The 72,089-nt window shown below is 38.4% G+C and overlaps 2 protein-coding genes across 3 annotated transcripts in view; both read left to right on the top strand.

The window, feature by feature from the left end:
• The window catches only part of Cyp305a1 (Cytochrome P450 305a1), a 14,284-nt gene extending 9,740 nt beyond the window's left edge, over nucleotides 1-4,544 (top strand). Inside the window, exons 7-9 of one of the 2 annotated variants that reach the window (XM_071589801.1) lie at nucleotides 1,797-1,914; nucleotides 2,086-2,242; nucleotides 4,462-4,544. In XM_071589801.1, coding sequence (XP_071445902.1) covers nucleotides 1,797-1,914; nucleotides 2,086-2,242; nucleotides 4,462-4,532 — 346 coding nt within the window. In that variant the 3' untranslated portion in view covers nucleotides 4,533-4,544. Of the gene's footprint in view, nucleotides 1-1,796; nucleotides 1,915-2,085; nucleotides 2,243-3,585; nucleotides 4,377-4,461 lie in introns of those variants that run through there. The other variant, XM_071589800.1, reaches the window with a different exon arrangement.
• Nucleotides 4,545-20,198: 15,654 nt separating this feature from the next.
• Nucleotides 20,199-53,204, top strand: LOC139692489 (methyl farnesoate epoxidase-like). The gene is made up of 8 exons (XM_071590707.1): nucleotides 20,199-20,441; nucleotides 25,775-26,026; nucleotides 31,253-31,719; nucleotides 35,812-35,923; nucleotides 40,913-41,093; nucleotides 44,252-44,369; nucleotides 44,707-44,851; nucleotides 51,308-53,204. The coding sequence occupies exons 1-8, from the start codon at nucleotides 20,360-20,362 to the stop codon at nucleotides 51,484-51,486; spliced, it is 1,536 nt and encodes a 511-aa protein (XP_071446808.1). The 5' UTR covers nucleotides 20,199-20,359; the 3' UTR covers nucleotides 51,487-53,204.
• The last annotated feature ends 18,885 nt before the right edge of the window (nucleotides 53,205-72,089 follow it).

The following is a 72,089-nucleotide window of genomic DNA, read 5'->3' as shown; positions in this document are numbered from 1 at the left end:
TAAAGGAGAAAGATATGAGGCAGCTAATGACCATTCCAAAAAAAGACTTTGTCATTTGTTTTGAAAAGTGGAAGAGACTCGGGAATATGTGTGTGATGTCCCTTGGGAAATACTTCAATAGGGCTACAGCCTCCTTGTGCTAGGTAGGCTATTTTTCTCAAAATATTGCATGACTGTATAGTTTCCTGACAGGCCTCAAGTTTGTTGAAATCCATTAAACTGATCTAAATCCTCCACCACCCACTAATCCAGACCAACACCTCGCAATTAACCAAAATGTAAAATATTGTCACCACTCGTTCCTTTCCTTCACAATTACCAATTCTCTCCCATCCCTCTGTTCTCTCTCATGCATCTTCCACAAAATAATTTATCAAATCCACTGCAAACTCTAACCTTCCAGTTGGGCAATGCAGCCACACCCCTCAACATTTATATAAACTCAAAGAAACTATGGGAGATGCCATAACAGTAACTTTTTGACGGAGTCATCCACCTATGCTTGTTACTTTGCCACAATGTCAAAGTGTAAAAATCATTTGCCTTGATGGGGTTCTAGTCAAGGCAAATCATTTTTCCCTTTGAATTTTTTGCATTGTAATCTGCATAAACAATCGTAGCACCCCTCTACATGCTTCCAAACATGACCCCTTCCACAATGTTTCCCTCAATGACTATTTTGCTCATAAGAGCATGCTTGGATCCAGTCTTGAACCTTGCCCACTAATGGGTACCTTCCCTCTTCCCATTGAATCTCCCTCCTACCACGACCCTTGGAATACCCAGCACCCTTTCCCTTTTCCTACTCTTCTTCCTTCCAGAGATAAAGGTGGTTGTCTCATCAAAGTATTCAAAAAGCAAAATTGTATCCTGTTTTGTGTTGTGACTATACATATTCACTTTCGTGTGTATTTTTGAGGCAATTTAACTTGAAAAAGTTTTATTATTATGTAGTTAATGTATAAACATCTGATTTCATGCTTCAAATTCAAAATCAGTGGTGTTTCATCAAATACCTGTTTTAAGTCATACAGATAGGCTTCAGGAAGCATTTCTAATAACTTTGCACAAAAATGGCCATGGTTTAAATGCATGCATTAAAACCATAGTTTAAGTGCATGATGGGTATTAAAATAAAGACTATTGAATTTGTGTTGTGCATAATTCCTCTATAGTCTTTGATTATTTAAAAAATACCTATCAGTAGTCTTAAGGACTACTTCAGCAAGAATATAATGAAGTGCTTTGTCTTAATGTTGGTGTAAAATTCTTAGTTAATCAGGGCATTTGAAGAGTTACAGACTGTCCAATTCATAAAGCAGCCACACTTCAGGAGCTCATGAAATTAGTACCACTCTGAATGTTCCTACATCTGATTTTTATAATTGAACATTTAATGAAGAGAATTGCTCATATCCTAGAGATTTTTATACAAGTGGTTTACTTAATGACTATTCAAAGACTTCAATCCATTTCACTAGAGTAAGTGATTAATCTGGTTATTTTGGATTATTAAAGAAGCCAGTTGCCTTTACAATTGGTGTTCAACATTATAATTATGTTCCATAAACAACAAATAAACTGTTTACTTAAAGCTATCAGTTTTTGGCACTTTTAGTTGTGAAAAACATTTTTTTCAGCTAGGTACTAGTCCTTTTTTATGATCAAATTGCCACAGATTTTGACTCTTAAAGGGCAATAAAGATCAAGGTCATAAAATTGTTATCAAGCAAAATTTGAAATATTAATTAAAATGTGCGATGGATAAGGCCTCTGATTTATTTTTTTTGTTTTAGGCTACCCTACTGTGAGGCTTTTTTGACTGAAGCTCAAAGAATTTGTCATGTTACTCCAGTTGCTGGACCACGCCGGGCTATGTCTGACACCAAAGTGGCAGGTTATGACATCCCTAAGGCATGTTTTTACTCTACTTATGTTGGCAATGGACTGTTTATCAAAATCCATTATTGAAATAGAAAGAAAGACTCGTACTTTTCCACAGATTTTATTATAAGGCATGTTTATCAAAACTTGCCTTAAACTATAAGTTCTCAGTTATATCAATGCTTTTGCAATTCTTTCCAGGATACTGTTTTGTTATTAAACTTCAGGTCAGTACACATGGATGTTGAACACTGGAAAGACCCAAAAGTATTCCGGCCAGAGCGTTTCCTTAAAGTGGGTGACAATGGTGAACTAGAACTGAACAACCATGATGATTGGCTTTTGCCTTTTGGCTCTGGTAAGTCTGGTAGTCAGAGCAGCATGTCCTAAGATGGTATTTTGCAGGTGATGTTTAGCTTCTGATCATGTCTTATGTAGAATAAATTCATAATTAGTTTTCGTGAATCATTTTTGATTTAGTTAATTGATTTGCTTATTCAGAGCTAGCAAAAATATCACGGAGTTGAAGGTTAAAGTGGTGCATGCTTAGTTAATGACCTACATCGTGTAACTTCAACTATATTCCATCATATTTTCCCCCCACTAATACTGTTATATTACATCAATTTTGATTTCATGAACATAGAAATGTATTAAATATTTCCCTCAACCAGTGGTTGGGCAGAAGCTTGATATAGTCTTATCTTCATATGTTATCTTTATACATATGCAGACACTCTATTTAATATGATTTCACCTTAGTATAAAATATTTGCAGTTTGCTCAAAATATATTGTCTTGGAAAGGGACTAAATGTTACTGCAGGTTTAAGTTGCTCTTTTTGTTTAATAATATAGTGCATATATAAATGGACCTATCAAATTTGAAGTAAGTAGGTACATATATAGAGCAGATGACTTATGAATATGTTTGCCAAATAGGCATTTAATGCTGAGTGATTAAAATGCCTTACATACTAAATTGTTCGGTCAAATGATACAATGCAAATTTTATTGACTTCTCATGCAATATTTTTTGTAATAATGGATGGTTTTTTGGTTATTTGTATTTTAGGAATACCTTTACTTTTTATCATTATGTGAAATTTACTATAACCATTGAATCCCTATCTGTAACTAATGTCAAATACATTAGTTTTTCTATAATTTCTTTAAAAAATTTATGTCCATGGTCCAGAGTGGGGGAATGCGGAGTGCTTTAATAATGGAATATATTGTCTATTAATATTACACTTCAACTGACAAACTCATAATTTTTTTGTGTGATCTCTTGATTTGTGTGATTATAATTGTGAAATTTATGTAGCCTTGATAAATATACCATTTTTTAGGATAGATTGGCTTCAAAAATAATGTTTTTGCTTCTTTGAATTCATACTACACATTGTTTATGCCAAATGTACCACAATTTTACTGAGTGTGAAGAGAAAACATTAACCTATTTTTTGTTTCCATATTAGTAGTTTGAAACAAGAAATTTGAATAATTTTTGGGTGTTTTGACTGGCAAAGATAGATTTGAATTATGGTAAATACTCAAAAGGAGAGAGTGAAAAGCAACACTTTCCCTGTGATTTTCTATCCGCTTCTGATGCCTGTGTCTAGAATATGCAGCTTTTTTTAGCTGTCATATCTGCATCCCATTTATTGTTTTTAATGGAGCCGCTTAATTCTTATTTCAGGACGCAGGAGATGTCCTGGGGAAGTGCTGGCAAGGTCTTTTCTCTTCATGTTCTTTGCTGGCATTTTGTTGCATTTTCAAATAGCTCCTGACCCTAGGATGCCTCCACCCACCCACCCTGCTCATCATTCTGGCACATTACCTGGACTCACACTTGCGCCACACCCTACCAAACTGTTACTCACTCCTCGCTCACACTAGCAGTATTCATAATAATCAGTAATTGTAGCACAAATGCTCAATCTTCACAGTCATGCCTTTCACTTATATCTGTGAAACTTTTTCTGAGGATTCAATTGAAGTTCAATGATTGGGACGTTGTATTAATTCATTTAGTATTATTTCAACTAGCCACTGTGTTTTACTTTCATTTTTTGACCCTACTGTGTTACCTAAGTGACCTGTTAAAAATTCTTAAAGTTTAATCTGATGACTTTTTAATCAGATAAATATTTATATACTTTTAAAAAAAGTATGAATATTTAGGAATGAATGAGTTTTAGTATGGTTGCGGTGGACTTTGTTATTTATTAACACAAGGCTTGTATGACAGACCTTGGCACTAAATACATCCCAGAGCGGAAAATGCTACCTTTCTTCTTGTTGGGACTGTATCCATCAGGTAACCTGTAGAATGTGGGTTGAACTCTCAGTTGTCTGGAACTGTCTGTTGTGAATAGTCAAAGGGTATTTTTTGAATTTAGCAGGATGGCAACTTGGTTGTTGAAACTAGATGATAGGCATATAAGGTCTGTTTAAAAAATGATGTGACTTGTTGAATAAATATTTGATTTTATATTAACACTTCAATCATGCTTATCACCTTCAAAATACAGCCCTTGGCTGCCAATATAATGCTCCCAACGTTTTTTTCCAGCTGAATACCACCTGGAATGCTTCTTGCGGCCTCTAAGTATGCAGTACAATTTTTTTGGATGTCTTCAATAGTTTCAAATCGGCATTCTTTCAAGGTGGATTTCAACTTGGGCAATAGTAAAAAGTCTGCTGGAGCAAGATCCAGAGAGTAGGGTGGCTGGGGGATGGGAGGCTTTTTGATGTGGGTGTGAAGAAGGGTGGAGAAGGTTAAATGGATGGAGAGAAAAATATACAAATAAGTACTAGGCATGTTAGAGGAGAAGAGAGGGTTGTTGGGAGGAATCCCATGGTGACAGGAAATGTGAATGCAGAGCATTTTGATCATGATGGATTGTTGAAAGCTGTGACAGAGTGGAGAATGTTGGGCTAAGATGAATGGGTAGGCATAGAATAGGCATGTTGGATGAAATGAAGGGATGTAGGAAGCATGCAAAATTGAAGGGTTTATTGTGGTATTGGATGTCAGGTTGAGTCATATTAGGTTAAGCTGAGAAATGTAGGTTTGATCAGTCTGTGTACCTCCAAAAACTCTCTTCGTATTCTTAAATGGTTGGCTACCAATTGATACTTCACTAAATGATATGGTCGTGTCCTGATGTCAACGTAAACCTAATGGCATTCTGTGACTCAAGAAACAAATTCTTAGCAGAATTCAGTGATGTTTTACATGAGTTTCCATGGAGTGCCATTGTATTCTATTGGGTATACCATTCAAGTACTGACCAGAGTCCAAATCTAGGTGAGACCAATGGGCAGACTCAGCTTTTTGGTAGCACATCTTTCTGGGAAACCACTGGAAGGTAATACATGAGGTGAGTTCTGCCCTTGTCCATGAACCCAACCTTTTTGTTCACAGTAGTGGTTGTCGGAGTTACCATAATCATTAGTTACCATAATGTTATATTAAATCCTGATAAGATTGTGGCTGAAGATTTTACTGATCTTACAGGTGCACCAATCAATCTTTTTGGTGATGAGGTTTTGCATCGGGCTTTCAGTCACCTTGAAATCATGGAGAAAGTATATTTGTGACATCAAATAACTTGTGAGAACAAAATTTGAATTAATATCAGTATGTCTCATTACTTCTGTGAAGATAGCCGTATGGTATCATATGATAATTCACTTAAATTTCTTTGGAACATTATAGCTCCCATTCCTCTTCTTTAATGGATGTCATAATTTATTTTTGAACAAATTACAGTCTAGTATATTAGAATCTATTTCATCAATTCCTTTCGTCTGTGTGAAAGTATTTAAGTGGTTGTTTTTTGATTGATAAGATATCGACACTCAATTGTCATTCAACTTTCTCTGAATAATCTTTATTGTTACTTTTTCCATGTGATAGAAAAAATCAAATTGGACGTAGGCATCATAGAGAAATATGGAATGCCATTAAAGAAGGGAAAATGGTCTAGTAGACCAGAAATATCCAGGAAAACAAAAATGTGTACATTTTTCCAGCCTCCATATTAATGACTTATTGATTAGTTGCTTACGAGAAATATTGCCTTTTGCTTGTGTCTCAATGTTCTGATGTGTGGGAAATATTATCAGGAAACTTCATGGTAAAATATTGGCTAAAATCTCTGCAAGCATAATAAATCAAGACAAGAAAATAGGTAAAAAATACACGGGAAAAAACAATACTTCATTTATTATTACCCTCCCTTTTCTTCATTCCCTGTCTTAAAAGGTTTTGCAGGATTGCATTTTCTTCCTCAATATATTTTTTTACTTTTTCTTCTCTTAGGCTTTCAGCTTATTATTTGTTTTCCCATTTACATTTTGTATATCCATCTCCTCATCCCTCACTCTTTTTCTTTCCTGCTTGGAACATAATATCTCCATATGCGTATTTTTCAGTTTTTGTCCATCTGGTAAATATTTGTAACTCTGCTGGTATCTTCTTCTAATTAACACACAATCTCTGACTGCTTATGATATTACATTGCTGTCTTACGTTTTCATTCTTTCTTCTGTCTTTTAGTGTGTTTGCATAAATTTTGCCTAATATTTTCATCTCTGCAATCTCCATTTGTTGTTTTGTCTTTGATGTTTGATTGTCTCTTTCCGTTGCATATGCTATTGATTAACAGAGCCGTACTTTAGTGCCCTGCTTTTGGAATTTGCTCCTCCAATTACTACCCATGAGGCAGGCAGTTATTCCATTGGCTCTCTGTTATTTCCAGCTTGAACCTTCCATAACTTGTATCTGTTGTTCACTGGTATATAAATTAATTTCCTGTTGGACATTATTTTTATGTTTATCTGAGGATATAGAAGAATGTTTATACATTAGGTTTTCTCTGTAGACATTGTAAGTGCTAGTGTTTTCCACATTTTAATCAGAATAATATATATTGCAGATTGCCTTTGCTGTCTGCATTTTATATGTTTGTGACATTTTGTTAACCCATTCAATATCCTTCAGATGTTCTGTTGCCGTTATTATTTTATCTATCATTATATCAAATAGCACTGGGCTTAATCCCCTTGTTTAGTTCCTTTATGTTTACTTCTTATTCTGACTCTGTTCCTTGATGTTTTATTTTATTTTATTTCCATTATTCATTTCCAATTTACTCCTATTATTAATCTGATGAAATCACGTAATGCTTCCTTTTCCTGGAATGTTCTGGCTACTTCAATCAAATTTACACCATCAAATGCTTTCTGCATATCCTTGAATATATTAATGGAATGGAATATAATCGTAAATTTTGGCTAGCATTAATGAGTGAATTAACTAAATTGATTATAATGTATCCTAAAGTTATGAAAAAACTGATTATATGTACGAGGGTAATCCCAGAAGTAACCGACCCAACAAAGAAAACAAAAATTAAAAAAAAATGCATTTATTTTTCAACATAATCTCCTTTAAGCGCTATATACCCTTCCCAGCGACATTCAATAAGTTCGATACCCTAATAAGAACTGTCTTGCTCCTCAAAATAGCCATTAACTGCCAACATCACTTCTTCACGGTTGGAAAATCTTTGACCGCCGATCCATTTTTTCAAGGTTGCAAACAGAAAATAATCCAAGGGGGGCTAGATCTGGCAAATAGGGTGCATGAGGTGGCAATTCAAAGTTTAATTCATGAATATTGGGCATTGCAATATTGGATTTGTGAGCTGGTTCATTGTCTTGATGAAACAAAACTTTCTTCCCAGCCAAATGTGGCCACTTTTGCTAGATTTCTTCACTCAAACATTACAATAAGTTCACATAATACTTAACACTGATAGTTTTATCCTTTTTCAAGATAGTTAATGAAAATTATCCCATGCCCATCTCAAAAAACCAATGCCATGACCTTGCCCGCAGGTGAAATGGTCTTCACCTTCTTTGGAGTTGGTTCTCCCTTTTGAATCCATTGTTTTGATTGTTCTTTTGTCTCGGGTATGAAGTAATGGACCCATGTTTCATAGGTTATAAAATGTTGCAAAAATTCTGCTTAGTTGCTGTGAAACTTAGCTAAACACTCAGTTGAAACATCTTTACGAAACTGGTTTTGCTTGAGTGTGAGTATGCTTGCATACAGCTTTCTCATGTCCAATTTTGGAGTTAATATGTGATATACTGCACTTTTTGAAATGCCTACTATGTCTGCGAGCTCGCAGACTTTCAGATGACGATCATCCAGTATCCCTTAGTGGATTTTCTTCACTGTTTCTGGAGCCGTCAACTCATTTGGTCGGCCAATGCGATGCTCATCTTGACAGCTTGTACGGCCTCATTTAAACTTTGCTACCCAATATTTTATCGTTGTAAACAAAGGAGCAGACTCACCCAGAGTAGAATCACGTTCACCTTTTATATTGGGTGGGCTGAGGCCTTTCAAATGAAAGTATTGTATCGGGTAATGATGACCAATTTTCTCCATTTTCACTAATTCACTGAAAACGTTCTCTATTGATGGCTGCCAAACAAATGCTAAACATCGTGTCGTCTTTAAATTTGAAGGGTATAATTTATAGATTGCATACTTTCCAAGACAGTGATATTTTTCAAATAACTACAGCCATCTCTAGGTTAGGCCTGGTACTTCTGGGCCCTCCCATTTATATGGGAGCAGGAACATAGTCATCTATGCCCTCCTGCTTGGTGCCCATGAAACAAAAGTGGTGACCAATAATAAAGGACCTTTGCTCTCCTTTGGCGGCATTGTGAACATCATCAAATAGCAATGACAGGAAAGGATTTGTAGATTTGGAAATAAAAGTTCAGGTAAATGATGATGGATTATATTAATTTTATGATTCATTGCCATCATAATTTTATTCACTATGCTACACTTTATTAAATTTTGCATTCCAATCTATTTTCTTTCGAGTTAGAATTCACAGTTCTTTACCATCCCCTATTTAAGTGTACGTGTATGCCATTACTTGAATCAGTAAATTCTCTTTGCTCTTCTCCTGAAGTTTTTTGTATCTCTTTTCTGAAAAACTCAGGGAATTTGGTGGATATCCAGGAAAATTTATATTTGGCACATTTTACCTCAGAAAGTTACTTGGCGGTCATTTTGAGATGCACTCAAGAGTCTCTACTGATTCACATCCAGGCATCTCTGTTTTTCTCCACAGCCGCATACCACTCCTCTACATAACTTGACATTGTGTAGAGATTGCACAAATTGAGGTAGCGCTTCATGCTTTACTTGATAATTAGGGCCTGTACATTTTTTTCTCTGAATATTGTTTCATTTTATTTTTATTATTACTGTGGTGCCTATGTATTTTTTTGATTTTCTAATTTAAAGGGTATGTTTCATTATGTTCTTCACCTGCATGGTGGTCAAGAAATCATTTTCTTGTTTGTGGGTGATTTTCAGGCCTTCAGTTGAGCAATAATAACGATAAAATTTTAATGGTACTTAAATGCTCCTGTCCACACCCTTATTTGCATTATATGGAGTACAATTTTATTGAAACAGTACAGTAGCTGTTTTATAAAGGGCAGCCACACATTTTTATTTCTTTAATTTTTTGTTGAATTATTTAATTTTATGTTATATTATATTTTTAGCTTAATTTCAAATGTATATAATGGTACTAGTTTCATTGATTTGACAATATATAATATGCCAGCAGCAGCCTTAGAAAGTCAAAACATTCAATTTGCTTACAGAGATAATAGTGTTAACATGCAATGAGCAGTATGGTGGATTGAAATGCATTTGTTTTCATGTGAAAAAATCATCAGCCAAGGTTTATGTAATGTTACAGGAGACTTATTGAGAGTCTGTTCTTCCCTATAGCACAGATGGAAGATTGTTTAAAATTTTTAAAGAGGCAAAACGATTAATTTAAAAGAAATGCTGACCTGGAGCTTCCGTCACTGCTCTAATGGAAGTAAATATGAACATCAACGGACAGATCAACGCCCTGAGAATGATGATGAGGTTATTCAATGAAACATCAGCAGCTGAAACCCTGGCCCATTGCAAAATTAGTGAAGACTCCGCTGTACACTGAGAATACATTGTGATATCAGGCATGTTTTTATGGATTTTAGTTTTTTTGTAGCTAACAGTCCTCCAGCCATTGTCATTTGTGACATATGCAGTCAATAGCTTTTATCACTTGGCCAATATTTGTCCAAATGTAAACTTTTGACTTGTCCTGGAAAGCTGAAAATATTCCCCAGATAACTCAGTGGAATTTCTTGTTATATGGATAGCAGATGGTAATTCTTATTATGGTAATCAGTGGAACATGTGACACAATTTCTATTCTAGAAAATTGTATTTCAAATTTCTCCCTAGAGCTTATAATTCAAATGATTATTTCTTTTATTTGGCTTCTTATCAGATAACTGCCTTAGCCTCAAATTTAGTGATGCTTATGTATAGCAGTTTTGTAGAAATTACTACTATTTATAGACTCTGATTCAGGTAGAATTTCATAAGCACTTTCATGCAATGAGCCTTCACTAAAATGCTACAATCATATGTCAAAAGTCTTCACAAAATAATACCAAGAATTACACTAAAATACTTTATTCCCTAAAAATTAGGTAAATGGTATTTGTAAGTAATGGTATTTGTTTGTATGTAAAAGTATGAAATGGTTATTGCATTCATTAAGTGAGGGTATGTCAGTGAAGGCCAGAAGTCATAGGAAACACATCTATTCCATAATTATAAGAGAGAATGCAAGCATAAATAATTTATTGACATTATTATGGGAATAGAATATTTCCTTAGTACATGGAAATATGAAGGCAGAAAGCAGTTTTAAGATTTAGTATCATCTCCTATGTATTATATTTCTTTCTACTCTAATGTTTAAAATAAGGATGCCACAAGCATGCAGAATACACTTGCCACATTAGCTTTTTTGACGAATTGAGTTTCTTTTCAAGTTAATATGGAAGGTATTTTTTCATGTAACACCTTGAGACCCCAGGTTTTCATCCTCTTTCCCCATAAAAAGTACATTTGTATTATTATTATCCATAATCTACTGGTTAAGGTAGGTTTTGGATCCACAGAAGCTATCAGGTTACCAAATGGCACAGCAACAATTTCCTAGCCTCCTTAACGCAACCCAACATCAAACACTACAACAGACCCCTCTTCATCTCTGTGTACTTCCTTCCTCCCTTAACTCCATCCAACATCCCTATCCTATTCCTGCCCCTTTCTCATATACCTAACATCTTTTCATCTATCATAGTCTTCAACATCCCATTGCCAATCAAAACACTCTGCATCCATCCTGCCTCTTTGGAATTTCTCCCAAAAATCCTCTCTCCTCCCCACCATGCCTAGTACTTCCTCATTGGTTCTCCTTTCTGCCCACTTCACTCTTGCCATCCTTCCCCATATCCACATTTCAAAAGCATTCAATTTAGGCCTATCATCCTTCTTCAATGGCCATGTTTCAATGGCAAACAAAACCACACTCCATATCCAAGTTTTTATGAGCCTTTTCCAAATATCCCCTCTCAATGTCCCAATCATTGATTCTCTCCTAGTGAAAGCTTCTTACCTAACACAGTTCTCCTTGTGTCTCTACTACTTTGACCATTGGTCCAAAACATTTCCAATATAGGTAAACTGTTCCACCTGATCTAGGTTTTGCCCTCCTATTTAAACATTAAACTTAGCCTTTTTATTTCTTGAAAACTCCGTAACCTTTATTTTAGTCACATTTATTCTCAATCCATAACTATAGCTTTGACTTTCCAATGCACCCAGCAGCGATTGCAACCCAACAAAAGTTTGATCGTCAACAAGCCTAACTGATTTTATGAATTGTTCTCCCCTTCCTGATCCAAACTGATCTTCCCCAAAGTAATCATTTGCCCTGCTCTCCATCCTCTTGTTGATGATATTGAGTACCATTCTAACTGCCTTTGAAATCAAACTTATTATTCTGTATTCCTCTCATGATGTAGCCTTTACTTTTTTGTAATAGGAACTAACACTGATCTGAACTTGTCTTCCGGCCAAATTCCTCTCTCATAAATGCTACAAATTAGTCCATACAGACTCATCCTCCCGAATTTTCCTAAACCTTAAGTTGTTCTGCAGGAATTTCGTCCACTCCTAGGACCTTATTTGATTTCATTTTTCTCAATACTCTTTTAATCTCACCGTCGTGCAAGCCTGGCCCTCAGCAGTTATATATGTGTATGTATATTAAAATATGTATGTACATATAGGGATAGAGCATTGGACAATTGACCAGAAGGCCTGGGTTCAATTCCTGGGTAAGTCTCTCTGGGGACTTTCGGGGACTGGGGATTTTTCGGGCACTAGATCTTCCAGGGAAACAGAGCAGGTACAGGGAACAGATGCATGCCCCCCTACCCTGATATGTGAATTTCACATGCCATTGGGCTTATTACTGGGTGAACTGTGCCATCACCTACCAAACTGACCTTCGGGTTGATTGCTATGTTTTTTATGTTGTGTGTATATCTTCAAAAATAGAACTCTCAGCAAAGACACAAATATATAAAAAATTTGAGTAAAACATTTAATCATAGCAATCGGATTCTAATGCCGTCAAAATGCCTAAATGAAATATGTGAGTGTCCTTCCTCTGTGTTTTTGAAATAAAAAAATAATAATATGCATATATATATATACTATATATATATATATATATATATATATATATATATATATATATATATATATATATATATATATATATATTATTTATTTATTTATTTATTTATATATGTATATTTATATATATATACTCATTTATATAGAAACAGATATAAGGAAAAGGGATAGGAACACACATAAAGGACGAACACAATAGAGGTGGGGAAGGCGGAATCGAACGGATCACAAGAGTAAAAATATTTCCTTGACTGGGACTCGAACACCGGATCTTTCCACTTGCCGGGCGGATAGATCCAGTGTTCGAGTCCCGGTCAAGGAAATATTTTTACTCTTGTGATCCGTTCGATTCTGCCTTCCCCACCTCTATTGTGTTCGTCCTTTATGTGTGTTCCTATCCCTTTTCGTTATATCTGTTTCTATATAAATATGGTTTAGGAAGGGGAGAGGTACATGTGATGCCATTGCAGTGATGAGATCACCAATAAAGAGGAATATAGAGTACTCTCAGGACGTACTTGCCTATCTGGTAGATTTTGAAAAGGCTTTTGATAGTGTGAATTGGGAAAAACTAAAAAGATTGGAGGGACAAGAGGCTAATGCGCAACAGGTATAGGCAATAATTGTACACAATCAGTACATGCTGCTGACTGCTCTGGTGCAAATGGGAGACGGAGAGTTTGAATGGGCAGTGTTAGGAAGAGGTGTAAGGCAGGATTTTCTGTTATCACTTGTTCAAGGTTTATGTGGAGGAAATGGTTAAAGAGGTATGAGAAGAACTGTAGATAGGTATGAAAGTCTGCGGGGAATTCGTTAAATGAGGTCTGCTAATGACCAAGCTTTAGTTTGTCATTCAGTCTAGGGATTGCAAGCATTGATGAGTGAATCGGCAATTCAGTGTGATAGATATGGGATGAGAATCAATGTAAATAAAACAAAGGTTATGCTATTCAATTGTTCCCGTCTCAACTTCATTTCTTAATTCTCCGGCTATTCTTCATTTAATTAAAACAAAGGTTATGTGATTTTCCAGAAAGAGAAAGGCTAAGGTTGACATTTAAATAGGAGTGATAAACTAGAGCTGGCAGAACAGTTTATGTATCTCTGTTGTGGACCAAAATGGTCAAAGTATTAGGGACGGAAGGAGAAGAATTGCACCAGGCAAATAGGCTTTTGCAAGGAGAATAGAGTTGATAACAGGGACATTGAGAAAGGATACTAAGAAAAGGCTCGTTAAAACTATGGAGCGTGGTCATGTAATATGCGGAAATATAGTTATTGAAGCAGGATCATGAACATAGATTGGATACTTTAAAAATGTGGGTGTGGAGAAGGATGTAGAAGTTGAAGTGGACGGAAAGAAAAACAAATTAGGAAGTACTAAGCATGGTGTAGGAATAGAGGGGATTGTTGAGAGAAATCACAAGGAGTTAGGAAAAATGGATGAAGGGCATATTGATCGACAGTGGGATGTCGAAGACTGTGATAGAGGGGAGAATGATAGGCAAACGAGAAAGGGGCGAGAATAGGATAGGGATTTTGGACAGGATGAAGGGAGGAAGGAAGTACACGGAGATGAGTAGGGACTTGTAGTGTAGGATGCTGGGTTGTACTTTGCAAGGAGAAACAAGATATTTATTTGGAAGTTGTAACCATCCAAACCTACCCTAACCGGTAAACTAGTAAAGCCCAAGAGGGAAACTCGATGGGCATACCTAGGGACCATAGGTTTGTTCTGATTCCTCATGCATTTGGCAAGATCTCTCATTGTACCTTTAATAATTTTTGTGGTGTAGTAGTTACTGGGGGAGGCGATCAACAGCTAAGGCCATTTCGGCCAAGTGGATACGTTAGTAGAAGTAAGATATTGAGGTAATCGAGGGTGGAGAGATGTTGGTTTTCGCCTAATCTGTACGAAAGGGTTTTCACTTGGGGTACACAATTTATCGTCCATCTGTCGGACGTCGTTCTTCACTTGAAGTGCTCTCCACATTGCACCCAAAGTATGAATCGGGAATCCACTGAAAAATTCTCCCAACCCTGGGATCCGTAACCTCGGGGTAGGCAGCACATTAGCCGCTGCACCAACCCAATTCCTTTTCATGACATTTCCCGACCCACCCTACAGTAATGTATTCTTTAGACTGCATCTGTACATGGTTATATACCTTTAAGGTTTTATTTTGGGGGTTAAATAATGCCCGATGCTATAATTTTCCCCATTCCCCTGACGTGGCCGATTTGGCCTTGTGAAATTGACGATATCTGTGACGTTTACTCTACCACCCAGTAATATAGGGCTATATGGACGCTGCACAAAACCAGTTTTTTGATATAATATCTTTATTGGGCCGGTGCAAGTCGCCTTTTAAGGGCCTTCGTTCTCGCCGAGCTGGGGTGGGGGTCCCTGTCTCGCCCCCATGTGTCCGCCCTTTGCGCTGTAGTAGTCCCGTGGGACCTTTACAGTCTTTTTGTGCACCAGTGTTTAAAGAGTAGTCATTAAATTTTTGCATGATAATTCAAAGATTATATGCCGGTTTTGAGCAGTCCCTAAACGCTATTATGCATCACTATGATCTTCTGCAGTAATTTTTCCGCGATTTGATTCAAGCCCTGCACATTTCTTCTTCATCTCGTGCATTTCACTCTGCGTCATGCCTTCCGAAAGGCCTATTCTTTACCTTCGTTTTTCCGACCTCGTTTAATCTCCCTTTTATCACGACCAGCTACTTTTAATATCTCCTACCTCCTGTTTTTGCCTTATTCGAAATTGCGTCGACGGCTTCCTCACGTCCTCAAGCAGCATTCCTTTGTCTGCCTTCCACAACTAATTCGCCAAGAATAACAAAGTGCCATGAATCCCCTTTCCTTAAAGGTTCTGTTTCTCAACCATACAAGACTCGATATTAAATCGGTGCCCATTCTTTTCATTATGTCTTAATTTAGAGCCCCACCAGGTCCCTCCTAGTTGTAAAAAATCTCATAGTTCCTACAAATCTTCTGCGAATGGGCTGAACATGGTGTGACCAATGAGAAGTCTTGGCGGCTCTTCCATCGGGTGGGACGGGAAAATCAGCTGATCTCGTTTCTTGAGAATTTCAAGGACCATATTTTCTTGAGATTTATCTTCATCCCCTACCTCTCACATGTTAATTCAATGTGTCCTCTTAAAGCAACTGCGATCAATTGTATGATTGGCTGCTGCAAGTTTGGTCATTCAACAATTCGACCGACTTCAGTAGCTTCCCTCGTAGTTTTGATACCCACCCCAACCTTTCTCATCCTCTTACTATTTCCTCGGCGTACAAGTTAAAAATCTTGGAATATAGTTGAATCTCATTTTTTATCGCCATCGCCACTGGCCTATTCGGTGGATTGATTCATGTTCAGATTTCTAATAAAACTTCATCCCGCCAGGGTACCCTAAATGCTGTAATAGTTGCAAAACCTTTTTTTAACTCGCGGAACGCCTTCTCGAAATATACGGAGCAGGCAAAGTAATTCGGTGTACATCCCATGCTACTTTTGATTAATTTTCGCATTGCTACTCTGGTGTCATACCAAGTCTTCCCGACGTGGTCGCAGACTTATCCTCGCTTATGTAAGAAGTAATTTTATCTTTTTCAGATGTTTTTAATGCTACCACTGCCGCATTAAGATGCAGTGTACTGCTCGACCCATTTTCTGTTACTTTCTATTTCATATTGAAATACATGAATCCGTAATCTCTCCGGTGGACATGAAGAAAATCATGTTTTTTTTGGAATACGTTTTGCGAGAATTAAACGAGGAGAAACGGGTGCGATTTTCCGGTGTATTAGTGTTTTTTTATTTTTCACTTCATGATTCAAATGTTTTGTTTCTCGTTTCCTTCTCAAACCACGATTTTTAATCGATTCACAGTTAATCCCTCGTCGATATTGCACAATGACATTGAAAGTTTGGCTCACCAATGCTCGGCATTGGTATTCGTGTTTGCTGATGTGAGTAACTGTTCGTTTGAACAGTAAAAACACCGACTATATTTTTGGCAGTATTTTAGCTGTTTGATATATCAAAACAGAGTGGCATGAGTTATCTGGGTAGCCGTTTAAGCTCGGCAGTTGTCCCTAGTGTACCACTGCGTACCGATTCAAACACTGGTTTGGAAGAATCGTATTCAACATATGACCCAAATTTTGTCCCAAGTTTTCGTCGATAATTTTTTGAGTGTTGAAATACGGGTCTTGTATAATAGCTTTAGGTCGGTTGGAGACATGCCACGGGGTTGAAGACCCGCTTGAACTTTCAGGAAAGTCTTCATGTAAATGCCTTCCATAAGAACCAATGCTCGTCAAAACTCACCTTATCTAATTTTGTGATCTTGTGTCGTTCGAGTGAGCATGGTTCGTCTTTGACCTCTTCCCTCCGAAGGGAACCGCCGACCGAAATAGTCGTGGGACGTCATATTTTCTTTGTCTGTCTGTTACCATGAGGGACTGTCCTGTTCCCCCCTTCCCCGTCCCTCACGGCACTTTTCGGGGACTAAATGATGCAGTGAGGCGCGAATGTGGTTCGCGTCAGAAGGTAGTTCCCAGTCACTTGACAACTTCGTGGGTGAGCTCATGTAGTGAGTGTTTAGGTTATGTGATTCTTTGACATGCGAGGAAATGTGTGATTTAAATCGCACCCGCCCACGCACCGCATCTTATGAATTAGTCTCTTTTTGGTACATGCAGGATCCCGAAGAGTTGGGCACATCGAGAGAAATAATTCAAAACGCAAATCATAGAAGATAGACGTGGGTCTATGAGAGAGTTTGTTGACCTTAATCGATTAACTCCAGGAAAATGAGACGTCGCATGTTTCCCAAATTCGACGCTAATATTCTAAAATTATCTTTTTTCGCCCTGGAGAATGAATCAGTTAACAGCATGTCAAAAAGCCGTCCAGAGAATTTTAACTATGGTGAAATAATGAATTTATATTGGAAAATTTTCTCTCAGGAAGGCTGAAAATGTCAGTTCAGAAGCACTAAATTGACGAATTCTCGCAATCTATTCGAAGTAGGATGTAAACCAAACGTATGTTATGGATTTATAAGGAATTTTCTGGGGTATTCATGGTTTTAAAACGAAGTTGGAGGATCATTTATTTAAAAAATTGAAAGTGATTTATTTAAACACCGATATGTCACTAAAATAGTATTAACTTTTGGCATCCATCTTACGCATTGAGGTAATTCTTTTTTAATGTGGTAAATTGAAAGGATTAAATGAACTTTTAACACCAAAATAGTTTCGATTAGTGAGCCATGTTTCACATGTCGATTATTTTGTTAATATTTGCTTGTAGATTTTAGAAACCCGTCCATTTGTAAACTTCGTAACATCATTCAGAGTTTATTATTGCTATCGGGGTAAATTAAATATATGCGAAAGATGACACATCAATGAAATATTGAGTTGTAACCTTCTTTGATTAATTGGCAAAAATTGGCTTACACGTTCTTTTTTTACCTGCCAAGATATGTTTTATCATAGGAATGTGCTGCTGATTGCAACCACGCCCTGGGCTAAGGGACTCTCACGCGTTGGCTGGTGTTTGTTGAATAACCTCAAGAGAAAAGTGGCCATGATGAAGATCTCCATTAATAATAGCATTCTGAGACAATATGGCATATCAGAGTAGATCTGAAGCCTAAAATTGATATAATACACAATTGTGACATAAGGGTCCTTGGCTTGCATGGCAATTTCTGCTTCCTTGGTTCAAAATTAATAATTTTATTTCTTTGGACGTCTGATGTTTACAAGATTCCGGTGACTGTGGGGTTAAGTGTATGACTTTCCTGTATTGGCCACCTGAGAATAAACACTGAGCGTGGAGTGACTTCATTTGTTTTCCCGAATTCGGACGGCATTCTTTTTTTTGTCCAATCAAATAACTACTTACTGGTCCATGTGAATGAAAAGAGCCTCCGTACTTCCCAAGGTCAATCCGAAAAAGATCAAATGAATAATCAAAACTCGCTTCAAATCCATTCTAAGATGATTTGTTGAATATGTCGCTTGCTGTCAGAGCTGCCTGGAAAACATTTAATTAAATCGTTCTCGAATGCAAATGTGAAGGGTGAAACGTTTAGACCTAATTACTTAATTAATGTAACAACTCCGAAGCGTTCAGTTGACAGTTGTTTTCGCTAATCACGTGATGAATCCATTGAAAATTTAATAACCAAACCCAGTGATCCGGTTATAATCAATGGGAAAATTAAATGATTGGGATCGGTTTCATGGCCAGTCCACCTGATCGATTTACACTTGAAGGGTGCGAACTCATTTATTTACTTTGAGACTAATCCCAAAAACTTCCAAGTCTTAGCATATTAAATTGGATTATGGAGAGAATCCTATGTTAAGGACAAACTCAAATGCGAGCCCTATTTTTTCCGCCTAGATGGGGAAAATTCATCTAAGCGGGACTCGAACCCGTGGCCCTTGGATAAGCAGGGGAGGACATAATCTCATTGAGACCGTCAAACCATAGGTGGGCATTTTTTCTTTGGATTCATGGTCACCATTTGGGTGTTGTGTGGAGGACAATGCACCTTCGCGCCTCTGTTGAGGGTAAGCCACTGCCGGCCCAATGTCTCTCCCTCTGACCTCACTCCCTTTCATTATTCAACCACTAACCCTAATTTCGCGCATCCTCTCAATGGCTTATCGACCTGGATAATCGTTCTTCTCATGCACCACCTATATGATGATAACTTTAACTTAAATGAAACGCGATTCTCATCCACGCCATTCGTTTTACCAAGCAATTGGCCCACCGTAAACCTGGTAACGCATTTCAAGGTCATTTGTGACCCCCACATGAAGACCTAAGAAAGACGTCAACCTGTCCTCTCCGTGTTGCGTTAGTGACGTTATGATTTGGTTAGACTCATAAGTTAAAGCTTAGGAATGTATGCACTGAGACTTATTTAAGACCTCGGTATTATTTTCAGAGGCGAGGCAAATGAATTGGAAATGTCTAGTCTAGATTTACTCTCAGGGATTACACGAGGTACCCTGTCAATGAGGAAAAAACTATTAAAAAAGCTATATCATTTTAAAATAAAATTTTGCATTTTTATTTTTTTCAATATGTCCCTTAAAATTATTTTTTTAAACTTTGATTCACCTTACTTGACATGAAACGTGAATCGTCCTTGAACTTCCTAACTCAACGTGCAATTTGAATTATAAATTTAGTACTTTCTTTTGATAATCGTATCGTCTCTTAGAGCAAGAGTAGGCCAGAGAGTTTGAGTAAGCCAGTGGCTGGGGATAATTTGTGCTGATGACACAAGGTCCACTTGAGAGCATATAATTCAGAAAATACGGTTCATCTGTGTCATATGGATAGAATGTGATTTTGGAGACCTTCTCAAGTATTCCTCGACAGCCAACACATTTCGTGGGACATTCCCGAGCCGAATTAAAGTGCTCGGCTGGTCATATCCAGCCTAAGAACCGTCTTTTCTTCACCTCACCCTTAAGCGTACCCACACCTTCCCCACTCTCTTCAGCATCCACACCCCCCTTCCTCTCCTCATACCCCCCACCCCCCAGGCTTCTCCCCATGCTGTCCCCCCCGGACCCCTTATCCACCCTCAGCCCATACCCGTCTTTCTTTCCACATCCGAACCCATCCCCTTTCCCTGCCGTCTCTCTTTCTCTCCTCTCTTCGAGTTTCCCCAAATACCCAGCCTCCCCACATCGAACTCCCACTTCCAACCTCGAGCTGAAGAAACAAAGCCGCGCTCCTTCGCCTAGATATGTGGATCTTCGTCCTCATCCTCACCGCCGTCGTGCTGTTACTGACCGTGGGCGGGAGGAGACCCCCGCAGTACCCACCAGGTGAGGCTTCCGCTGCCGGTATCAGACCCTTCGCCCCTCCGAAAAGGGAAAATGCTCGGCAATTCAACATCCAAATCAAAAGTCTTGTTTCTAATACCGGATGCTGTTGCTAATTTTGTCTAATGCATATTCTCAACAAATTAAATATATCCTTGGGACGCTCGATGAACATTTCATATCGAAGTGTGCACTCGAATGTGGAGTAAGTTCTTCCTCAGTTTCTCTGTTTTACGTTTTATTTGTTCGTCGAGTTGTCTTGACAAAGATATTTTGGTGTCTATACGTATTTGCAAGGTTTATATCATTCAACACCCATTGGAATGTCCTTAAGGATAACCGTACGATATAACAGATCAAAAATGCCCCCTGATAAAATCAATTTCCCTTTGCCCCCCCTCTTCATCTCTGTGTACATCCTTCCTCCCTTCATCCCGTTCAACATCCCTATCCTATTCCTGCCCCTTCCTCGTTTGCCTAATGTTCTCCCCTCTATCACATTCTTCAACATCCCCCTACCGATCAATACGCTCTTCTTGCATTAATGTCTATTTCGATAATATAATATCACTGCTGAGTGAGGGATATTCAGTTGCGGCGGCGTTCGGCTTGGATTTTGAAGAGATCGTGATTTTGTTACAATTTACTACTATTAAATATAATACCACTGTGTTGTGAGGGTTGCTCACTTGTGCCGGAATTCATGTTGGTTTTTGACGAGAGTCGTAAATGCCGTTGTGTCCTGGAATAGGTTCATTAGACTATTAGACCCCTGTGAACAAACCTCGAAAATAAATTTTGTTTACTCGTTTTCCTTGCCTTTCTTAGGTTCCTTTTCTCGTCCTCCACCTCCCCTATTTTCAAGCTAGACTCTTTTGGAGTGCATACTAGACTTCATATGAAAGCGCTCAGGATTCTAGCGGAATTTCTAGTGAATTTCCATCAACCTGATGGGCTCCCGAGCGCAAGACTGATGACGATGGCTCATTTTTTTGTTGGGTGGTCACATAGGAAGGTACCAAGTAATGTCCTCCATTGGAGGCCACAGTGACTTTCCCCTGAGATCCTAAGCCTGAATAATGTTAATGGGCTCTAATCCCACTCTCTCGGCGATGTGTCAACTGGTCCTGATTTACGGAACTAAGCGTTTCTTTCCAGTCGTTGCCCCTCGCCCGCGCTGAAGGTTTCTGGCCTTGGACGAATTAGAGCAGTTCTAGATTTATTTTATTTCTTATGTATCGACTTAATTGGGCGAGGTTGAGACTAATAGTCCCTTCTTCCACCAAATCGTAGGATAATCAATGATGAGCCAAAGGAAGGGAATCGGCTGCTCCCTCTTGATGGAATCTGCAATCCTTGGATTTCGCTGCAAATTGTCCCATCCCTCACTCCTTCAATTGGTGGTATCAGAATCCTGTGTTATGGAATCTTGCAAAATTTGAAATATTCGACAGTCTCTAGACTATGATGGACATTTATTGGGTATTTAGAATGGGAATGGGTATTTAGAATCATAAAGTGCAATTTTATTTTATGAAAATGGTAAATGTTTCATTGTACAAGCATTGCTATTCATACGGTCAATAATATCAATGGAGTATAAAAGACCTAAAAATTTTCAATTATTTTAATTTTATCTGAACCTTGGTTTCCCTAATAAATATCGTAGTGTATGAACTAGGTAAATGTTAGCAGAAAGGTTTTATGAAGGAGGATATTAACTTCTCACTTTTATTCTCTTGAGCAATTATGGGCACAACTTCAGCACATTCTTGAAAATCCTGAGTTTCTTGATGATGGTATTTTCCATGTTCTCCTGAAATTTGGATCCACCTCAAACCAGGGAACCCAGTGAGCGTGGTGCTCGGGGCTGTTGCCCTTGCTCCGTTGTTTCCTTACCTTATAATCCAGGAGCATGCTGAAGAAGCTAGCAACAACGTGGGAGAAAGTTAGAATATTAAAATGTTACACAACCAGCATAAGTCGTACGCTTCTTCGGTATTATAGAGGGGGAAGGGGTGGTGAGCCAAGTCATATACCTTCTCCGAGTAAAGGACCCATGCTGCTTCCGAGAATCACCTTAGCGACCGGGAATCACGCGACGGTAATCCCGCGACGGTAATCCTGGATGCAGCATGGATCCTTCATTAGATAGACGTCGCCGGAAGCCTAAGCGTTAATCTTCTCTGAGTACTTGTTGGTTTGTCATTTTTTATTCGTTTCACTTAACTATTTCCAATGAATTCTGATGACTAATTTAATATTAGGATTAATTATAGAGTACTTCTATCCAATTACGAACAATTCCTTTAAAAATTCATGTTGATGCAAACTTAGCAGAACGTTTTTTATTAAAAGGAGTTTAATTGAATGAGTGGGTTCTTAATAATTCAGCCGTTCGAAGTTATGAGATGAGCATAGGAACCAATTTTTGGAAAGTATTGAACACTGGATAATTGACTGATAACATTTTTCTTCCTCTACATGAGCATATTTTTTCAAAGCAGAACTCTTAGTTGGGTAAACAATAATTATATCCAGTCAACCTTGATCCATGATAATATCCCTGTTGAAATTCAGTGGGTACATCAGTTATTGATAAGCTAGCGAACATTGGAAAGCAGTATTCACTTGCATAAAGATAAGCAGTTCTGCTTATTTATTTACCACTGAATCAAATATAATTAGCTTATATAATATTCGCACAATATCGCTAGTAGTTAATAATAATTAGGCCCGTTCGATTAGAATCAGGCAATTTATTGTTTCAATTTTTCGGGGTACCTTATTTTTAAATCCCCAATACAATTTCGTTAATTTTTTACAATACAAAATATGAGTTACATGCCCTTCCTTTCCGTCGTTCTCCCCGTTCCCACTTTATCTTTTGTTGATAAATCTATCCAATATTTTACTAATCGGTTCCTCGTGAGCATATTTCCCAATTTGTTGGACGTTACACAAATATCCAAGGATAGCTTCCAGTTCGCATCTTTTCTCGGCATAAATTGGGCAATAAAGGACTCTTTGTATTGCCGTGTCCTCCTCCATCATGCATTCACACGTCCCCTCCTTTTTTCGCCTATTTTCTTGAGGTATAATCTAAACTCCCCGTGTCCTGTTAAAATTTGCGTAGTTCCTTTGTAAGTTTTAAAGTTGATCTTCATTCTTTCCTTCATGCTAGGCAGGAATTGTCTGGTTGTTTTCCCCTTTTCTAATGTTTCCCATCCCCGTTCCCATTTATCCAGGAAATACGCTCTTATAACCTTCCTGCCCCTGCTCCATTTCTCAGTTGTAGACAAAGTTACATCTCCTAGAGTAGCCTCTTCCATCTGCCTTATCCGAGACTTGATTCTTATTTCCTCTATTGAGAGAATTATCGGCTGTATCCCAGTTATTAATTTTAGAACTTCATTACATACCGTATTATAGCTCCCGGATATTGCAATTAGGCAAGATCTTTGGGCCGCCTCCAGTTTCCTCCGGATTCTGCTTTAATTTAGCCTCTCTCCCCACACCTCACAGCCGTATGGCAATATTGGAATGGTGACTCAGTTGTATATAGTTCTTAGGCTATTTACGATTATGCCAAATTTGGGCCTGGACAGCCTTCTTAAGTTGTTGAATATTTTCTTGACGTTGCCTGCGGCATAATTTGCGTATTCCTGGAATGTTAGTCTGATATCGAATTCAATGCCCAGGTATCTGAATGTGGCGGTTCTTTTGATGTTTTAACCATAGATTTTATAGCTGGGTTTCTTAACAATTTTTTCCCGAACACGATGTATTTGGTCTTATCAAAAGAAATTTTTAATTACAATTTAGCACTCCATGACCCCACTATATGGCAAGATTCCTTTGCGATGTTTTCTGTTCATCTCCTGGAATTTGCAGGCATTGTGATCACCACGTCATCGGCGTAGTCTGTCCATCTGCAGTTTTCAGGGAGGGGTTAATTCAGTTAATCGTTCATGGCGATGTGCCAAAGAAAAGGACCGAGTATACATCCCTGTGTTGCCCCTTTTGTAAGTTCTTTTCGGTTTCCAAGTTATTTAGTTGTATTTTGGTTGTTCTATTCAAGAAATAATTTTTAATAAGTTCTACTATTGGTTCCATCGTAAGTAGTTATCAGCCTGATGACTCTCTTCATTTTCCTGTTTTTACCGGTTCGTAGGCACTGAAACCTACCGAGGTACTCGAAAATATTTTCCTGCCGTGTATAAAATTATCATGGATTTCATCCAGTGGCCTAACAAAGGGTACTTTACCATTGATTTCAACCAGAAGGTTGATATTTATTGGCCCTCCAGGTTATCTTATTCCTATACAATCTCGTTTTCTTCGTATGGTGATTTAAGTTTTGTTGGTTCTAATTTTTTTAAGAGTATTCCTTTCGAGTCAAAGTTAAATAAGCATTGAATACTTAGACGACGCTTCTTACCCTTAGCGTATGTTACCACGGTTCCAATGTACTTCTTTCCCCCTTCGCTTGCGTGACCTACTTTTTTCTTTGCGAGTAATGACTGTTCTCTTTGGGGTAATAATTGCGATAGATTAAGACGTGGAAAAATAATTTTGAATCAATCTGTTAATATAGAATCTGGGTTTTTTTCTGGAGGCGAAACGATTTTCTATTAGGGAGGTGAGAGAGAGACCCCAGTGACATTCTCACATCGTTGGTATGAACCATACCGGCAGGGTACATCTATTTATTTAATGCTAGAAGAGTCCCCTATGCGTGACGGCTCCCACCGTAACCATATCGAGTTACTTTGGAGCTCCTCGGTAAATCCTGGCTCATTAGTATGAGCTAGGGCGAATCCAGGGTTAACTTTCGAGGGATTTTGGGCGGAATGTTGAGGTATCAGTTTTTTTTTCGAGGGGAACAATCTAGAAACATTACCAAATGTTTTCCTGTCAAATCTTATTGAAAATAGAAAGGACTTAATACTTCGAAACAGATATCAGACAACCCAGAATAACCAATAGTTGAAAATTTAAAATGAGCGGCTAGATTAATGTCGATTTTCTTGCATAGAACTGACCACAATATTGATGAGGAGAAAAATATTAAGTTAGTAGGAACTGAAATGCAGCGGCTTTAAAAATAGATCTTCTGTTTTTGGTAATGAGTAATATCCAGCAATTTATTGAAATAGAATAGAAGAAATATCACATCTTGGACGTCGGCAGGGTATATAACCCCTCGCCCCCCCCCCCTTCCTTTCTTCTCCCATCCTGGATCCACCTCTGAGTTTCAATATGAGGACCTCTTCATTCATTTAATGCATGAAGATTTTTACAAATACCTAATTTTCCGGTGCATATGGTTCCAGGGCCGATGTGTTTCCCGCTGATTGGCTGCTGGCTCCATGTGGTCTTCCTTGTGCGCCGCATGGGCTTCGTCCATTCTGCGTGGGAACACCTCGCCCGCGAGCACGGGCCACTGGTGGGCCTCAAGATGGGCCGCTCCAACGTGGTGCTGGTGTCGGGTGCGCAAGCGGTTGCTTCAGTGTTGTCAGATCGCCGCTTCGACGCCAGGCCGGACAACTTCTTCTGTAGGATGAGGACCTTTGGAAAGAGACTGGGTAAGTGGGAAATGTGCCTGCACGAGAAGGATGTGATATCCTAAATCCATTCATGTACGTGTCGGAATATTCTCTTCAGGATGGAGTGCATTTCCCCATTCATGGAGAAATGAATATTATGCAGGATAAAATAACCACAGTAACCAACCCGAAACTTTGATATGGAGCATAGTTTTGCACGGCACGGAAACTTGGTCGTTGAAGAAAAATGAAGAGCGTGGATTGTAGGCTTTCGAGATGTGGATGTGAAGGATATAAATAGTAAAACTGACGGAAAAGAAAGCAAATGAGGAAGTACTGGGCATGGTGGGGGAGGAGAGAAGGCTGTTGAAGGAAATGCAAGCAAGGAATGAAAAGTGGATGCAGAAAATTTTTATTGACGATGGAATATTGAAGACTGTGATGGAGGAGAGAACTTTGGGCAAGCTAGGTAGTGGAAGGAAAGGAATAGGCATGTTGGGCGGAATGAAGCGAACCAGCAAGTAAGCGGATTGAAGAAAGTTTTGCTGCAGAGTAGGGTATCAGGTCGTGTCCTCTTGGGATGAGCTTAGAAATGGAGCTGTGCGCAGTATTTGTCCATCCAAAACCTTCCTAAAACGGTAAACTACCAAGTATAATTAACCCAAATGTTATTTGAGAGGTGAGGGTCCAGCTCACCTTGTAAGAAGTTCTATATGCCTCTGGTTTCCCTAGAAGATCTAGTAAACTCGAAAGTCTACGGATACGGAGCCTTTGGCCAGTAGCCTGGCGCTCTATCCACTGCTCTGCGAACCATAAAATATTACATATTCATTATATATTTCAAAGCATTTCGTATTAAAGGGGCACGGTGGTGTACTTGGTTGATAAGTTGATATACCTGTAGCTACGAAGGTTAAGAAGTAGGATCACGTTTTAACAATGATAGGATATAGTCACTGTCGGTTTAAGGGGAGTTGGCGCTTGCAAGCTTCAGAATTAAAATTTTTTAACATTTTGATATATTTTCAAGTAATGACGCTGAAATCTATTTCGTTGAAAAACAATATTATGGAGAATTTTTTACTGCATTTCTTGTTAATTTAATAGAAAAATTCGAAGGATTTTCGATATTTATATCAGTCATTTTTAAATTTGAAAAATTAATTGCCGCCTGTCTGCAGATATCCAGGTAATGATAACCATCGAAATTTTGATAAATTTATTTCCTGAGGATTAAAATTTTGAAATGTCAACGATTTTGAAAATTATTTAGTACATAAATTTACGACGAGGTAGTTTGAATATATATTACACGTGTATAAAACCCTGGTGATTATGTGTATTCCCAGACATTTCAATGAATAGTGATGGTATTTTCAATAATTTAGTACTGATGTAGTTGAATCCATAGGTACAAATTTTCCGCGTATAAGAAATGTTGAGTATATGGACATCGGCATAGAAAATTTTATAACATGCCACCGAGAAGGTTCAATGTATGTTTCAACTCAATCCAATAAATATTGCTATGAATGAAGTGAAAGTTTTCGCTGAAATGGTTTCGAGCCCGAGGTGGGAATCGTTGGAGTAGCGATTTCAATTTTAAATTTAGATTTGTAGGAAACTAAACCGTCAATAAAACGTTTTTCTTGCGAAATATTTTTTTGTGTACCAAACGGCCGGTATTTTTGGAATTAGCCTTGCACTTAGCCCCAATAAAATATGTCATCGCCTGTTTCGCTGGGTTTTCATCAACACATATGATCTACAAGCCAATCAGCAGTGTGTCAGATTGTGCCCGGAAAAATGATAAGGTATGGGAAATAGGAGTGTCCACTCTATATGTGACAGTAACGGTAAGTAATTACAAGATGGAATTTTATAAGGATAATTAGTATTAATAAGGATTATTTTAGCCAATCAATTTGTAAAGAGACGCGTCTTCCTATAATTATTTCTGTGCCTTAAAACAAACAAGCATGTGGCAAAACTAATCATACGTTATTGGGCTATTTTTCTACATGAAGTGATGACATTCGCTCAATGCATAAAATGAGTGAAAATAACTGTAATCATAATCGCCGGAAATCATAAGCTAAAATACAAAGGCTAACCTTCACCAGCAACTGGCAATTATTCTACTTCGAAACGCTAATGCATGTGCCAGTTTTTATCTTTTCTGGCTTTCAAAATACACGTATATGTAGTTCCGATTCCCAAATCTTTTAGGTGAGTCTTAATTGACTTTCCGTGTACGGGAGACGTTAACATAAGAGCTCTGACCTCTCTACGTCAACTTATCAACTATTTGTGCTCAATTCGTAAATGTTGAAAATATAAATAATGTGTTAGTTAAATATTAAGGATTAGGTAGCAGAATTGTTATAACACTACCGATATAGTAGGTCATTATAAATATTAATTTACGATAGCTATCACATGGTACACTTATGGGTCGATTGTCATGATATGATGCAAGTACAGGGTCGCACCCAAAAGTGGTAGGACTGATTTTGTACAAGAATTTTATTGACGATATACTTTCATCGACTTAATAATCTTCAAAGTATGCTCCTTGAGCTGCTACACACTTAGTATAACGTTGCTCCCATTCCCCGTACGCCCGCTGGAAATTTTCTTTGGGGATGCCGTTGATGACCCTCGTCGAAGCCTCTTGAACGGCCTTTATCGAGTCAAAACGTCGTCCCTTGAGCTGTCTTTTCATCAGGAGGAAGAAGAAGAAGTCCGGTGGTGCCAGATCGTGAGAATAGGGCGGGTGCGGCAACGTGGCAACGCCGTATTTGGCCAGGAGCTGTCTGACGACGAGCGCGCCATGGCAGAATTTTCGGCACCATCTTGGCGCACACCTTGCGCATGGCCAAATCCTGTGAAATAATGCGTTGGACGTTGGATGCAGACAGACCCAACTGGTCTGCAATTTCTTCACTGGTTAAGCGTCGGTCTGTGTTCAGCAGTATCCTCACTCTGTCCACATTCGTGTCGGTTCTTGCCGTCGACGGCCGTCCGGAGCGATGGTCGTCTTCAACGAGCTCCCTACCCTCTTTAAACAACTTGTGCCAGTCAAATACTGTAGAACGGCTTAAGGCAGTGTCCCCATAAGCCTGCTTGATCATATCGAGGGTCTCAGTAGCCGTCTTCCCGAGTTTCGTACAAAACTTCACGGAATAACGTTGTTCTAAATTCAGATTCATTTTGTTTTTCGACGCGGACAAAAAACTTGCTTCACTAAAAACGGTGTCCTCACTCAACGACAGCCCGCAGGCGACTGAGGTTGGTGTTGGTCTGTTGCTAAGAGCCCCCTCCACCTTACCCTGCCAGGCAGACCCCCTGCATCGCTCCGTTCGCGCCAGAAAAAATCAGTCCTACCACTTTTGGGTGCGAACCTGTACACTTGATTTCACCTTCACTCGTGATATATTTCGTTTCTTTGAAAGAAATCAGTATTTTATAATGATAAATAATAGCTCGCATTATATTTCATTATGAAGCACATTGTTGTTACGTATACATTTTTCCTTTTTTATTGAGAAATGTTCACAATTGGCTTATGGTAAAAAATTGGATGTGAAATATTGCTACTTTTTCAGTTGGCAGCGAAATATTTCAAAATTTCATTTCCTCAAAAAATGCCGTAAAACCAACTCTAGCAGATGTATATTATAGCGTTAGTATGATCTGATAGGCTAAAAGTATAAGTTTTTCACAACAACTGGAATATATTTACTCATTCAAATTGACGCTCTTTGAATTCCTGAATGCGAATAGTGCCAAATTCTTCGGAGAATAATCCAAAAAGTCACTCGGGAACCCCATTTGGGTCATTTTCAGATATTGATGCCCTTTGTTTTTTTGTTCGTATTCTTTATTTTGTACTACTATAGCACAAACTTTTAACTACAAAACAGAGGATTAAACAAATTAATGCCCAAAATTATTTGTCCGAATAAGTCTTTTCCAGGACATTGTTGGCGTCACAAAAATCCACACTGTTACAAATGTAGAAGGACCCTTGACGCCCCGCATTCTAACGTGTTTTCTCGTTATGCTAAGGCCCAAAGACCCTCGAAAGCATTATTGTGTGCTCCAGTAACTGGATCTCGATGATTTTCTCTGTGACATACAGTCAAATGCATGACATCCGTAAAGATGACGTTGTGACCTTCCCATCAGTCAGACATTACATAATTATTCTGTAAACATCCCTGGACGGATAGAATTCTAAATGAAATTTAATAACATATTTGCTATCCTGCCGGACACGGTGTGTATAAAATAGCGATCTCTTAGCAAATACCTCCGGCAACCTATTGTTCTGGGTACATTCTGTCATTAGGAGAATTACGTCGTGAAAAGACTGTCGTCAATTTCTACAGTTAAAACATCCCCACCGGGATTTTTCGTAATTCTACAGTAAGAAATAATCACTAACTTCTCTATCAAAATTTTTCCTGCCAGTGACTGTCGCACTGCTCATTCCAAACTCTTCGTTACAGAACTTCAATGCGCCGTGCTTCTTGCGCCTCAAGAAGAGCCTTTCCTCAAGCTAAAACTGCATATGAAATATGCAATAATCTCCAAATATATTTTGCTGAACTCCAACCATGCATGCTTTCTAAGATGTATGGAAGTGCGACGGGAACTTTAATGATATCACCAGGTCTCCTCATCTTAAAGAGTCAAACTCATTTGGTACCCGCGTGATTACAAATTATTGATCTGCTCAGTATGCCTTTACTCAACAGGAAGCAAACAATGTGTAGTTCACCTGGAAGTTCTCTAATTCAGTTAATTAAACCTACGACAAGCGATGGATATCCCATCGAACATTAAGTTCGCAAAGTTAAAATGAAATTAAAGTTAGCAAAGTAAAGTGAAAAACAAATGTTTACTAAATCACTGTCAAATAAAAGATAGGAAAGTAAACAACAATTCAGATACGAAAATAAACAATAATTGGGATACGGAAGTAAACAAGGAAACAATAATTTTTTTGCCAAAACGGCGAAATATACAAATGGCTTCCACCTTCTGAACAGGACTCGCTATTTTTTTTATCATCCCAGCCGATAAAACGTAATTAATGAGTACTTTGATATATGCTCCATTGAAAATTTCTCAATATCTCTAATAAGTGACTTATACCATAGACACCCTAACGTGTGGCGGGTTCCAACATGAGAGAGTATTCCGTTGATGTGCACGGTGCATCGCCCTTTTGAATGAGAAATTCCGTCCTTTCCGCAGGCATCGTATTCACCGACGGTGAGCTGTGGCAGATCCACCGCCGTTTCTGCCTGCGTCACCTTCGCGACGTGAACGGGCTGGGGAGCCGAAGGATGGAGGGGATGCTGCAGCGAGAGGCTTCCGCCCTCGTCGACTTTTTGAGATGCAAAGCAGAGCGGGAGGGAGACGAGCAGTCCCCGGGCACTGTGGTGACCTTCAACTCTCTCTTCGACCTGCCAGCCCTAAACGTAGTATGGTCTATGGTGGTCGGGGGTACGATACCCATGGGTGAGGAGGAGATGAGCGTCGCTAGTAAGGGAGGCCACGATACCCAGTACCTCATGAGCCTCGTGAGGGAGGCGTTCAGTCTGCAGGATATATCCGGCGGAATCCTGGGGCACATGCCATGGCTCAGGCACGTGGCGCCATCACTCATCGGCTACACACAGTTGTGCTCGACCGTGGAGAAGATACAGGAATTCCTTCGGGTAAACATTCGACGGATTTGCTCTTCAAGTCTATTTTTAACATGTGTTAATTAATAATTTTTTCCCATCTTTCTTCTATAGAGCTATGCTTAGTCTCCGGTCTTAGTCCTTGCCACTTCAAGGGAATGGGGAGATTGTTACCAGACAAATGGCTAAGTAGGAACTAGTCAGGAAGTAATGAGTGGAGCATAGACCGGGATACAAGTATGTCGTTCTCTGACTTCCATTTTGTTCTCTGTGCGGTGTTGCCGAGCATCATGAGTGTAACTTCATAGCTTGTTATTGGAATTGTTCCCAGACCCAAGAGAGCAGTCTTAATTTTACCGGCATTACCCTAAACCTTGATGCAATGCACTTGGTTTGAGTTATCTCGAGTTCTAGGTTCCTTCCTCGCGATGTTCCCACACATTCAGGGACTCGTTCAAGTGAACGCGTGCTGCGTGAAATTATCGGTCGCCGCCTTGCAATTCATGATATGCCTATGTAAACGAATGATCAACGAGGCGAGGGGCAGCTCCTGTGGTGTATTGAATTGTTGGATCAATAGAAATTTTAGGAATGCTAAACAATGCCACAAAAGCGTAGTAGAATTCGGGTTATGAATGTACATATGATATCAATTTGGAAGTCGGGGTTGCGTTTGCATATCTAATATACGCTCAGATTTTTGCCATGCCATCGATTATAATTGTACCAAAGTTCGTGGCCAAACACCTGCCGATATATTTACCATTGTTTTACGGAAGTTGATCGGAATCGATCGATATTCAACATTGATTGCACGAATGTCGCCGAACTTCGAGGATTTCAAATTATAATTGTATAAAAGTTAGATAGTATAAATCTCTTGGAAGTTGTACCGGACCAATTATGTACGAGCCAGGAGATCCTGTGCGTTATTGAAGATATCAGGGATAACAATGATGCTTCTGTAAATAACTGTATATTTTTGCAAGAATGCTAATTAGTGCACTAGACTGATTGATGATCTTGTGACAGCATCTTTGTTTGCACCCGCCGTGGCCCCCTGAAGGTTGGTTGGGGAAAAGAGCTACCCACGAGTACTAAGAGACTGCAGAATTACAATTGTGATTATACTTGATATGAGTGTAATAATCAACCGAATTATGGATGAATTGTATAGATACTCGTACCTTAAACTCGATCACAAATCCGTTGAAAAGGAAATTACCAAGGCCCCATGGGTAAAATGATGTACCATAGCATAAAGAGGCATCTTAACTGATTTCTTCAGCTACCTCTTATTAGGCAATAATTCCTGAGAATTCACTTTCTATGACCTGTTTCTAAGCGAGAGAAAATATTTGACTATCCCATTAACTTGAACTAGACACTTCGCTAATGCAATGTGAAGGTATATTTATTTTATATTGTTGAATTTAATACCAAACCTGTGTCATAATGCCCGCTATTCCATTGCGAGTAATGAGTTTCGAACCGTACTTAAATACTAGACCCATCATGGTCTCGTTACGTAATTTCCAAATGCTTTGAATTTTTTATGGGAGGAGCGTAAGAGGTGACCCGATCAGAAATGGCGAGGGATATTCATGGAGGTGGGGAATTTTTTTAGGGCCAGGGATTATTTGGGTGGGCTCGGCATAGTCGAAGGAGCGCAGAGCGAGTTAGGGTAAGTGAAGGGTTGGGGAAGAATTTGAGGCGTTGGAGAACGAGGGTTGTGCTTTATTCTAAAGTTGTAAGTAAGAGTATTTGTCTAAAAGTGTAAGTTAGAGGGCTTTTTTGCTGGCTAGTCGGACATCTCATATTTACCAGATGTAATGAAGATTAAACTTCACCGGAGACGTAATTTTTATTTCAGATTCATTTGCAACTGACATCCGGATGAACCCAGGTTCTGGGTTCATACAGAAGCAACATAAAGGGCAAGTCTACTTTCGGCAATAATTGCGATAAATCGCCCGATCCGAGTTGAAATCGACTTTACTCAGAAATCTGCGATTTCACACGTTTAGACTCGCGGAGTATTGTGGACGATTACTTGGAAGTACTAAATTCAAAGTGGTATTTTTGAATTCGGTAGTTGGTGCCGCTGCTGTGATCTTAACTAATATAAGTGACGATGGATTCTATTGTGAAGAAAGAGAAATAGGAGAAAAAGAAGGTGGTATTGCCTCCATCCCTTACAGATAAGAGATGACTAAAAGCACAAATGTGGCGAAGATACTTCTTGCGTAGTGTTTTCATGTAAAATGTTCGAGAGTAGAAATTCATGTCGTGTGTCTTGTAACAAACACGAAAGCCTCCATATCACTTGGACCAGTCTGGGCCATTTAAATTACCCCAAGCACTCCCAATGCAGTTTTTCGAAACTCATCCCAAAAACCGTCCATTTAATTATAGGTCATCCTCCCTATAACTTTTATACAAAGGGTGCCGATTTATTCCTTCGAAATACGTATGACAGTCTAATGAGGCAATAGAACATTGAAGTTTGCACATGTTTAGGTCATAAAAAATGCTATATGTTGACTTGTGGTTGCGATGCTGTCAGAAGGATAATGTATTCGTTTAAAACATTTAAAAAAATAATAAATCACGTTGAAATCTGTTTTTTGTGTATATGTGTTATGAGGAGTAAGGCAAAAGTTAAACATCCATTTTGGTTCTTCAAATTTTGTCTCTTTTATTTTCCATCTATAATAAAAATTCACGCTAAGATATCCGACCGAAGGTTTTGTTTCCATGTATTTTTTCTTTAAGGTACTCGTCATAAACGATAATAATACTGAAATTTCTCTCTCTGTCTCTCTTTTTTACGACCCTTTAAATATATGACTGCGTGATGGGTTGGGAAGTGTTAAATGGAAGTAAAACCGTTAGAAAAATACCCTTAGTAGGCCGGCCGGGATCAAAGCGTGCACAAGACCTTGCCCTTGGCCAAGACCACGTCACCTTTCGAGAAACGAGAGGTCGGAACGGCGGGGGGGGGGGATTTATGTGTTGTGGGAATGATTCATTTCATTCGGGGATATGTATTGAAGCAACCAATGGAGAGAAAGATGGGTGCAGTTGCCTAGTACAAAGATTGTATTTGGTATATTGGGAATTGGGTCAAACAAAATTCGTTCCGAAGGATCCATTTTCGGTCGAGCGCGTAAAATAAACGGTTCAGATGCCACCTTACCTCTTTTTTTGCAGAAAGGGAAGTGGGAAGCAAGTAAGTTTATGAAACGTCTCACGTAGTCCTTGGTACGTGTCAGGACGCTTGCCCTAGATAGCTCGATAAGCACCAAGAACCTACTAATTTGTTCATACAAGATATCTTGAATCGATCAAGTTTTCCTTTGCCACCGTGAAAGATATTGTCGAGGGAAACGGGAGCGTAAAATGCCGTCATGTGGACCTTGGGCAACGGATTGGAGAATGTGTGATGTGACCTGGAATGAAAGCGAATGCCATTTTAAGGTAAGTTCCTATTGACGGGTTGAGAGGGGGACAATTTCGTCGTCAGCGACCTGAACCCATTTTTCGTTTTAACATTTATCCCACCCTTTTTGAGGGGTTAACCGTTATTCCGGTCGGCGGAATGGATTTTATCGAGTTCTTCGCTGTAATTAGTGGTTGAGAGAGGCAGGCGTGCGAGGCGATCTGTGGGCAACTGCATTCCCGTTTGAAAGATAATAGGCGGGATCGTGAGGGATGGCGCGATTCGGAGCGGAGGCTTATCTGTGGACAGCAAAATCGTGTATTTCAGTTTCAACGGAGACATTAAGGTTCAAAGAATTTGTGTGTCCAAGATCTTCCTTCTCCTTAGTGAAGGCGATGTTTTTAATAGGGAATTAACTTATTTTTTGTCAACTTTCTCATTAGCGATTTATGACGGATCTGAGTTTCTCCTAAAAAATACATTATTTATTTAATTTCATTTATTTATGTCTTTTTTATACTTCTGATGCATCTTTTCAATGTTCCACCGCTAATCGTTGTACGTTCGGGTCAAAATATAATTTTTTTATTGCAAATGCAGTTGTTCTCCGCGCCAGAAAAGCGACGAGCTAATTGTGGTGAGTGAAAGTTATCGTTACACATGTACGCATTTTTTTTTTGTAGGCTACTGTTGCTGAACACCAAGCAAATCTCAATGCTGACGGCTGCCCGGAGGACCTAATTGAAGCTTATCTTATGGAGATGAACGCGGCAAACGCAGATTCGTCTTTCACAGGTTTAATCCTTTTCCATAATTTAATCCTAAATTCTGTATGTTAACATCTGAACAATATAAGGGCAGTGATGGAGTCAGAAAGTGAGATAGGTAGACGTGAAAGATGGAAATGAAACTTATGGTGATAAATTGGAGTAAACTTGTGGGAGTATCCATCTTCTGGCTCTGTATTAGTGTATACATTATTAAATATGGGTTAAATGGAAGAAGGGACCATTTGGTCTCAATTTCGCCCAAATAAAGACCTCTATCTATCTATCTATACATTATTAAATGCTGATTTTTAGCTTGATTTTTCCATTGATTTGGTTTAAAGAGTCGAATTCATTATTTTCGTGGCCAAATACCGCGCTCTGTGACGTATCTGGTCACTTTGATGCATTTAAATGTTTAAAATACAATGTCTCGGGAAGAAACTAATCATTCGAGAAATCTTCAAATACCAATCCTTTTATAAACTCCTCTACCAAGCTACCAAGCCTCATGTGATTTTACTTTTTATGCAGCCTCTGCTTGTAAGTACCAAAATCTTTTGACTTCTGGGAAAGAATATTCCCATGTCGGAGTCAGGCATAATAGAGCTGTTATTTAATCATAATTTCAGTATCTTACACTGTCGACATTTTGTAGTAATAAAAAGGTGAATTAAGGAGGCAGGAAGGAATCTAACCACTTCTGATATCAATTGAAATAAAACAATGCAATTTGGGCGTATAGGCGACTTCGCCTTCAACTCTGCACAACTGATCGTAGCGCATATATGTATTTTAACCACTCTTTTTGGGCAAAAAATGCGAATTACTCATGATTGTTACCCCTTGTTCGCAAGAAATTCAAAGTGTTTTTGGGCATAGAAAATAATTCCTTGAAAATCTTTTATTCGTGGGCCCCTAAATGAAAGAATGTTGGATATTACTGACTTGGGAACGTGTTTACGCTGTAACAATTGCTCTCCCACTTATAGTAGTAGTAATTGATTCGCCGGATAAGTGATTAATTTTAGCCAGTATTCAGTTCCTTCTCTCCTTCATACAGTGCCCTCTTAATCTACTTAAATGTTGCAATAAAAAAAGTAATATCAGCCGTGAAACGGCGATAAAACGGCATGGACTGGAAAATTTAGGAAAATCACGTGAAATTACCTTTAATTAACGTGAAATGTAATCGGGAATGGTTACAAGCTGGTCCGTCATCACAAATTATTTAATGTTGGTGCTTTAGGTAAAATTTGGCGTTGTTTTTCAGAATTTTGCATCCAGATTGCAAAGAGATTCACTCTTTATCCGATGCTAATGGATAGACGTCGTAATTTCAGTTCTTCTTCTAATAGACGGAATGAATAAGGGCTCCCCAACTCAATTCGCGCCGATATAAAATTTAATTTTACACGGACACATACATATACTCGTATTCCGGGAGTGGTGAATATCATAAGCCAATTGATAATGATGGGAAGCTCATGGTTCGTCTCAAATGTATAGTAATGGGTGGGGATAAGATTTTTAAATTAAACTACGAGACATTATTAAATGTTGTGAGTCATTAGTAATTCAATACTAAGATTTGTTTACCACAGCCCTCCATTCAGTATTGATTCCCCCTGATAGATTTTCTGTTTTGGGCTCTTCTTAATTTGTTGTATATATTTGTATCTCTGTCTTCCTCGCTGGATATTCTCTTCAAATAATGTTTCTACAACCGGATCTATTTTTTCAACTCTGTTGTGAAAGAGGAAAACAATTTTTAATATTTCACACAAGAGGCACACAAGATCAGCCATGTCATTGATGACCTAACCGAGCTGTTCTTTCTGCATTGTTACGGGTATCAATTTAAAATGACAATGGCTAGACTTTCTCACATCAGTGCCAGTGTACTATGCTCTTCGATTTGAACCATTTCTTTTACTCACCATCCGTCCGTCCCCTCTCCCCCAAACCAGCCTCACCATCTCTCGACTTTAAATCTCAGTTGCAGAAAAAACCCTTTGGCCGATGAAAATGCCATTCACATCGAAATTATACGGCAGGAGCAGTTATTAATGTTTCCGAAACAAATTTCCATGATCTATCGCGCCCACCTCCTCTTCCCCGTACTCTTCAAATCCATTCTTTCACCTCATTCCTTCATACTTCACTTTAACTCCCTGAAAATCATGCAGCTCGTGGCACTTCAAGAAGTAGCACCCTTCTCAACGCACAAGCTTAATGAAACAGCTTCAAGGGCCTTTGAACATTCGCGCTCCTCCACTGTACTACCCTCACGTCATCTTCAAGAAGACTCATTTCGTTCATGAACTACAGTGCTAGGGTCTTCATCCAATGTCTTCATCTTCAAGAAGTGACGCGCTTTACGCAGTATCATCTTCTTCGTTCCTCCTCTCCTCCATTTATTAATTCTCCTCATTCCATCTCTTTCTCGCCTCTTTTAAGTTTGAAATGCCCGAAGTTTCAAAACAATGCAATTCATATTTCTAATACCATTCAAGTAGAATTAAAGCAACCAAACGATACGGCCCCTCTTCAACTCTGTATACTTCCTCCCTTCCACACTCAGCCCAATATCCCTATCCTATTCCTGCACCTTCCTTCCTTGCCTAACACTTATCCCTCTCTATCACAGTCTTCAACATCCCATCGCTAATCAAAACGCTCTGAATCCAACTTTTCTGCCTTCATTCAATATTTCCCAACAACCCTCTCTCCCACCCTTATGCCTACCACTTTTGCGTTTGTTTTCCTTTCCGTCCATTTCACCTTCTCCATCCATCTCCACACCCACATTTCAAAAGCCTCCAGTCTACGCCTATCATCTTGCTTCAGTGTCCATGTTTCCGCACCGCACATACCTACGCTCCATATCAAAGTCTTAATGAGACTCTCCTTAATATACTCACTCAACATACCTGTCATCAATTCCCTCCTCCTAGTAAAAGCTTCTTTGACAAACTCAATTCTTCACATTAAGCTTGACCCTCTCCTACTTTGACCATTTTGGTCCAGAACACTTCCGAGATAGATAAACCGTTCCATCTGCTCTCGTTTTTACCCTCTTACTTTAACGTTTAATTTATTTATCGTATTTAATTTCTCTTTCTGGAAAAGCGCAAAAAAATTTCTTATTTATTTTTATTCTCATCCCATATCTATCGCCCGGACTTTCCTGTACACTCGGTAGAGTTTGCAACTTCTTGGCTCACTGACGACCTACTTGACTACGGGTCGTCTCAGGAATCAGTACCAGCCCCAAGGAAGAAGATTGGAATTTTCTTTCAATTTTTACCACCCGCAAAAATATCATTACGTACCTTACGAATACACAGTTAAAAGCAACGTGAGCAGCACTCCCTGCTGCAGTTTACATCTTGATTTTCCCCACGAGTATGCGAATTGAACTGAGTAGAGACGATCACGCCGATAAGAGATGTTGCCGGTAAACTGGTCCCCAGTACGTATGGGCCGGAACACGGTTCGGGTTTATAAATCCTACTGGGAAGTAGGGAAGTAACATGGCAGGTCCTTCCGCTCGATTAGACGGGGTCGCTTGAACTCGAATCAATGCATTCAAACGGGTTTTCCAATTTTCAGTAACCATTGTTTCCGTCGGTATCATAATTTCTTGTCAAGTTTTTAGGCTCACACTTCAGCAGACTTTTAGGGAGGTTTCTCAACTTGGGAACGGAGGGGATTGGGGAACGGGATGGTATGCTGGCTTCTCATCCCTTTGGTCCGGGATCGAATCACGGATGTGTCAGGATTTAGCCTTGGTATCCCAATCCCTATTTGGGGTCCTTTGTGGAGAGCACTTCAGGTTATTATGCCATCTATCGAATGGGGCGTGGATCCCTTGACTTTTATCATCAAAGGTAGGCTATTATTGCCGATGCTGGATTTCTCTCCATTCTTCTTCCATTCTCAAAATACCTTACCTCTACTATATTACACATTTATTGACACATTAATGACACATATGACCTTAGTTGTCAGTTTCCCTAATAGCTAACGATTATTCAAGAGTTGATCATTCCATAAACCCTTCTCAGTTTTTTTCAGAAAAAAATGGAATCAGTAATTGTCAAACTCAGCTCACTCATTCAGTCTCAAAAACTTGAATTTTTTCACTAGTAAAAGAAGGCTATTCTCGGTAATTGGTCACTGCTATATTGCATGATTATTACTCGGCGTTTTGTAAAATAGTTAAGTTTTAAGATAAGTCAGGTTAATGCTAAATGTTCATATATTTTTATGTGGGTGTATGTCATAATATTTTTATGTTTATTTCCATTTCACCAGAACCTATGAGTTAAAGGTTCTAAAGGATGAATGAATGTATGTATGATACCAAATTTATGACTTTTCTTCAATTTTCCACCTAATGCAAAGCAAACACTTTTGCAAAGTATTGATTACAATTCCTCATCAGGTTTGCCTCTTCTCATCACCATCATTCATGTCTAACGGTGTAAATGGTCTTAGCCGTCGAATGCCTCCCCAAATATCCAATACTAATACGGAAGAGGCTCAATATTACGCCGTATATGAAGGTCCATCAAGATCTGTTCCTGCAAGCCGCTCCGAAATTGAGTGGCAGGAAGTGTTAGGTAACTTGCCATTGGGATAATTTGTGGTCATTAGGATTGAGTATTATTTTCTTGTCGGTAAGTGCGAATGCTCTGCGTCGAAATATTTCCAAATGCACACTTGATTTTGAGCGTAGGTATTTCAAAAGCGGTTTATTTATCCGATTTTGTTCTCTTAGCTCCAATCATTTTATCCTCCGCTACGCCAAACTGGAAGAATTTTTTTCGAAAGACACGATTAAAATGCAATGTTTTCGTAAGTATCTTAATTGAGGTTTCCGTGAATGCATTTTGAAGACTCCTATATCTTACGTGTGTCCGATGTGAATGCATTCGCACAAAGCACCACAACTGCCATCGACCTTTCGTATTTTCTCTCCAATGAATTGATGGCTCATTCTCATTGCTAGAGGAGCAGCTGCTGTCGGTATGCATGGACCTGTTCATGGCAGGATCAGAGACGACGGCCAACACCCTCGCCTTCGCCGTCCTGTTGCTCCTTAGGCACCCTGAGTGTTGCCGGAAGGCCACGGACGAGTTGGACAAGGTGGTCGGCCGCGGCAGGATCCCATCCCTGAGCGACAGGGTCAAGTAAGTCGAAAAAATCGCCTGACTGGTTGCCGGCATGGTAACGGTACGAAATATAAAGCTAAGTTTTCGTTCATCCGGTTTTGCGTCGCCGTCTTGGCGCTGTCATGCCTGCGGCAGCACCGGTAGGAAACAGAAGATGGCGATGACCCGTGTTCCGAGTGTTTTTGATGAGAGATGAACATATGAAAGACGGCGAGCCTCAGTTTTCACTCATCGCATCCTGCGATGAAAGTTGAGAGATGGGCAACTTCTTCGACGCAGCAACCTGTGTGGATGATCTGCGTACTGATTGACTGCGCAGTCTGCGACGCACCGCTACGGCATAGAATTATCGTATATATTTATGTATAAAATTTCCACGCATCCGGGGTCGCAAAATCAGATGCATGAATACGTAGCTTAAGGTTGTGGAGCAACAAAATAAACAAGGATTAATTATTAATGCAGTACATCAATACAAATTCTAAGATTGATGACCATTAATCATTACGCATAGAATTGAACGATGTAACTTTAATTTGAGACAGTAGAATCGCTTATTTCCCTTGGTTGTTCACTGAATTGAACTTTCACGATGAAGGAAAAGCGAAATCTTTTTGAATATTTAACAAAATCATGGTGTCTGTTGCATATTGAAGTTACCGTGTGAATGATTACTTTCTATAGGCATAAGAAGCGGTCAAGTGGAAAAGTACGGAAATAGGTTATAATCACAATCAATGAGGTTATATAGGCTATAATCTGAATCCCACTCGACAAGCTGCCATAGCAGCGCAAATTAAAACTAGCTTCCTTCAATGTTTTTGTGAGTCTTAAGTAGTTCTGCGAGGATGTTATTTGTCCCAACGGCCTTTTTTGATTTCAATGCCCTTTCCGTTCGCACTCAAATATGTATTCCTTGACTTAACATATCCTCATCGACGTCATATTCTCTTTTTATATTTAAACTTTCCGGCCTAGTCCAGATATCATTAGATACATCATTCAATCATAGATCCTTTATATATTATTCCTATTTCACCTGAATGTTTCTTACATTTTTAATAATTTCCCTGTCGTAACTTTAATAGAGTGCACAGTAGTGCTTCACAATAGTGTTTCCTTATGTTGCTTTCACCTTCATACATAGCGTAAAATTTCACCCTTCCTCTTAAAAATCTCCTTACATTCGCATTGCATTTTCACTAAGCTTCTTTCGTCCAATTAGTTTCCCATCTCAGTTTACTATTGATATCTTTGTACTTCCTTCCATTTCATTCTGTATTTACAGCCTTCCACTTTCTTCTCTCGTCTATCTTCCTAATCATCTCATCTATAATCCATGATTTCCTTATCCTTTCACTATTGCCTGTTTCCATTGCTTCATTTGCGGCTTTTGGTATCTGTTTTTTTATATGCTCCCATAATCTTCAACTGTACCTCTCTCCCTGTAAACTCATAAATGTATTCACTGCCGGATAGTAATCCTTTCGTTTCGTCCTAGTTAACGATTCTACATGCCATTTCCTCGTCCATCCTCTCTGTTTTTATCCTTTAAAATTTGAAGTTACACACCATTAGCAGTTTTCGAAATAGCAGTATCGCATATGATCCGAGTCGTCACCATCTCCCAGTAAAGAGCGAATTAAACAGGCTCTACCTAAATCTATGCCTAGCTTAATAGTCGAAGTTATATCTCTTGCTACACATTGCATTGTCACCAAGGTTCTTTCGCACAATTAGTAATATTTCTATCACGGCGTACAACGTACAGCGTAGTGTTTCTAATGAATAACCCATTTCTCCTTCAGAACTTTATTGCTTTCTGCCCACGGTTATTCCTGGTTCCTAAACCGTAGAGTCCTACCTCGCTCCAGTCCCTCCCTTCGCCACCCGGTTTTTAGTAATTTCCCGGTCCTCTTACCGGGATATGAAGACAAGGTGGAGTCTTAGAAAGATCATGAGTATTAATAAGTATTTACTTAGCTAATTAATTTGTAAAAATACCCGTATTCATGGAATTACTTCTACTCCTCATAACAAACAAGCATTTGTTAACAATAATCATACATAATTATTTTCTACGTGATAGGAGGACGTTCTCTCGATGCATTACATGAGAGAAATCGATTTGTAACATATTCGCCGGAAATTATGAGTAAAATCACATAAACCGTAGTCCTCTACCTCACTCTCATCTCTCCCTTCACTCACCGCCGCTTTCCGATTCGCCATCACTATCAAATATTTCCTCCCAGGGATGTAAGCATATAATTTCCTCCGATTGACCGTATCTCTCTCCCCATATGATTACTTGTTGGCATGGAAACCTGAATAATGGCCAAGTTCGTTAGCTCAGCCATTACCTCTACTAATAATATTCTATGCTATGCTATACTATGTTTACCACACCACTTCCTACAGTTTTTCTCAGTACTGCTATCACCCCTCGCTGGCTCTTTTTCAATCCATAGTATATTTCGAATAGTATCTAATTATCATTTTAAGAATCTCTCATATCCTTCCATCTCACTTTGTACGACCCTAAAATATCTATTATTCCTCTCTCCATATTCCACTACGTGTTTTCTAATTTCTCTGTCCTCAACATCGTCCTAAAATTCCAATTCACTATTCTAAAAGATTCAGTCAGCTTCGGTTTCTTCTTGTCTATTACTGCTGTCAATTTCTCTTCGCAAGGAATTCGCGTAACGAAGATCATGGAAATCTTGCCTCTGCCGCCGCCGCCGGGTAGAACAAAGTGGGCCGAGTCCCATAGTTTCCACGATTCATTTTCATAATTTCGTCCATTGTATTGTTTTTGATGAAATAATTGGCGTGGTTTCCCGGGGCGTTCCTCAAGGATGTTTTTAATGTGGCACCATATCTAACATGGCCGCACAACTGGGTTCAGACGCCTCCTTTGAAGAACAGATGCTACTTGGACTACCTTCCGTCCAGCCCAACTCTACGACTCTTGCACCCAGGCTTGGTTACTCCCCAGGTGGAGAACTCTGGTTTCTAAACACCCGCGAAACCGGTAAGATAATATCTCGGTATTATAAAACCAGTCCACACCGGGTTTCCTCAGAACTAAGGAAGAGCAAATAGACTCTTCACATGGCGAATGTTGAAAAGGCTATGCATATTTAAATATATTTCTTGTTGAATGCTTTCAGTTGCCCTTACGTGGAAGCTGTTATTATGGAAGTCCTGAGAAGAATTAATGTTGTTCCTGTAGCCATCCCTCATAGAGCACTTTGCGACGTCACCATCAACGGCTACCGGATACCAAAGGTTTGTATCTTTATTACAAAGGAATCGCGTCTAATTAAAAAAATAGTTCGTTCTTAATTATCTTCCCTCTTCTCCTTCTTCTTAACGTTATCTAGTATTGTATTTTTTTCTCTTTGGAAAAACTCCTTTCTTTAAAATTATATATATATATATATATATATATATATATATATATATATATATATATATATATATATATATATACTCTAGTACTGTGGAGCGTTATTTCCCTTAGAAGAAAATAGGACACCATGAAAGTATGCTATTTCATTTGTATATCTTTGTTTTATTCACATTATTTCCATTACGTATCTCAAATGCTTTTCTCCTACTGCAGGACACAACAGTTTTGGTTAGCCTGAGATCAGTGCACATGGACAAAGATCACTGGGGAGATCCAGGGAATTTCCGTCCGGAAAGATTTATCGATGAGGATGGTCGCATCAAAACCGATACGACGAAACTTCTCTCGTTTGGAAATGGTAAGGAGACCTTTTCTAGAAAAATATTCCTCAGATATCCTCATTACGTTCTAATTAGAACGTGAGGTAAGATGATGATCATAAAAACGAAGTGTAAACTTTAAATAGAGAAAATATTAATGTGTTTTTAATAATCTTCTTTATCTTTCTTAATCTTTTAATAATAATCTAATCTTTTTTAATGTCTTTAATGTGATGGACAACGCTTGGTATGTCAACCTAGTCCATTTTATTTGACGGTCTGTTTTCTTCTCGATACTTCATAACGAATCAGTAATGCTACTAGATTCCTATACATATATTGTCACGAACGTCAAGGACGTAGTGCAGTGCCTCTTATAGAAAGAGTAATGGAAACTCGATCATCCAGATGGCCTTAGATAGGTTGAATGAGACCTAAATTAGATATTTGACAGCACGTTAGTGCGTGTATTTTTTCAACGACAACATATAATAAACGGTATAATGCACGAAAAATGATGAATTTGATCCCACAGGTTACAGAATTATTTAACCTACTCTTAAGTGAAGGGGGATCGAGATGGTGCGGAGGCTATGGCACCGGCTTAACACCCAGAGGGCCCAGATGCAAATATTTTTCAGTGGTATCTCCATCCCTACTTGCAGCACCTACAGTGCCTTGTGGAGGTCACTTTGAGAGAGTACGCCGTCCGTCGGATGGGACGTTGAGCTGTGGACCCCTTGACGCATTTCATAAAGAGATGGCTAACGCCGACGCTGGGTTTCCCTCCGCCCTTCATCCTTTCCTGTCCATCCCTAAATGCGTAAATGACCTCAGCTGTTGGTCGCCTCCCCTAAATACCACTACTCTTTAAGTGAGAGAGGGGTTTTAACTATGAACATCTGACACACCAGGTGACTTAATTAGGAAAGATTTTTTTAGCTGTACTGACAATTTATTTTACAAGAAACGTGTAAAAAAAGCGGGAGAAATAAACGAAATAAATTTGCGTGTTCCACTTGCCTCTATTTACCGGATATTTCGCTGACTTTCCGTCGTATGTCTTATGCCTTAACAATTGCGGCTTTGATTTAATTGAATTGCAATTGCTCACGACTGAAAGTGAAATGCAATAATACACCTATCATTCCTCAAAACACAGAACTTTCGAAAAAGGCGCGTCCCTTTAAGATTGCTTGTATATAGTAGTCCTTAACCTTGCAAAAGAGAAATTGTCTTATTGTTAGATAATGTAATGCTCCCGTCGCAGCGGAGGCTGAAAGTAATTCCATTGATTTGAAACAGCCCTTGACAAAACTGAAAGTACAATTGTTTCCGACGGTTGTTTCTGCAAATAAAATTTCTGAATTCATTAGGAATGGCAGCACAATAAAATAGTCCACTTTCCTCGTGAATAACCAAAGACACTGGTCATATTAATCATAATCAATGTCTATAGTAATCATAATCAATGTCTATAGTAATCATAATCAATGTCCATAGTAATCATAGCAGGCAACTACATTAATGACAACTGGCGATATTAATCATTATGATTGGTCTAATAATCATAATGATTGCTCATAATAATCATACTGATTGCTCATAATACTCATAATCACTGGACATAATCTCAGAATCAATAGTCTCAGTAACCATTATATTTCTATGTTAGTTCTAAGATGGGATCGAGGCAGCTACCCTATAAGTTTTTCAATCGGTTAACCTCTCCGTATCTGCATATTTCTTCGCTTTCACTTCTGTCATTGTTTCTTTGATACTTGCCATTTGAGGTTTTCATATTTAGTTCCTCCAATTAAATTTTCCATCAGTAATCACCCGTCTTTTGCAATCGCTTACCATATGCGCTAAGTAGTTTTCTCAAATGTCTTCTTATCCACATATTAAGATTTGAAGTCAATTTTTTCCGCTAATTCCATTTTTGAAGGAAATCCCGGCACTCACCTTCGTACCAATAAGTGGTAACTCTGTATTCATCTAACATTTTTCTCGAAACACTTTAACTCTAAATATTAGGGCTAGATATTTTTTACCTGTTTTGTGAGTGAAGTTACCCAGGCTAGGAGCAGTTAAAGTACTGATTCTAGCTTTTATGTTCAAAGATGAAGACGCAACGATAGCAATTCCCTTCCCTCAAGTGCCCTAAGTCGGCATTTCGCTGAGGTCATTTCGTTTTAAGGCACGAAATTGGCGTGGGGAGTAAGTCAAGTGTCTAGAGCTACTCAACTGCGCTCTGAGCTGAAACCCACATTGTTTCGAACGGAGGAGGGATTCAGTTACAAATCCGCCGCCCCTGCGGTGAGACTAGGGAGCCCGAGGGGTTTGTGCCTCGGGCCGACGAGTCTTAGAGCAGGCTCCCCTTCGGGTTCCTGAACACGATTCATCGGACGCCGTAACAAATTAGCATGGGCATACCTACCATCTGCATACAAATAGAATCGACCGTTGAAATCTCGTCTTACAGAGATTAAGATTAATTATGAGTCATAAATCCGTAAGTGCGGCTGGGTCCGGGAAGCGATGGGACAGGCAGGTCACTGATCGCTCGATGCTTGCGAACTGGAAGCATAATTTCCTTAATAGGTAGCAGGGAGTGATGCCTTTAGGGGGACATTATGAAAAAAACGTGGTCCTCATAAAGGGCCACGTTAAAGGAAAAGTGATGGGAATATACATGAAAGACATACATAGGAATAAATAACAAAATAAATATATATATATATATATATATAATATTATATGTAATATTATAAATAATACTATATTATATAATATTATATTATTTATATAAACCTTGATACAAAACCTTGATTAAAAACGTGAAATATATACGTTTTTTTTCTTTTTGTCTCTGTTTAGATACGTTTTAACCAAAGTTTACATATATTTGTGGCGTCGCTGAAGATCGTCTTCAAATGCACGACAAGTCGGAGGTTCATGGTTTTATTCCCAGTCAAGGAAATTTTGTTCGTGCTAGGAATCCACACAATTCGACCTTCCCCACTAGCTTCGTGTTCGCTCTTCAACGTATTTCTATCTCTTTTCTCTATACCTATATCCGTGTATATGTATACATATATATGTATGTGTCCATTCAAAGATTAATTACATATATATATATATATATATATATATATATATATATATATAATCTGTGAATTTCACACACCGTTGGGCTTAGTATTGGGTGAGTTCTACCCTCACATATCAAACCCAACCCTACAAAATGATAACTGGGTTTATGGTCAGTCTTATCAAGAAAGACTCAGAAAAAAATACGCGACATGTCGGTGGGTATCCGGGGCTCGATGATAAAAGTTAGCGTATATTTCCCCATATAAATGCGGGGCAATTTGTGAGTGGGATGGAACAAACCACCAATGATATCTAATCAAAACTCACTGGATTATGCGAGCCAATGACTTGCATTGGCGACAATGTGGGCGTCAACAGAGAAGTTTGCTGCGGAAATTCCAACTCTTATTAAATTTGATCCCGTGAAAAACCGTGTCCTGCTCTCTAAAGAACACCTTATTAGGTTTTCAATCCAACTGGAAGTGGTTTATATTGCCCAATCGTTTAGAAAGAATTTAATGTTCCAAATATTTTGAATATGCTCGTAGTCTAAATGTACATAAAATGTAAACTTTCTAATCATCTTTGTTAAATTTACACTTTTAGAAATGAAACTGGTCGAGTCGAGTATTAAATAATTGAATAAATTTTATTTTGATAACATGAATAAAGATCAAATTTCGGAATTGCGCTCTTATAAAAACTGCTAGCAGTTCTTGGGTGAAGAAAGTGAATAAAATTGTAGGCAATGCATGATTTCTATATAAAAGAGTGGATTGAAACGCACGCGTGAATTTATTGTCATTGGTACATCGATTTGTGTGTTTAGATGATAAATTAATTCTACCTACCTATTAGCGTGCGTTTTAAAGTATCTGTGTGCGTGTATACATAACGTATACGCAAATACGCATGAAAACATTTCTCTTTTGACGTTAGTTCCTTCGAGAACATTCAAGAATGCCAATTATTTTGATAAAATAGCGGAAAAGGGTGGATCCCGTTCCGGAGGGATCTCTTATAAGGGCGAGCGAAATTTATAAGCGTTGAATTCTTGCGAAGATTGTTGACCCGTGGAAGGGTGTGGGGAAAGGTGACTGGAGACTCAACAGGCTTAAGTTATGCACTGACCGGGTAGGACGCTCTGGAGTGTGGAGTCACAATATCTCCAAGTTAGGATGTCCATCTCAACGGGCTAATTTAAAAAATGCGTAGTAAAAAGTTATATACTCTCTTAAGAGTGTCTTCGCTTCCTCATTCAATGCATAAAATCCGTCAAGTGTCCAATTTGCTCTTTTTTCCATGTTAATTTGAGATAAGAGCTTTTAAACCTTATATTCAGTGATTTATCTAAGCTGAACACTGTACAGTTTTATTATATTGAAAAGCATTAATCATTTATTGACAATTTCCGATTAGAAAACCTCCATAAAATTACCACAAAAGAGCGCGAAGGAGAGCGCAGGAACGGTAAGTTCGAAAAGAATAAGTAGGACATGGAAATATAATTGTTATTAAAATGAAATTGAGAAGAAAATAGAAGATTTTGGACATGAAATAGGGATTATAAATGAAGCGAGAAATAACAAAAATCTAAGGCGAAAAATTAGAAGAGTGAATTAGGTGGAAAGCGAATAGTGATGATGAGAAACGTTCGAGACAACGGACAATTGGACGCATATTACACTCAAATGAATCATTGTCTTTCATGGAGTGAAAATGGAGAAACATGCTATGCCTCAAAGAAATATAACTAAACGTGAAAGTTATTAATCGAAATGAGAGATATCCAGAGAATGCGTAGAAAATAGGCACGCGGACGAATATTACCCCTTCCCCTGTTCAATCCCATGTTCTTAAGGTTTTCTCTGGAAAACTCCCACATGGTCGTCGGTTTCCATGTCATTTGCTTTATTTATATATTCCCTATATTCCAAAATGTAGGGAATACAATAATGAGACTACCAGCAATACGTAACTTGAGATTAAATACCATTCTTGGCATTTTAAAATAATGTTCTTAGGCTTGCATGAACAACGGGAAACGAAATTCTGAAGTCAAAAGAAAGACATTTCAAGACAAATCTCTAATTTTCTACGGGTCCTTTTAAAGCAGCTAAAAATATGGGAAATTCCATACCACAGTCCTTTATTTGGTGAACTCGATGGTTCCAAGCTCGCTATGTGGAAGTAAACGTTTATGGAATGAGGTTCTTCCTATGAGTTCTTCCGGTGAAATTTTAAGTGGGCGCTACCACTTAAAACTCGTAGGCGTAATCGTGCAAGTAATCACATAGGCACAGCGCAGTATAATAGCTCTCTCGCAATAGATATTTTCGTTTAATCTTACACGCGCACACATATCTGTATTTTTATGATACATGTGCATATATATGTGTGTGTATAAATAAATAAATAAATATATATATATATATATACATATCATATACATCATATAATATTGCTATAATCACGAGTTGGATGTAAGATGTTGCAAAAAATATACGTTATCTGCGGATATTTCGCGAGACGTTCACGATAAAGGTTTCCTTACATTTGTTTGAAATCCCAACCCTTCGCTTGCGTTTGAAAGTAATTTATATGACTCCTTTATGGGCGTTATTGTTTCATTGATACCATACTTCAAACGATTTATAAATAATGAGCATGTATTCCCCGCAATGATATCTTCCTAAGCCTAGCTCTTCCATCCTGGGATCGACTCTTTCCTATTTTATTTCCTCCAGGAATATGTTCAACTCAGCACCCTCTTCCTACTGAAAGTGATAAAAAGCAGTAAATGACCGTACTTAAGATTTGCAGAAAACCGATAGGTTACTCACGCTATATGCCGACTTGGCGCTATCTTCTCTTAAATAAAACCGTATGATAAAGGTCAGCGGACAACCAAGGAAAAAAATGTTACCCTGCTGTACGCTGTGGTTTAATATGATAGCAAGACGTGTATTTATAGTGGTGTGCTATATTGATTTGAATCCATTTTAAATCAATACTTAAATGATGAAAATCTGGTGTGATCTATGAGAAATCGTCGATACCGGACACTAATTTGTAATTAGTCATAAGTACGTGTATTTGATTGATTATCATCAAATGAATTGCATATTAGATTCCCTTTCGCTTGGTCGTATTTGCGACGAATCAACTGATGGGCCCGAAATAGATCTGCCGAAATGATCGGAAGCATACGTACCTTGGTGCCAATTCTTTCACCCTACATCACAGATGACGGGTGAACGAACTTCCTTTAGGAGAGACCTTTTTGATGGCGATCACTGCCTTAACCCGGTTCTCTTCCGTCATTTTCGCTCTCTAGGTCACGGCGGCAGTCAGAAGCGAACCCAAATGACCTCTACCTTTTTCTCTCTGTCCGGCAGGCAGGAGGCGCTGCATGGCGGAGTCCCTGGCAAGGGCCACCGTGTTCATGCTCCTGTCATCGCTGCTGCTCAACTTCGACCTGACTCCGTGCCGTGACCCCTTGCCCTCATGCCTCGAGGGCCGCGACGGCGTCACCCTCTCTCCGCTGCCTTTCCGAGGGCGGGTCGTCTTGAGGTGAAGACCGACCCATCGTGACAAGGATGCACGGGATGTAGATTCCATTCACCTAAGTAGCTATTTCTCACTGTGCTGGGTTGTGGACAGTTTAGTGGAACACCGTAATGGCTAACTTTTTCCGATTTATGAATCGCCGTTTGGATTGAAACTAATTATGAACATGGTATGAACCTGAGTGAGGTGTTTGAATGGACGGGATTGGTAGTTGGTGACTAAGTATGTGCGGGTATAAGAAACAGTTTAAGGTGTGGTATCCTGGATGGATAGAGCGTTCGATTGCTGATCGTGGGGTCAACGGTTCAAATCCCGGTTGATGCCCTCGAAAAACTGTCTAAATTCCTGCACATGAGAAAATTTAGGACTAGTACTAATTGTGAAACGGATTGGTGGGACAAGGAAGGGAACCTGCCCAAATAACCTCAAAGTGTGAAAATCACGAACTTTTGGACATGAGAATGGCTTGATATCCACAATCACCCATCAAAACTAACCTCGAGATTGATTACTGTTTCGTGATTTGAAATAGGAGAGCCTCGCGTGTATTTGAGCAAAATTCCTCGTGGGGACAACGTCCCTTGCAGTATTAAGTTTCTAGATTTTCACCATGTGCTCTGTTAATCGATCCCTTATTTTCTTTTGCCTCTTACGGATAAACTTTGTTTTCGTCCTGATGTTCACTGCCCGGATAGCTTTATTTGTGCCCATCGGCCAATATTGGATGTGAAAATTCTTGTTTTAATAGTCTTTAGAGTGAACGGTGGTGGCGGCACCTGGCAGATTACTTTCACTCAGTGGAATAGAAATCTACGGCTTTAGAAATGTATTTGTCTCGCGATACCATTGCTATAAGTTTCGCTCTTTTGCCACCAAAACTGGAATGTTGATGCGGTCCTTCATCTAATGAAAGTAACATCCATGCCCAAAGTAACGGTTTTGCCTATCTTTGAGAGAAATATACACTGAATGTTTTTTTTTGCTATTTTCTGGGGTTTCCTAAGAGATTATAAATGAAGTTTTAGATAATTGAAACAACTAAACGTGGCTTAGTGGTGAAACAACTAACGGGCCAAATACCCTTGTAGCCCAGGATAAAGCGTTCGGATATTTACGGGTGTGATTACCTTAGACACCCTCAGGTTCACTCAAGCTGTACCATTTTTTGGATACATCATTTTTCTGGGGAACCAAAATCGGCATACAGAAAGAAATACTCAGAGTGAATGAATTTCAAGCACCATTTGGATTAGCGCGAATTGAGCTCTACCCTCACTCAAAAAACCAACCTTCTAATTTCGTTTTTTTTACTAGCGGCGACGGATAATGTGTACCTAGATGAATGAAAATCAACGCCCTGTGAAGTGAACATTTTCCCGAGACTATTTCTTTAACGTGCTCCCTGATGGAACCAAAATTTGATACGTACTCGCAAATATGAAACAATTTTCCATTCCCACGTTCCGTTAAGTTTGGGATAAGGATTCAGTGCACGCACGCTAGAGGTATTCTAATTATTCTTGCTGTTTTTTTCCTGTTTAAGAAAAGTTGCAATAAGCATATAAAGATTATTAAAATAACTAATTCTTCAGGTGGGATTTCAATTCATAACCTGTTTCTTGGGAGAAAGTCGTCCTGGCACACAGTAGCTGGATCCTTTCTGAGAAGGGAATTTGCAGTCATTATTCGCGTATGTGAGTGAGATGACCAAGTTTATTGCCTGAAGTTATACCAGTGATTCTCTTTTAATGTATGTATTTTAATATGCTGTCAACTTTTTTATGAATAAAAGCCTACAGAATTTCCGAGCTCCTGGCCTGAATATAGTTTTGAAAAGGCTTTTAAGAGCACAGCACTTCGATCTCCATGCGTAAATTATTTCTTTGCCCTACGAGGTTTCGTTGCGGTGTAGAATGAGACAACAGATCCTTGCCAAGTGCTGTTACAAGTTTAAAAATGGAAATGTCTCTACTGCGTTCCAACAAACGGTTTACAATGAAATATTTCCGCCTAGTAAAACCTGTAACTGTTTCCCGCATGAAACTCATTTCTCAAAGTAAATTTTAACAGTATAATAATCACCGATGAGGCCGTACACTTTTGAAAATCCTTGGAAGCGGAATAGCTGTATTTTTTGTAAAAATAGTAGTTCTCTACGTTATAGGTTTTATATACATAGAATGCGACCGGTTTTTGATGAAAATCACCATAATGGAAACCGGTTATCTTTCATGCGTGTAAAGTGTTTCTTTGGTTAAAACGAGCTTCTTAAGGAATAGATAATTTTTTTTTAATTTTTCTCAGAATTTGACTAAATTTAGTCCTTTTCGGTGAGTTTTATCCGAAGGCCAAATGGAGCAACGCAAGCTAAACCATACCGCAAGTAACTCATCAAACAGCAAAAAACGATTGTAATATCACTCATATTTTGTGCATGCAAACATTTTCATGGTTTTTTTAATTTTAAAAACACTGAATTTCAGGGGAAAATACATATTTTATACAAAATATAAACATAATTTTGCTGGAGAGTAAAGAAAAATTTTTAAAAACATTGTCAGCACAAGGTATCTTCTGTTTTTCCATCGACAAACATGCTAGCTATCAATCAAAGGATCACATGATCGTTTGAAATCACGAAATTTAAACTAATAAATTTAATGCAATAATTTCAGAGTGTAAAAATCATTCATCTTGAATTGAATTAATGCATGTGACAATAAGATGATATACTAATGTTGTTTTAGGTATTACCGAATAAAAGCGAGAAGATATTTAATCATAAATGGAATTGATTTTTTATTTGACTTCATATTTTCGGTCTTGGGAAAATCCGGCAGCCCAACAATTTTATTTTAAGGAATTTATATCTGTGACTTTATATGGGGTTTGAGTAAAATACTTTGCGAAAACTGAAATAAATGAGAAAAGGGGCTATTATGTGTTATTCGTTGAAAATTCAACTAAAAATAAAGGTACGATTGAGAGAAATCGACCGGAAACCTACGTACGTACATCTGTGTACACATCAGTGACATTATCGGAATGCCAAGTAATTAAGACCAAGGCTAAAAGACAGTGGCTATCACTTGAAATATTTTCACCCGCAATACCCAATTATGAACCAGAGTTCGTACTGCTCATTACTAAAAACAAAACTTAAGAAAACAATAAAACCTTCGGGAATCAAATCAGTGATGTGTGTGACGGAAGCCAAACAACACGGTGGCAACCAACGGCGAACTGTCGAAAATTCCAACCTTTCTGCATCTTAACGAATCTGCCTATACTTCCTCGTTAATTTACACCCACGAATGTGACTGCGTGTAAGATAACATTTAGTTTTTTTTTTTAATCTTTTTGTACCCCGCAAGCCGACGCCAGGGTTTGTGGCAGGGGGTGAATATACACCACACTAATTTTGACCCGAATATAACTCTGCCGCGGTCGGGCAATGTTATTCTGATCCCTTATCATTAGTGGAAAAAATGAGATATTAAATCTATCTATTCAACACTTAATCTCTCTAATTCTATTGACATGATCTCTCCTACCGTATTTCGATGGGGGTAAAAATACATTTTCAGCATCACTGCTATAGAGACCTCCTTGCAATTTATGCAATAGATTTAATCTGTATTTTAAATTTCTCTCCGTGAGTAATTCCCAGCCTAGCTGCTCTAATAATTTTGAAACGTAACTCATTTTATCATAGCAAGGTTCTACAAATCTGGCTTCTCTACGTTGCACGCGATTCAATTCGGTAATCCTCGCAGTCACCTTCATCGTTATCGATAATCAGTCCTAGGATTGATTGGCAGCGGTTTTTTTTCGCCGCGTCGAAATATCGGTTTTCTTCTTTGGCTCTTCAATCTGTAGATTGGTTTGCAGCATCCCTCCATTGATCTCTGTTTTGTATCATCCTCTTCATTTCCATGTAACTCCCACCACTTGCATCATTTTGTATTTCCTTGATGCATTGGTTCTTCTTCAGTTCCAACCTACCATGATCCATTCTATGATCACATGTACATACTTGCTCTCCATGCCTTAAAATGCGTCTATCTGTTTGTCCCTCCTTATCTGTATCGTTTTCCACAGTTTCCTTCTCTCTCTTCTTGCAACTGCTGTCAGCACCTCCTCATTTCTCATCTTTTAAATCCATCTAATCTTCCTCATTTTTCTCCATCGCCACACCCCGAAAACCTCAATCTGTTGCTCTAAGTAGGTCTCTATTGATCATGCCTCATTTCCATGCAAGTTAGCCTCCTCGCAAAATTCTTTCTTGCGCTAAGCGGTATCGCTATCCTCCAAAATATCCGACAACATGACAATCACTTAATTCCTTCATAGCTCGTTGCGCTTACGTCATCCGTCACTTGCTTCACATCAACCAACCTTGACCTTCCTCTTTCGCTCCTCCCATCTACGGCTCCTTCCATAATGGCTTTCGATAAATTATTGCTCCAAAGAATGTTACCAAGTGTTATTTATGAAATATAATTATCGTTTCAAAATTCGTCACTCGAGTGACGGCGTACCCATGGGATTTTTCTTACCAGTCACCGTTCACGTTGAACAGGACGTATTTGAATTGCTGGGGCGTATCATATCAATCTTTTGTAAGTTTCTGCAACTCCTGATAGTGAGATACTACCCAATTGCCACAACAGCCACGCGTTTTGTTCTCGGCGCTCAGGTGGAATTCAGAGCAAAATACAAAATATTTTTAACTATAAAAAAGACTCCTCTCACAGTTGAACAAGAAAATCTTAGTTGCAAACAATTAAATTAAATTGAGAAATGAGTTAAATGCGGTAACAACTTAGAACAGGATAGATTTATTTTAACAAAATGTTTTCTTTAATGTGTTGTTTTCAACTCCACTACTAACCACTCACTATTACTTAGTGGAGAGGAAATTGTCAAAATGAATGAAGGTCGGGACGTAGAGAGTAATTAGCGTTCGAAAGAGTGCAGAAAATCGCAAAACATAAGTTTCATTTCGCTTATGCAGGTAGCTTCCCTATGAAATCACTGTTATCAGCTCTTTCGAAAGAGCTACTCTGGTAATCAAGTAACAATGACCCTTATTTGAAACATCCTGGGATGGCGAGGATGCCTAAACCCTGGAACTTCTTAGAGCAGTAGGAAACCCTCGACAAAATTTATCCCAGCAGTCCTTTCAGTTCCCAGCGGAAAATTCGGTTGCCCTGCCCGTGTCGTAAAACATCTTGTACGAGTAAATCCCTCCTAACTCATGTATTACATCCCCTGCCCCTACCATCTACCCTGAGCATAATATATATGGGTAACTCCAATGAGGTTGTCCAAAACCCACTCAACGCGTTCAGTGGTGCCGGAGGGGTCATCACCGATGTTACTTAGGCCCGCATGATGATAGTGTCACGTAATGGGTAATATGCCCTGCAAATTACGTAAGAAGCCAGAGTAGAGTTATCTATGGGCCTTAGCACGACATTAGGTGTAGTGGGGCATGCGTAACGTATATCACACAACTCATTTTAAACTTCGGATGGCAAACGGAACAATTTTTTATGACCTCCAACACCTGAATGCAGGCAATTTACCCTTGAAGAAATGAAATTAATCTCAAATTGAAAATGGCAATATGATTGGGGGATGGATGCCTCAGGTTTAGAATAAACCGGTTACCGTAAATTTCCCCGTTTGAAGAGAGTCCGTACAAGATTTTTATCATTGGCCGGAATTTTATTTGCAATGAAAAGGCTTCATGTAGGTATGTATACATGGGGGTATACAACTATTTGCGTATGCACTCGGAGAAAAGCGCTCGATTGCGGCAATATACGAAAAAATAAAATACAATTTCGAGCATAGAGAATAGGGCACTGACGCAAAGGTTACATTTTAGAGGTCAAATAGCCCTCAGTCGCCTAAAGGGGGGTGAACAGCCCGAAAATCCGAAATTTAAGTTTGCTTCGTTTTTACTCTTCTGCGCGTTCCTGGGGCAGTTTTTACGAGTATATATTTGTCCTACATTAATATCGAAAGATCTGTTAACGTAATCATCCAACGCCTTTTACGGGATCACCTTGACGAATGATTTTTACACTTTGAAACTGTTGTATTTTAATGTACTCACCTATGCCCCTAATGGCTGCACCGTTGTCTGATTTTCCATTTCTTGTGGGTCAGGGTTATATGCTTGATTTCCACAATAATGATATTTATTTAACGTTTTCATGTAGGTAAGATAATAAAAAAATATAAGATCAAATTTAGGAATCCCCAAAAAATAGTTCTAGTATAGGAGTTTCCATTACTTACAAGAGTGGAAGAGTGGCAGTTTATTCGGTAGTGTTTTCATATAAAAATAAATAAAAATTGTCGTTTTCTTGCGTAAAAATATTTACTTGCAAATTTTTTATGTGAAATCATAAAAAGAAACGCTCTCGCAAGTTACAAATAAATTTGCCAATTGGATTGTTGGTTGAATTGATGCAGTGAAGTTGAAGCAATGGTCTCAGCGGGTCATTTCAGCATCCTTCAACAACATCCACGAAAGTAGCCAGGCTCTCAAGTTCGTAAGACGTTTGACCTACTTCTCAGAGGTTATGTCATGTAGTGATTGAGTATACATTTTAGTTACAATATAAAAATAAATATTTTTAATTCTTTGACGGCAGATTTTGGACCTATAATTCTATCGCAAGATTAATAGTTTTGCGATGACTTTCAATAAAACATTCCTTTTTCCGGAGGCTCCATTCCATATTTTTGTAGTCATTGTACGACCTTTTTTGTGCTTTCGCCACAGGCAGTCTCGCACCGGGCGGCCTTGATTTTGATTCAATTCTTTTATGATTTATCCGTGAGACAGATCCAAAGCGCGCACAGCATGTTTGATGAATGCTCTAACTAAAGATAAATAGCATAGACCCTCCCAAATTCCATCGCCTCCTTTTTCCATGGAGCTAACCGTTGAACTAAAACGTTTAGCAGTAAAAGACTTTAGAAATCCTTCCTATTTCGACATTCAAAATTCATTTCCCAGTATTTATATAATTGAAACTCTTTCCATACTTAGAATATGGTTAAAATAAAATGAATGAAGATGAACGCACACGTCTTGTCGGCCCTTGTATGCCCCAAAATTATTTCCCATGCAGCAACTAGTTTTTCATGATACCTTTAGGCACTAATGTGGACAAACCTATTACATTTCCCTAGCTGAATCATTCCTAAATCTTCATTCAAATTTTCCGCGTCCAATTACTTCCGTTCCATTAAAGATACATTCACCATTTTTGACACTTCTACGAACGACATATATTCGACAGAAATAGAATACAGTAATCCGAAATCCTTCTTAGACACTTCAATTAAAAAGAACTCCAAAAATATACGACATTAGTCATCGATAACCCGTATACCTGTATCGTTACCTGTTTGTTAACCGTTGACTATTTCAAGGCGGCAACACGTGTACTACGACTTGTTTGATTTCCCAAGTTGTGTCCAATACACGTACGATGGTTACAACCGAGTGTTTTCTGTTCAAAAATCATTTGGACACCACCCAAAGGGTGAGGTCCAGAGTTATTTTCTGAAGTAGTGCATTTCCATGTCGTATTATTGATTTCTTTAAATCCTGGATTTTTTCCCCTTTTATTATTGAATGCTGTGAAACTCGCTGCAAGATAATTTATCTTTACGAACCCTGGCGAAGAATTTACTGTTGATACCCCCTCGCCCCTTTCTTCGCCCGACAATCCTAACTCTCCTTTACTTCATCCTCTCCTCAATAAACTGGTCTTTTGTGGAGCAATCACCTGGCCACGGTGGCAAATACTTGCGACGGGTGGATGAGAATCCACCCGTCGCGGTACATTTATCAGTCTCTTCACGTTTAGTCCATGCAAATTCACGTTATTGCAGAATGAAAGTGGATATTAGAAATTCATTACGTGCATCTTCGAATTGACTATGACGGCCTAAAGAGGTCACTTTATTGGTTATCATAGAGTACATATAATGGCAAACCTCTTGCAACCGTCTGTCGTAATAATATGGAGCTTGACTTCACATTTGCGATGGGATCGACCGAGGGATTCGATGCAATCAGGCGTGTAATGATGGCTTCCATTTTAATCATCCAACCATTCGTAATTACTAGGGTCGTTCAAATCTTAAGGTCCTCTATTTTTTCCTGTTCAAATACTTTCACCTGAAAGTTAAAACTTCGTTACGTTAAGTTGAAGCGAAAAGTCTGTTACCTTTCAGCATAATCTCCCTGTAGGCGTACACATTGTCCATAACGTCGTTACTATGGTTTGATGGTTGCCAGACACGCTTCTGCATGGGCAGGGGTACTGGAATATTGCTGATGCAAGAGCGGTCCGACTGGAAATTGTGTGAACACAATGTGGAAGTTCCTTTTGCTCACTGGAAAAACAGGCTGGTCAGTGGCTGAAACTTCTTGAATTCGTCGACACATGACTTTTGACCTTATTTGAACTGTCGCACCCACGAACGCATATTTACTCTCACCCATAACACCATCTCACACCTCACGTTTCACTCAATTGACGATGAATTTCGACGTGCGTGGAGAAAGCGGATCATCACGCTTTTCTTGCTGTTTTAAGAATCGAAAATACTTCTCAATCTAGAGGAAGCTATAAAATCCCCATGCGCTGTGCGATGAAGCCATCTTCGGGCGTCATTGTCATTTATGAAGAGTGCCCACGTATTTTGAAGTCACATTTATCTACTCTTAGAAATATTGGGTGACCTCGTAGAAAGGAGGGTGTCAATGTTTCCATTGCTGTACCCTGTGCTTGGTAAGTTTATTCAGCGATGACAGATCAGTCAGTGACGACATGCTTAACTTTTGCCAATTTTCGTCACACTTCCTGGCTTATCTCTTTTGCCTTTTCTCTCTCACTTTCAATCAACCTCAGTGTCGGAAATTTTATCTTTAGGAGTGCATTGAGAACATTTTGACGTTCTTTCGTCGTAGGAAAGTCACAATTTTCTCATGAAAGAATGACCAATCTGTTTTAAATCACTCGAAAACAAATGACAGAGAAGAGTGCAGTTTTGCAAGTTTTTCGTCGTTAGAAAAGGGAGGAGGGAAGTCAACGACGCCATCTTTCACACCCAGGACCACGCCGACGACGTTTTATTGAGGGATGGTTGGTCCTGTGAATAAGCTCCTGTGGCTGGACAAATGTCGTATAGAATGGACTCAACCATTGAGGCACGCAAGAACTCATTTGTGTGCGTATTACATATGCGAACAGCTGCATTCACCTACAACATATAACCCCAATAATATAAGAAACTTGGAATCATGTATGAAAGAGTACGCTCGGGATTTATTTTGAGGTCGAATCATTGAAATAAATTCATGATTAAATCTGTCTGAGATAAAACACTAATAAATATTGTTTGCTCAGAGGCTCATTGTTTGCTGAGAATACTTCTGTTCGACATCGAAATTTCGCTGACCTTCCTGAAAAAAAAATCCTCTTCATTGATTTTTTCCTCGGTTACGATCAAATATTCAACAAGGTAAGTGATGTCCCCCTCTTGAGAAGATCATATCTTTACCTTACTGTATTTTTTTAGGAGCATTGCAGCTGTTAAGTAGGGTCTCTAATTGAAATCAAATAAAAACTGTTCCACAATAATTCGTAAGCAATATTTCTTTTAATTTCAAACAATAATAACTGAAATATTTTAGATGCTATACGTCTAAGAATTATTCGTGGATTATACTATAAATAATTCAGATGTTCAAGCCCAAATTTTGCCTTTTATGACTTTTTTAAGCATAAGAAGATATAAGATTAATTTCTTCGTTATAAAATGTCATCCATGCAAATATAGTGCTTGAATGTCTTCAGAAAAGCCAAGTATTCTTCTTAGTTGCAGCTAATCAGCACAATTTGTAGGCTCTCTTTCTAATGACTTCTTGATCGCTGAAAAATCAAGATAAACGTTTTTCAGTCGGAAATGTGCAAATGGCTTTTGCATCAAATTTACCGGAGTTATTGTCCACCTAGCTCTTAGTGTCGACTCTTATGAAGGTACACAGACATCAAATCAACAGGACAATGTTGCAAGATCTCGATGCCAAAAATATCAGTGTAGAATAGAAATTTTCAAGACAACATGATATTTTAAACCTGTAACAACGATTTGATTATTAAGAAAAGCTAAATTAATATCGAGAATATAGAGTATCCCTTTAAAAATCATCCAAGCTATCCCTGAGCATTGACTTTTTTCTTTTACGGGGTTAAGCAAGTTGAAAAACATTAAAATGTATACATGAAGCAGTACAAATGGAACACTAAAACTGTAAAAGCTTTCCGATAATATCGGAATTCGTGGCTACAGTCACCGAATGAAATTGAGAGAAAGAATGATATTCATGTTTCAAAATTGAATAAACTTTATACGAAAATTAACTATCAATACTATTCTATTTCTATTTAATTTTCCCCATATAACGAAATGTATACTCGATTTTCGTATTCTCAGTTTACATTTCGAGTTTGCTAAATCTGTTCTCCCTCCATCAAAACTTCTCGCCATCCCTACCCTGAATACTACATCCCTCTTACTTCTTCCATTGCTAGTATCCATCTTGCTAGAATCGAAAAATGCTTCAAATTCATTCCCCGTATCTTATTTGAATATTATTATCCCTACTTCCAGTTCAGTCTCTTACCTTTGGTTTACTCTTATTTATCTCGAGGCTATACTTTTTCGCTTACTCCGCCATACTGGCTAATATCTTTTTCGGGCCCTATCTTCTCTCTGTATTACCCTTTTCCCGTTTTTACCCATACCACCTTCAATCTTTTCCTCGAAAACTTTCGTCCTTCTCTCGAAATATGCATTGATATCAGAGGTAATATTGATTAACTTTATTCATTAATTTCAACTTATCTGCTTTTACTACATCTATTCGCCGCCGCCTGCATTCTATATAGAACTTAATTGAATCGTAGTATTTAGGGGAGGCGATCGACAGCTGAGGTCATTTGCGCCATTAGGGATAGACAGCGAAGAAAGGGTGGAGAGAAAGCCTGCTCTTTTCGAAAGGCGCCAAGGAGTCCGAAGCTTAACGTCCCATCCGACGGACGGCGTACTCACTCAAAGTGCCCTCCACAAAGCACCTCAAGTAGGGATCGAGATACCACTGAAATATTCAACACCGCCGGGATTTGAACCCGGGCCTTCTGGGTGGCAAGCCAGTACGATAGCTACCGGATCATCTCGATCCCCTGAATTGAAACCAGGGATTATTGTGAACACAGATGTCTTACTGCTCTTCCTTACACTACCCTCTGTCCCTCCATCCGTCACGGGTATCTGAATTCCTATTCCGTTACTTATTGTAATCGAAATTGATCTTCAATATAATATTATTCCACTTTTAACCTACTTCCTTCTGAAGATTTATGAAGTAATCATGAAGTTGCCATGATAATCACCAAATTTTGTGAGAAAGGAAGGAAAATATGAGATGCATCAACTAAATTATTAACAGTAAAATGTATACCCTCAAGTTAAGCAGAATTTATTTCATAATTTTAATATTTAGGTATATCTGAAAAAGTGAAATAGGATAATTAAGACCCTGTTCAATGTGAAAATTGTAAAATTTCATATTCAACGCAGTCGATACGATTGAGGATCGGTCTAGTGAATCAAACCTGCCGCTTCATACGAACGACTTTTTATTCCGCACAAATGTTTTCTTGCGCTCAAAAATGATTTTAATCCATGCTTGCTAAAAAACGGCTAGCGCTCATGGTCAGGAGAACATTCAGCTTGGAGATCTACACCCCGACGAATGTCCAGGCAAGTACCACGTGACTATTGTTTGCCAAAGTCAGAGGATCGCCACAGTATTTCGCCCTGTGTCTGTACGCACAGTCGAGTTATAAAAGTTTGATAAATATATATTATTATAAAATATTATTTTTTAGATTTATCTAAATTGAAAAATGGCTGGTATTTAAATGTATTGACCATTGGTCATTGACAATGTCTCAAGCTAATCTTATTACTACATACCGCAAAAATTAATTTGAATTTGAGAGCATTCTACTTTTTTCGGTGATAAAAAAATGAATTGTTTTATTTTGTAAGAGTTGAAATTTGAGACCAATGAAATTGATCTTAAAGTCTATTAGCCAACATAGCTACTAAGTAGCTGCAACTACAATTCTTACTATTTAAAAAAAGCGCAATTTCTCGTGATCGGAAAGTAGCGGCATCAGTGGGCTAATACGTAGACATAGCTACCCCGTTGAAGTTCGATTCTTCACCGCGGTCAGGACCTCTAGCGCTGACATCGATAATATGGAAAACATCCTGTAACATGGCGGAATGTTGTATTTTCAAGAGTAATTTGAATTTTACGTTAAGCAGTGCTTTAATCAATTAATGTGGCTAAGAAACAGATTGTTTTGAGCAGATTATCACGTTAGGCGTAGGTAATTATGCATTTGGTTGCCAGTTCGTGCATTAGTGTGTTGTGTTCTAACTACGAAAGAAGTGAATGTCTTGGTTCCAGTAATATGTTTTCGGGCATCTCGGCTAGTGACTGCCTTGTGTTTCCCCGTGACAAGTAGCGAGAAATTTTTACAATAGTAGAAGTATGAGCCCTTATTTTTCATTTGGTGTGAGCTGAGGAGGGAGCGAATTAAGCTTGTGATAACACAAACTGACTGTCCCTCTTGTGCCTTCCCGCACTCGACTTCAATGTCCATCGTAGGAAAACCTGGAGAGAGAAGAAGACTGAAATTAAAATTCAGGTAAGATTACCTCGTAATACTGTAGTTTAATTAATTACAAGTGTGCTGTGGTCAATTTTCGTTCTTCCTTGACTGGCTTCTTGCTGTTGATAACAACTGAAGTTTGAGTAGCAGTGCGAGGGTAATTGGTCGCTGTCACTGGTTTGTTTTTCAGTGTATTAGTTAATGTTCGAAACGTTTGGTATAGTGAGACAACTGAATTGGGCGGATTGAATTTTACCCTGTTTAGTTATTTTCTAAAGGAATTCGACACCTGTAAAACGTGTTGGTGTCTCATAATTTTTTGTCATGTTTTGCTCTTACTATGTCGTGCTGGAATGGTTATTCATGTGAATATATCGAGGTTATGTAAGTTGAAACAGCGGCTCTTAAATTACGATTTCGTCCCATTATGTCTCTGTGCTTCTATCGACCTTTATTTTGTTTCATCATTGGAGAATTAAGAATGTATTATCTGTTATCTGGTGTAGCAATAACTTGTTCTCATATCCGACATCCATAAGACCTTGATCATGATAACAATTATTCGCTGAATGTTGACGACATACTACATAGTACATATACTACTATGGGTACCTACTATCTCTTCCAACGGTCAACTATTGAGCCATAACCTTCACAAATGAAACTTTTTACCCTCATAGCAAGAATAACTTTAATTAGACAATCTCTATAGTGACTTTTGACGAGAGACTCAAATATTGTCTTTGTTACTTCTTACACAAGACCTGCCATTGGTAATTAAGTATAAATTGTGCCCACCCTTGCTGGGTGTTGCAAGGTCCTAGTAAGGCAAATGCTTTTATTTTGAGTCTTTTCTAATCAGGTTCTGTTTACTTGATGTGCAAGTAAATACCAAAGGGGCACCACATCCCCGGAGTTATCAATAATTTTCGATCAACATGAATGAAACAGTTATATAAAGTCCAAATAAACGGAGTAATATTGTAAGTATGAAAAAAGTATGTATAACAATCTTAGTGTTGGTTAATAGTTTCTGAGGTATAAATATCAGCCTGTAAATGGCTGTAGATTTAAAGGTATGTCAGGATAACATGTTACCACAAAGCGCGCAAATAAGTAATATTAATTCCCCATATTACAAGGACAATGATAACCAATGAAGTGAGATATTTCAATGGGGTTTTCACCTATGATTTACCAATTTCACCCAACCTATAAAATTTTTAGCGTTATTTTAACACCGTGGATGCCTTTTCACCCCGCATTTAATAGTGCCTAAAATGTGAAGTATTAGTTTGTTAAGATTAAGTTTGTATGGCCAGAGTTGGTCTGCTAGCAGGGGATTTGACGCTTTTGCGTCGGCGTAGAGTACTGCTTAGTTGAATGACCGTGTTGTTGATGAAGTTACTGGAAGGAGTACGTAGGAATCCGATGTTAAAATTTAAGTATGATTCAAAATTCACATTCATCAATTAAATTTATCTTGATATGTGTTAATAATACAATGTACTTTCCACATCTTAATTCCATTGATATATGTAAGAAAACAGAATTTAGGAACGTTTTGTACCGACTATTGTCTAATAATATTGGTGTGTAAAATTAGTTTTTGTTGCTAATTAATATGAAGTCTCTTTTGAAATATCATTCAGTTGATGTATATGCTTAATTGGATATCACCCATTTAAAGTATGAAACTATTTTTAATGACATTAGAAACTAATGGATGGATAATTACTTCAACCCAATAATATGGCCTAATTGCTAATTTTCCCATATTTGTTTTCTTTATTGACACATAAATCCACGCGTAAATTGACAATATTATTAGGGACTCTATCGTAATTGATATTCAAATTTAATGGAAGATTCTTTGCAAAGAAGGCAAAATTGTATCGTTAGCTCGTTTAAATAGTGTCTTATTTTCGCCCATCTTCCACGTCTAATAACTAAAATTTAATAAAGTTGCAGCATGATTATCTAGTCACTTAAATATTTTAAAGAGTAAAAAAAAGATGAATAAGATTGCTATTCGTTGCTAATTGTCATCACATTAGTTAGAAATGTGGTGGATTGCGAGGTTATAAAAATGTATAAATATGTATATGTATAATATATATATATATATATATATATATATATATATATATATATATATATATGGACATATTTATATGTATATACACACATATATATATATACACACACACACACACACACATATATATATATTTATATATATATATATATAATTATTCCTAAGGTCGGCTTAGTAAGGGATGATAGTTCACCCAGTACTAAGCCTGATGCCGTGTGAAATTCACACAGGGTAGGGGAAATATTTATATGCGAAGGTGGTCTGAAAATTTTCCGACCTAAGAAAGATACAAGACGCTTGTTCTGAAATTTTTGAGGTCAGAAACTTTTCAGACCACCCATGTATACACACACACCCACAAATATTTCTGCATGTGTGTATATATATAGACAAATATACACACGTACACAGACACATTCAAACGCGAAAACCCGCCAAATGGCAAACATACAGTCATTCACATGGATATAGATTAAGGGAAAAGGAATGGGATCATATATAAAATACGAAGACAGGAATGGTGGGGAAGGTGGAATCGAGCAGATTACAAGCGTATAAAAGTTTCCTTGACCACAGAGCTTTTGACTTGCCGGGCCGATGCTCTTAATCATCTGGGCTATGGAGAGATTGTAAATTACATTGAAATTTGCGGGGGTTTATGCAAATAGCTGTCCCGGCCAAGGAAACTTTCGTACGCTTGTGATCAGCTCGATTCCACCTTCACCTCCGTTATTCCTTTGTTCGTCTGTTATATGTGTTCCTATCCCTATTCCTTGTATCTAACCCATTTGAAGTAACAACCGCACACACGCACACATTTTTTTCTAAGGAAGATCTGGCACCCGAAAAATCACATACAGGTAGCTTGGGTGGAGCTGCAGGTGCCCAGTGAGGCTTGCCGGAGGGAATCGAACCCGGGTCCTCCGATCAATAGTCCAACACTCTACCCCTGGAATACCGCGATTTTATATATATATATAGTAGTAGATGTATATATATATATTAGTGTGGGTGCATTGCTCCGCATTTAAAATTCAGAAATTTAAATTGTATGATTGTCACCAATTTACGATGTGAATATATTTCTAGAAAAATTTCTAGAAGTTGTCTCTAGATTTGTTTACATAAAGAAAGGGTGTTTGCTGTGATAACTTGCGGTATTAACACATGCCAAACGCTCTGTATTTATTGACCGAGTTCAGGGTCACTTCTGAATGGAAGTTTGGGCTAAAAATACTTATATTGTTTGTCTCAATCAGATCTCTCATTTGACTTACGTGGGATCGTTTATTTATTTCTCATGGTAGAAATGAAATTTTAAAACTTCTCCTTAGGTCCAACTTCATACAGTCATGAGGATATTCAGATGCATTAGAAGTTAGAAAAGAACTCGTGTTTTCCAGTTTGTCCATATTTTAAAATCGTACCGCGTTTGTTTGTCCCATTAAATCAAACTCACTGACAAACTGACGATAGCCGTCAATTTTAAAGGAACTGAAGGAATAAAATATCCGTTTTCAATTGAAACGGTAAACTCATTCATGGAATCTCGAAATCAGGCTCCATTCTTGGAATGCAATAGGAAAATAGTGACTACGCTTCATAATAACACACAGAACAGCACGCAGAAAGGTCATAACAAGTTTAAAATGGAAACATAAACTAATTTAGCTCGTATTTCTGCTTCGAATGGATGTACCTCACATATTTTAGTGTTTCCCATTCTCGGACTGCAATTAAATTTTGGAATTGTACAAGACTATAAGATGTTCTATTGTTTCTACGGTATCATAAGTTCGTGAAATCGTAGTAATAAAATATCAAGTACTCGATATCCGTTTAACGAAATAAAAAAAAAATTTTATTTTTTTTCAAGACCCATTAAGGCATCTCAATTTTTAATTGATAAAAAAAATGCTTTCATAAGCATTTTTTGCAACGATGAACGTAACTTTCCCGATCCCAGGAGGGTAAGTAAGCCTTTTTGTAAACATTTTAAAGGTAATACTTGATTTAATTTTTCTATGACAATCCGCATGGAAATATTTTTAAATCCTATCATTTTATTTTGTGCTACTTACAACACACTGACAGAAAACTATTTTTATTACAGTTCCATTAGCACTTGTTACGTTCGGTGGTTATCAGTGTTGAGGTAAAACATTCGCGTGCTTTTAGTTAGGTATCGTCATCCTCACGAATTTGAATTGCTTAAGCCCGTCGGAAGTGCCCTCATTTGCCCAAAAGCGTGGCAATAGGTGCACATTATTTTAGTCCAATTGACCGAATTTATATTCACGTAAGGAGTGTGTTGGCTTTGCTCAAAATTTCTCCATGGTGTGGCAAACGACCAGTTAAAATTTATTTAGATTCAATACCTCTGTACTCCACTCGACCCTCCTCCGACCTTAAAACGCTTGGTGGACCTGGGAAGGTAACATTATTTTTTATAATGACAGATAGCAGCCATTGTCCCAGTCCCTGCAACTTCCGGTCCTCCTCCCCTTCTGGAGGTTGATCCTCCTCGAATTTGACTGCCGCAGGAACTAGAACTCCAGCTCTCTCGTTTGGAATGGAAAAAATTTAATTTTTCTTGTGCAGTTGTTTGTAGCTGTATGCACCTGAACGGAAGAAAATGTATTTTCTAAGCGGATCGTTCCAATTATCAAGGAGATCAGTGTACTAAACGTCTTATCGCACCAATGACCCGGTACATATCTCGGCGATAGCGGATTTATGATGGTATCCCGTTTCCCTCTAGTAGTCTTAGAGGGAAGAATTTCAAGGGTGGTCTCCCGTCTTCAAAAAATTAAGTTAATGAGATTCTTAAGAACTCTGATGACTGAATTCAGTATAAAATTAGGAATGTGGGGCAGTTCGCGGGCTTAATTTTTTTATTGAACCATAAACTGGTTTAATACTCTTTCAAAGCAATTTTTTTCGAATTCTATTCACTGTCTAAAATGCAAAGTCGATGCAATATTTATTTTCTAATTTAAATTCCTAGAAATGTAATAGCATAATATACTTGACGAAAATTGGAATAATAGGGGGAATTAATATTTAAATTCCATGAGCAAAAGAAATCCTAACTCAATGGTGGAAATTGACGGTTGCTACTTGAATTAAGGGCCAGAAAAAAATATTAGTTTTCATATTCGTTTTTATTGATCAAAAGCGTTTTTCCTCGAGAATGAAAATAAGAGTAAATAGGAGGCTTTTGAGTTATAGTTATGGGGACTGATGGATAAAATGGGCTGGATAGACAGGAAGGCAAACTGAGATGTGTTAGCTATTGTGGGGAAGAGAGAAAGTTTTTGGGGAGATACGAAGTAGGCTGAAAAAGTGGATTGTAAAAAGACTTCTCGAGCATGGTGGGGTCAGGAAGGGTGTAGGAGGTGTCATTAAGAGTTGTATGAACGGTTGTGACGGAAGGAAGGAAGATGGAGCTCGGCGTGAATCTCTTTTCTCGCTTGTAGTATCTATCTTATGGTTTATTCGCTGAAAGTCTCTTTTTTTGTCCCTGAAATCTCTTTTCTCGTGGTTTTCTCTTTCTGCTGGCCTTGTCCGAGGTTCACATTTTCTCAGTGCGGAAGCTTCGCAGAAGTTCTTTTTTTTTGCCTCAGAAGTTGGAATCTCTACAATACGTATTCTTTGCTTTTGTAGGTTAAATTAGATGATCATTGTATTTACATTCGGTGTTTGACTGCTGTGTTTAAATTGGCAGTTTACCATCGTCTAAAAACATTTCGATCATTCTTATTCCAATGCTTCACTTATATGGAAAACATCATGGTTGATTCATCTTTGTTTGTCCATCTTTGAAAGAGCTCTGCGGAGTTGCAGTTGAACTAGTTTTGTAAATGGTCCTCTCAGGAAATCCTTCTCCTACCTCTTCTCCGCATCCATTCTATTTTCCCATGTGTGATGGTCCACAGTAATTGGTGTAATACGTCTCTTATGACGTGACCGAAATACTGAAGCTTCCAGATTTTAATGGTTCTTAAGACTTCGCATTCTTTGCTTAGTCTCAGAAGTACTTCATAATTCGTCGCTCTCTCTACCGACGTTACAAGTCTTTTTTATATTCTTCTGTAACGCCGCAATTCGGAGACTTCAATATTCTTGGTACTAATCTCTTTAACTGTCTACGAATTCAGCTCCATATAAGATGGAGAAGGAAGCATAACATACGCAGCCTACGTATTCTTAGTTCTAGAGTTACTACCTTGATCAAAAATTTCCCGGAATTTATTCAGAAAATTAAAAATACAAGTTTATTCATCTAAATCTATATTGTCCCCTTCAAAGTAATCCCCATCGACTGCAACACACTTATGCCAGCGCTTGATCCAATCCTCGAAACATTTTTTATATTCGGTTTTCGGTATGTCCATCAGTGCTTCCTGCGATTTTTCCATTACTTCCTCTCGGCTGCTAAAACGCGTTCCCCGTAATGGTTTTTTAACTCGATTGAACAGAAAGAAGTCACAGGGAGCCAAATCAGGTGAATTCGGTGGCTGTTGGATGGTATTTGTTGCATTTTTCGTCAAAAAATTACGAATAATGATAGCACTGTGCGACGGTGCGTTATCATGGTGCAAAATCCACGAGTTTTCTGCCCACATTTCTGGTCTCTTTCGGCGAATTGCTTCACGCAAACGTCTCATAACGCCCAAATAATACTCTTTGTTTACTGTCTGGCCTTCTGGCAAAAATTCATGATGCACTACACCGTTGTAATCCATGAAAACCGTCAGCATTGCCTTCTTTTTTGACTGAAAACGACGTGGTTTTTTTGGTCGCGGCTCATTTGGTGAACGCCATTCACTTGCCTGATGTCTGGATTGCGTGTCGTACTCATAAACCCACGTCTCGTCTCCAGTAATGATCCTTTTGATGAATGTGGGATCGGATTCAGCCTCGCAAATCATGTCTTTTGCGACGTCAACACGGTCTCTTTTTTGCATGAAATTGAGGTCTTTTGGCACCAACTTTGCTGCTACACGACGGAAACCCAAATCATTAACCACAATGTCTTGGGCGGATCCATAGGCAATGTTCAAGTCCTCCGCTATTTCTCTGATGGTTAATTTGCGGTTATTGACCAACATTTCTTTTACTTTATCAATTTTTTCACCGACTTTCGATGTCGATGGTCTGCCACTGCGTTCATCATCTTCGATTGACTCACGACCACTTCTGAACCGCTCGTGCCACTGGTAAACGACCGTTTTTTTTAGAGAATCGTTGCCGAAACACTTTTCCAACATTTCCAACGTCCGTGCGCCACTAAATCCGTTTTTTACGCAAAATTTAATACAAGTTCGTTGTTGCAAATTTAAATCCATTTCTGAAATTGTAAAAAATCGCCAACACACACAGAGATAGATGTACTCTTGGCTACGTAACTTTTGCAAATGTCAAGTTATGACACTAAGATTTAAAGGGAATATCAACAACAGATGTACCAATTTAACAAAAAAAACAGAACTCAAATCGGAACGATGGGAGCGCCACACGGTGGTTATTCCGGGAACTGTTTGATCAAGGTAGTATATCACGACTATAGAGGAATTTTCCCACGGCATAAAAGTTGCTTCGGGCATCTTAACATGACTTCTTATTTCTTTTATTTGATGGCAGGACTCCGTAATCTATGTCCGAAGAGATTTATAAAATAATAAATCTCTCTCAATTTGTATTTATTAATTGTTAGTCATA

Source organism: Hetaerina americana, unplaced genomic scaffold (assembly GCF_022747635.1).
Source record: "Hetaerina americana unplaced genomic scaffold, ioHetAmer1.1.p SCAF_4, whole genome shotgun sequence".
Taxonomy (NCBI): domain Eukaryota; kingdom Metazoa; phylum Arthropoda; class Insecta; order Odonata; family Calopterygidae; genus Hetaerina; species Hetaerina americana.
The sequence above is the reverse complement of the archived record's forward strand: the minus strand, read 5'-3'. Positions and strand labels throughout refer to the sequence as shown.

What these genes read in the sequence shown, in the direction of transcription:
- LOC139692489 (XM_071590707.1), top strand. Translation starts at nt 20,360, where the DNA reads ATGTGGATCTTCGTCCTCATCCTCACCGCCGTCGTGCTGTTACTGACC. An exon ending in CGCAGATTCGTCTTTCACAG is followed by an intron (nt 35,924 to 40,912) that starts GTTTAATCCTTT and finishes TCTCATTGCTAG; the next exon opens with AGGAGCAGCTGCTGTCGGTA. An exon ending in ACGGCTACCGGATACCAAAG is followed by an intron (nt 44,370 to 44,706) that starts GTTTGTATCTTT and finishes CTCCTACTGCAG; the next exon opens with GACACAACAGTTTTGGTTAG.